The sequence below is a fragment of the Lactuca virosa genome, chromosome 4 (genome assembly GCF_052849685.1).
Source record: "Lactuca virosa cultivar CGN04683 chromosome 4, Lactuca_virosa_CGN04683_v6, whole genome shotgun sequence".
Lineage (NCBI taxonomy): Eukaryota > Viridiplantae > Streptophyta > Magnoliopsida > Asterales > Asteraceae > Lactuca > Lactuca virosa.
Window position 1 is genome coordinate 424196208 of NC_136429.1, and position 72089 is coordinate 424268296.

The 72089-nt window shown below is 39.8% G+C and overlaps 1 protein-coding gene and 1 pseudogene across 1 annotated transcript; both read right to left on the reverse strand.

Moving 5' to 3' along the window:
* Nucleotides 1-33490: 33490 nt before the first annotated feature.
* LOC145109010 (LEAF RUST 10 DISEASE-RESISTANCE LOCUS RECEPTOR-LIKE PROTEIN KINASE-like 2.4) lies at nt 33491-38120 on the reverse strand. Its single transcript, XM_079046110.1, has 4 exons — nt 37318-38120; nt 35136-35168; nt 34889-34971; nt 33491-34792 (listed from the first exon to the last, which is right to left on the reverse strand). The coding sequence occupies exons 1-4, from the start codon at nt 38012-38014 to the stop codon at nt 33731-33733; spliced, it is 1875 nt and encodes a 624-aa protein (XP_078902236.1). The 5' UTR covers nt 38015-38120; the 3' UTR covers nt 33491-33730.
* Nucleotides 38121-38753: 633 nt separating this feature from the next.
* On the reverse strand, nt 38754-53463 carry LOC145106589 (putative glutamine amidotransferase GAT1_2.1; annotated as a pseudogene).
* Nucleotides 53464-72089: the final 18626 nt, after the last annotated feature.

Consider the following 72089-nt stretch of genomic DNA (forward strand, 5'->3'; position numbering starts at 1 on the left):
GTATTGATTTTCCCGGAAAACCCGACGTTTTCCGATGTCGAAAGATGTATGTAGTTACTAGTTCTTGTATCGTCATATCGAATGAATATCGTCCTAATTTCGTCTACTTTGAATACTCATAAGCCTTAGCGAACGAAGAAAAGAGGAACACTATGTCCTGCTACTATCGTAAGTACCTTAGGCTGTCGTAGATGCGAAAGACACGATGGTCCAACTCGTATTTGATTACTGTGACCTTACTAGCTTTTCTAATGGGACACTTTGGCCCACTAGCAAATAAAAGCTATTGAAAGTCCTTTTATAAAATATTAGGTCATTGAAGGCCCAATAACATATAAGCGTTATCCCTTTGGGCCCAAAGATCATACTGATGGGCTTGCAAGGCCCAACATGCATGATTTGAAACTCATAAGCCCAAAGTTTGTAAGTTTACTCGTCGTAGGTATCGCGTATCGTTGGAGTGTTTGATTTAAACGTTAGTTATATTGTATCGATTCGAGACCGAATCGATTCGTGTATCACGATATTTGGAGTCAAACGTGTATTCGTCTTTCGAATTGTCGGTAGTCGTAGTTTTGTATTTTGACTTAATGAAATAGTCGGTCTAAATAGAAGTTTGACCTTTTCATTTCCTTTCTTTTATAAAAATAACAATTTAAGTCCTTTAAATAAAAGAACTTCATTTTTAGTCCTTAAAACAATTTTTTGACACTTTTTGCATCATAAATTTGTTGAAATGATAGTTTTAATCCAAAATTTATTTTTTTAATAGATTCAGCCCTTTCAAAATAGTATTTCTCGGTTAAAACCCCATTTTTCGCAACTTTTACAGTTTTGGCCCAAAATCCAAAAACTTTACATTTTTTATCCTTTTTGGAATTGAAAAGCATTTTTGACCTTGAATGTAGTTTTGTTACCCTTTTTATACCCTGTTTTGCAGAAAGTTTCATTTCAGCCCCTTTTACTTTCATTTTTCGCAATTATGGGCTTATTGGGCCAAAAAGCCCAAAATTAGCCCATTAAGCTAAAAATTTACATTTCAAGTCCTTTGAAAATTCTAATATTCAGAAAAAGGATTATAGAAACTGTTTTGACCCTTTTGACCCTCAAGAAGCCGTGACTTGACCATGTTTGACCCTAGTTTTGCATATTTGACATTTTAAGCCCAAAATGGGTTTTTATGTTGAAATATGTTCATCAAAATCTCATAAGTTATTATTCTTGACTTGTTTAGTGTAGAATAACTTAGAATATGTTTGTTTCCCTTCTCTAGTCCTAGATCTCAAGTTACACTCCTTTTTGGTTGCATATTCATCACAAAAACACATAAAATCATACACATTTTCTTGTATTCTCCCCCATAAAACATATGAAAACCGAAAAGAGAGAGGTATGAAGGTCACCTTGAGTTGTGGTTTCGGTTTTGAAGAGAGGAATGAAGAAAATTTCGATCCTAGTGAGTCTTCTTGGAAGATCTCGAATTTAGAGGCTTCTAAGATGCAAGATCACAAGATTGAATAGATTTAGAAGAGATTTTTGATGAAATGAAGTAGCTAGATTATGGATCCAAGCAATGTCTTACCTTAGATGATGTATTTGTGGAAAAATATCCTTGAAAGCTTCCTTAATCTCGAAAATTTGATGAATGAGTGTAAGTGTTCTTGAGAGGATTTGGAGAGAGTGGAGATGAGTTTTGTGAGTGTGTGTGTGTCTTGTTTCGGCCGAGAGCAAAAGAGAGAGGAAGAGAAGAGACCTTGATGAGATGTTTACTTGGAAGCATGGGATATTGCATGGAAACCCATCAAATATTAGTGAGGTGGCAAAGGAAAAGTCAACCCTTCCTTCTTTGGCTTGTTGGGCCGAGAATGGAGAGGGGAAAGGAAAAAAAAATTGGGCCTTGCATGCTTAAGCCCATATCTTAGTTAATTTAGATGATGCTTGGCCCAAATAAATCAAAGTATAATTTTTATGATTCATTAGGGCTAAATTAAATTGGTTGTGACCCATTAAGGCCCATTAAAGTTAACCTAATTTATTTTGGGTTCATAAGGCCCAAAAATATTAAGTTTCATGTATATAGGTCCAATTAGAGCCCATTTGAGAATTCTAGGTTCAAGATAGACAAATTGGAAACTTATTAGTCCATTAGGCCCAATAAGGGAATCCTAATCCAAAATGGACTTAAACCGGGATTTCAAGGGTTTCAAATTCTTTGTTGACCATTTGTAGTGCTAGAATGAAGTATTTGATGAAGTTTTGTTGTTATAGAATAAGCATCATGCATGCTTTCATGTTATTGATTCATAGTTGTTATAAGTGTTGTATTTACAAGGCACCAAAATTCCTAGTTGTGACATCATCCCCCCGTTAGAGGGAATTTCGTCCTGAAATTCTTTTGAAAGCTAGATTTGAGAATGCGAGAATAGATGAGGGTACTTCTGCTTCATTTGATCTTCGCGTTCCCATGTGAATTCTGGTCCGCGTCTCGCGTTCCATCGAACTTTCACAATTGGAATGCGGCTCTGGTTGGTACGCTTCACCTCTTTGTCCATGATTTCAACTGGCTCCTCGATGAACAGAAGGTTCTCATTGATTTCTATTTCCTCTAATGGAATGATGAGAGTCTCGTCGGATAAGCACTTCTTCAAGTTGGAAACGTGGAACACAGGGTGTACACTGCTGAGCTCAGCGGGTAGCTGCAGTCTATAAGCCACTGGACCGATTCAGGCAAGAATCTCGAAGGGTCCAATGTATCGAGGGTTCAGTTTGCCCCGCTTCCCAAAACGAATCACTCCTTTCCAAGGAGAGACTTTTAGTAACACCCTATCTCCGACTCTGAATTCCAAGGGCTTTCGTCGTTTATCAGCGTAGCTCTTTTGTCTGTCTCGTGACGATTGCAGTCTCGCCCTGATCTGAATTATCTTCTCGGTCGTCTCGCGTATGATTTCCGGTCCCGTCAAGGCATTGTTTGGCGCTTGCCCTCTCGCTAGCTGGGTGTCTCCTACCTCAGCCCAGCACAACGGTGATCTACATTTACGCCCGTATAATGCTTCGTAAGGAGCAACTTTGATGCTCGAGTGATAACTGTTGTTATATGAGAACTCGATCAAAAGCAAGTGGGTATCCCACGATTTTCCAAAGTCTATCACACACGCGCGAAGCATATCCTCTAGCGTTTGAATGGTTCGCTCGCTTTGACCATCCGTCTGTGGGTGGTAGGCAGTGCTCATGTCAAGTTGTGTTCCCATAGCTTTCTGAAGCGATTGCCAAAAGCGTGAAGTAAATCTACTATCTCTATCTGAGATGATAGATACCGGTACTCCGTGGAGTCTCACGATTTCTTTGATGTAGATTCTTGTCAGGCGCTCCATCTTGTATGATTCTTTTATTGGTAGGAAATGGGCGGATTTCGTTAATCTATCAACTATTACCCAGATTGTGTCCAAACCATCCGTCGACTTGGGTAGTTTGGTAACAAAATCCATGGTAATCCTTTCCCGTTTCCACTCTGGAATTACTGGTTGCTGTAGTAATCCGGAGGGCTTTTGATATTCCACCTTTACCTTAGCACAAGTGAAGCACTTGCTAACGTAAGTGGCAATCTCTCCCTTCATATTAGGCCACCAATAATGTTGCTTCACATCCAAGTACATTTTGTCTGAACCTGGATGGATGGAGTATCGCGTCTTGTGGGCTTCGTTCATGACTACTTCCCTGAATCCCCCGAGTTTAGGGACCCAGATGCGGTTCATGAAGTAATTGGTTCCGTCTTCTCTCACTTCAAAGTTCTTCTCCATTCCACGCAGCGCTTCGCTTGTTTTGTTTTCTGCCTTCATAGCATCAAACTGGGCCGCCCTGATTTGAGAGGTTAGGTGGGATCGAATGGTTATGGAGAGAGTCTTCAAGCGACGATTCGAGTATTCTTTCCGACTCAAGGCATCGGCTACTACGTTAGCCTTGCCTGGGTGGTACTTGATTTCGCACTCGTAGTCGTTCAGCAGCTCGACCCATCTTCGTTGCCTCATGTTTAGCTCCTTTTGGTTCAAAATGTGCTGGAGACTCTTGTGGTCGGTGAAGATGGTGCACTTGGTACCGTAAAGGTATTGCCTCTAAATCTTCAGGGCAAAGACCACTGCTCCCAATTCCAGATCATGAGTGGTGTAATTCACCTCGTGCGTCTTTAGTTGCCGGGACGCGTAAGCTATCACCTTTCCCCGCTGCATGAGAACGCAGCCTAAACCCTGATTTGACGCATCACAGTAAACTATAAAGTCTTCTGTTCCTTCGGGTAGCGATAGCACCGGCGCACTGCAGAGTGCCTGCTTCAGGGTTCGGAATGCAGCTTCTTGCTTGTCCGTCCATTCGAAGGGTACGCCCTTTTGCGTAAGCGAGGTAAGTGGTTTTGCGGTTTTTGGAGAAGTTTTGAATGAATCTCCTGTAGTAGCCTGCGAGGCCTAGAAATTGGCGAATTTCCGTGGGTGTTGTTGGAATTTCCCATCCTTCGATGGCTTGGATCTTAGAAGGATCCACATGAATTCCTTCCTGACTAACAACGTGTCCCAAAAAGTTCACACTTCGGAGCCAAAACTCGCACTTAGAGAGTTTTGCGTATAACCTTTCGGTTCGCAGGGTTTCCAGGATTTGTCGGAGATGTCGGCCATGTTCTTCTTCGCTTCGAGAATAGACGAGGATGTCGTCGATGAAAACGATGGCGAAGTTATCGAGAAATGGTCGGCAGATTCGATTCATTAGGTCCATGAATGCGGCAGGAGCATTCGTTAGACCGAAGGGCATTACGACAAATTCATAATGTCCGTAACGAGTTCGGAAGGCGGTTTTAGGAATATCCTCCTCCCGGACTTTGAGTTGGTGGTATCCAGAACGCAGATCTATTTTTGAGAAGTGATTAGCTCCTTGGAGCTGGTCAAATAGATCGTCAATTCGCGGAAGTGGATAGCGGTTTTTGATGGTAAGCTTATTAAGTTCTCTGTAGTCGATACACATCCTAAAGGTACCGTCTTTCTTCTTGACAAAGAGAACCGGAGCTCCCCAAGGTGAGAAACTGGATCGGATGAATCCTTTGTCCAAAAGCTCGCTGAGTTGACTGGACAACTCTTGCATCTCCGCGGGAGCCAATCTGGAGGGTGATTTGGCGATGGGAGTAGCTCCTAGCACTAGATCTATTCGGAACTCGACTTGTCTTTCTGGGGGTATCCCCGGAAGATCCTCCGGAAAGACATCCGGGAATTCGCAAGCCACAGGAATGCTTCGAATATTGATCTCTCCTTTGGATTTATCTACGATATGAGCTAGGAACGTGAAGTCCTTCTTTCGTAGGTACTTTTGCGCCTTAATGCACGAAATAAGACGAAGGTTCGTGCTGGGTTTGTCTCCGTAAATAACTAGGGTTTCGTGATTCGGGAGATGAAGGCGAACAGCCTTCTCGTGACACATAATTTCAGCATGGTGGGGGCTTAACCAATCCATGCCGATAATCACATCAAAACTCCTAATGGAAACATGCATTAAGTTTATTTGAAAGACGTGGTGATTTAAAGTCAGGGTACATCCGATGTAGATTTCCCCAGTGGACTCTGTCTTCCCATTGGCCATTTCCACCGTGAAGGTTTCATTTAGCTTCTGGGGTTGTTGTTTTAATAAGTGTTTGAATTTATTACTCACGAAACTTCGTTCTGCCCCGGTATCGAATAGGATGCATGCATAAGTGTGGTTTAGGAGAAACGTACCAGTAACAACAGCGGGATCCTGAACCGCTTCTCCCTGACCCATAGCTAGCACCCTTCCCGTTCCTCCGTTCCCAGGGTTGTTGGTGTTGGGGCAGTTGCGACGGATATGTCCTGTCTTTTCACACCCATAGCAGGTTGGGCTTGATCCTGTGTTATTGCCGCTATTGTTGGTGTTGTTGTTGTTGTTGCGGTTGTTGTTGTTGTTGTTGTTTCCTTGTGGTTGATTCTGGGGAGGATAGGTCCTGCAATACCTTGCCGTGTGACCCTTCCTATTGCAACTGGTGCATTGCATTTCCTTGCATTCGCCATTATGATGGTAATTGCACCTGTTGCACCTTGGGAGATTCCCAGAATACTGTTTGGGAGTGCTTGGATTAGCTGAGACTGGAGCATGTGGTGTGAAAGGTACTTGGGTAGTTGCAGCGTTGATTGTCACCGTTTGTTGCTTCTTTGTTGACTCCGAGCCTTGTCGACCTTTTCTCTTGTTGTTCTTTCCCTTCTTGTTGTCACTCTCCTTCTTGCCTTCAACATCCGCTGGCTTCTCGCCCTTTTTATTGTTATGGTCGTACAGGTTCTTGGCCAACCTCTTGGCATCGTCGAAGGTTTCAGGTTTTGCAGCGATTACATTTCCTTGAATTGGGGGGTTCAATCCCCAGATGAATCGTTCGACTTTCTTCCCTTCAGACGAAATCATGCTAGGGCACAGTAATGACAGCTCGCTAAACCTTGATATGTATGCACTTACATCAGAGTTTCGGACGGTGAGATCCCACAGCTCTTGCTCCATCTTCTGGATTTCGCCACGAGGGCAGTACTCAGCCATCAGCATTTCCTTCAGCTCTGTCCATGGCGTAGCGTTGGCTACAGGGAGATTCATGGCCTCTACGTGCCCATTCCACCAGGTGAGAGCCTGGTCCACAAATGTGCACGCGACAAACTTCACTTTCACCTCCTCGGGGCAATCGCATATTTCGAACACTGACTCCACCTTTTCCACCCATCTTTTCGGGGTTATCACTCCACCCGTGCCATTGAAAGTTCGGGGTTTGGCGTTGATGAAGTCCTTGTAGGAGCATGTCCTGGTAGGTCCGTGATTTGTTCCTTTCTTGGAAATCAAGGGTATGTTTTTAGGTTTACTGACCACCGAGGCTTTCTCTGAGCCTGTGATAGTTGCACTTTGGAGAGAGTATAGTTGATTAGGCTACACTCACTCCTTACTACAACCACAAACAGTCCCGACTTAACCGAGATGTCAGTGTTACTTTGTTTGATTTAGTATTATATTCTCTTTTCTATATCACATAAGCAAAGATGTTTTATCGTTGTGTTTTATTCGTTTTGTTCAGAGTTGTTTTAGTCCCTCTTTTGGTTTATAGTTGCATATCGATGTGTGGTTAGATATGCTAGTTCACTATAAACAGAGCTCTGATACCAACCTGTCACACCCCCGAAACCAGACGGTGGAAACGTCCGGGGGCTCGTGTGACTTAAATTGAATACCATCACAATGAATATACATGAATCATAACACAAACATCACCATGCATCAATACATTACAACTGATATTGTTTTACATCCAGTACATTGTTTTCAAATATTACACATCATAACACAAATTGTTTCAAAGTTTCCAACACAAAATAATCTAACATACTTGGTATTACTCTTCCGCTTATCTGTTCCCTGAGAATACAAGTTATTTTGGAAAAACGTTAACATATGAAATGTTGGTGAGTTCATAAGCATAGTTGTAAATAAAATGATTTGTATAGTTTGTAAAACCCAGAAAATCCGATATTTTCTGAAAAGTCATTTGTTTATCAAAGTGTGAAGATTCATAGTTGATGCATGAATGATTTCAAAACATATATATATATATATATATGTATATATATATATATATATATATATATATATATATATATATATATATATATATATATATATATATATATATGAAAGGTGTTTTGTATTTTAGTTATAGAATTTTCGAGCGAGTAGTATTGATTTTCCCGGAAAACCCGACGTTTTCCGATGTCGAAAGATGTATGTAGTTACTAGTTCTTGTATCGTCATATCGAATGAATATCGTCCTAATTTTGTCTACTTTGAATACTCATAAGCCTTAGCGAACGAAGAAAAGAGGAACACTATGTCCTGCTACTATCGTAAGTACCTTAGGCTGTCGTAGATGCGAAAGACACGATTGTCCAACTCGCATTTGATTACTGTGACCTTACTAGCTTTTCTAATGGGACACTTTGGCCCACTAGCAAATAAAAGCTATTGAAAGTCCTTTTATAAAATATTAGGTCATTGAAGGCCCAATAACATATAAGCGTTATCCCTTTGGGCCCAAAGATCATACTGATGGGCTTGCAAGGCCCAACATGCATGATTTGAAACTCATAAGCCCGAAGTTTGTAAGTTTACTCGTCGTAGGTATCGCGTATCGTTGGAGTGTTTGATTTAAACGTTAGTTATATTGTATCGATTCGAGACCGAATCGATTCGTGTATCACGATATTTGGAGTCAAACGTGTATTCGTCTTTCGAATTGTCAGTAGTCGTAGTTTTGTATTTTGACTTAATGAAATAGTCGGTCTAAATAGAAGTTTGACCTTTTCATTTCCTTTCTTTTATAAAAATAACAATTTAAGTCCTTTAAATAAAAGAACTTCATTTTTAGTCCTTAAAACAATTTTTTGACACTTTTTGCATCATAAATTTGTTGAAATGATAGTTTTAATCCAAAATTTATTTTGTTAATAGATTCAGCCCTTTCAAAATAGTATTTCTCGGTTAAAACCTCATTTTTCGCAACTTTTACAGTTTTGGCCCAAAATCCAAAAACTTTACATATTTGATCCTTTTTGGAATTGAAAAGCATTTTTGACCTTGAATGTAGTTTTGTTACCCTTTTTATACCCTGTTTTGCAGAAAGTTTCATTTCAGCTCCTTTTACTTTCATTTTTCGCAATTATGGGCTTATTGGGCCAAAAAGCCCAAAATTAGCCCATTAAGCTAAAAATTTACATTTCAAGTCCTTTGAAAATTCTAATATTCAGAAAAAGGATTATAGAAACTGTTTTGACCCTTTTGACCCTCAAGAAGCCATGACTTGACCATGTTTGACCCTAGTTTTGCATATTTGACATTTTAAGCCCAAAATGGGTTTTTATGTTGAAATATGTTCATCAAAATCTCATAAGTTATTATTCTTGACTTGTTTAGTGTAGAATAACTTAGAATATGTTTGTTTCCCTTCTCTAGTCCTAGATCTCAAGTTACACTCCTTTTTGGTTGCATATTCATCACAAAAACACATAAAATCATACACATTTTCTTGTATTCTCCCCCATAAAACATATGAAAACCGAAAAGAGAGGGGTATGAAGGTCACCTTGAGTTGTGGTTTCGGTTTTGAAGAGAGGAATGAAGAAAATTTCGATCCTAGTGAGTCTTCTTGGAAGATCTCGAATTTAGAGGCTTCTAAGATGCAAGATCACAAGATTGAATAGATTTAGAAGAGATTTTTGATGAAATGAAGTAGCTAGATTATGGATCCAAGCAATTTCTTACCTTAGATGATGTATTTGTGGAAAAATATCCTTGAAAGCTTCCTTAATCTCGAAAATTTGATGAATGAGTGTAAGTGTTCTTGAGAGGATTTGGAGAGAGTGGAGATGAGTTTTGTGAGTGTGTGTGTGTCTTGTTTCGGCTGAGAGCAAAAGAGAGAGTAAGATAAGAGACCTTGATGAGATGTTTACTTGGAAGCATGGGATATTGCATGGAAACCCATCAAATATTAGTGAGGTGGCAAAGGAAAAGTCAACCCTTCCTTCTTTGGGTTGTTGGGCCGAGAATGGAGAGGGGAAAGGAAAAAAAAATTAGGCCTTGCATGCTTAAGCCCATATCTTAGTTAATTTAGATGATGCTTGGCCCAAATAAATCAAAGTATAATTTTTATGATTCATTAGGGCTAAATTAAATTGGTTGTGACCCATTAAGGCCCATTAAAGTTAACCTAATTTATTTTGGGTTCATAAGGCCCAAAAATATTAAGTTTCATGTATATAGGTCCAATTAGAGCCCATTTGAGAGTTCTAGGTTCAAGATAGACAAATTGGAAACTTATTAGTCCATTAGGCCCAATAAGGGAATCCTAATCCAAAATGGACTTAAACCGGGATTTCAAGGGTTTCAAATTCTTTGTTGACCATTTGTAGTGCTAGAATGAAGTATTTGATGAAGTTTTGTTGTTATAGAATAAGCATCATGCATGCTTTCATGTTATTGATTCATAGTTGTTATAAGTGTTGTATTTACAAGGCACCAAAATTCCTAGTTGTGACATCGTGTCTCGCCATGGGGTTCCAGTCTCCATTGTCTCCGACCGAGATGTTAGATTTACCTCCCGTTTCTGGAAAAAGTTCCACGAGGAACTGGGCACGCGATTACACTTTAGCACAGCATTTCATCCGCAGACCGACGACCAGAGCGAGCGGACCATTCAGACCCTGAAGGATGTGTTGAGGGCGTGTATCATTGACTTCGGTTGGAGCTGGGATTCCGACCTACCCCTTGCATAGTTCGCCTACAACAACAACTATCATTCGAGCATTGGCGCCCCGTCCTTCGAGCTGTTGTACGGGCGGAGATGTCGCACCCCGGTTTATTGGGGTGAGGTCGGACACAGGGTGATGGGTCGGACGGAGGTAGTCTTGCAGACTACCGAGAAGATTCAGCAGATTAGGCAGCGGCTGCAGACCGCTTAGAGTCGACAGAATAGTTACGCCGACCGGCGCCGATCTGAGTTAGAGTTTCAGGTCGGTGATATGGTACTCCTGAAGGTCTCGCCCTGGAAGGGTGTGATCCTCTTCAGGAAGAGGGGAAAATTGGGTCCCCGATATATTGGGCCGTTCAGGATCATTGTCAGGATTGGCAAGATGGCATACAGGTTAGAGCTTCCGGAGGAGCTTAGTCGGATTCACAGCACTTTCCACGTTTCGCAATTGCGAATGTGCGTTATGGACCAGGAGGCGGTGGTATCACTGGATGACATTCAGGTTGATGAGCGCCTGAACTATGTTGAGGGGTATGTGGCCATATTAGAAAGGAAGGCGAAGATTCTACAGAACAAGGAGATACCATCGGTGAAGTTACAGTGGGAGCATCGGAGGGGGTCTGAGTAGACGTGGGAGCAAGAGGCAGAGATGCGGGAGCACTATCCAGAGTTGTTCGTCGTGGCAGACTTCGAGGAAGAAGTCTAGTTCAAGTGGGGGAGAATTGTAACGCCCCGATTCTCAGGTATCGATTTTATATAAGAATTTTCTTGACTGAAGGTCTACTCGACAAGTTGGTTGCCCTACTCGTCGAGTAGCATCGGGTTCGTCCGCGTGTTTTGGATGACCTACTCGCCGAGTCCAAGAAGGGACTCGACGAGTAGGAGCTGGAGGATGAAATCCTAATTTTTAGGGTTTTGCACCGTATTTAAGGATCACTTATTCCCCCCTAACCTCTCTTACTGCCTCCCTCGAATTCAGAAAACCTAATTGTGCTTTCCCTTTATTTTTGTGTGTTTCTTATCTTGAAAGAAGATCTTTGGAGAAAAGGGGTTGGAGTTCAAGAAGTTTGAAGCAAGGGGTTGTTCTAGATCCGGATTCTTCTCTGCTTTGGCACTGTTTTGAAGGTTACAAGTTGCTACCTTGACTCTCCTTTAGTTAGATCTCTTTATTTATGGGTTTAGAGCCCTTTTTGGGTTTTTGAGGTGGTTCTCCATTTTGGGTTAAGATCTGAGGTTTGCAACATCAGATGTGCACTCCTTTAGTCCCTCTTTGTCAAAAAATATCAGTCTTTGTCAAGCTATGACCTTTCCTCTACCTTAAGCCACTCCTTTAGCTTGTTTTGGGGCATTATCATCTTGCATGCACGTAAAGTTTGCAGCTTTACGTGATAATCATGCCCTAGGAGCTTAGATCTGCAATATGGAGCCTTTTCATGGCTTTGAAAGCACATGTAAGGATGGATGATTGAAAGCACCTGTAAGGATGGCTTTGAAAGCACTTTCCACTTTTCATGGCTTTGAAGATGGTCATGAACTCGACGGGTTGGATGAACAACTCGGCGAGTCCGATGAATATTGTCGTAAACTCGGCGAGTCAGTAGAGTGACTCGGTGAGAGGGTTAATTATGCAAGGAACTCGGCGAGTGTCTAGTTGCATTCGACGAGTTCAGGTCAACATGGACTGTTGACCTTGGCAGTTGACTTTGACTTTGACCATGGGTTGACTTTTGGAATTTTGGGGACATTTTCAGAACTTATGAACATGGTTGTATGTCGATTATAGGTGGTGGGGTTTTTGGCAGTGATTCGAGTGGGCGAGCTTATCTTTCAAGCCGAAATTTGCAAGGTGAGTTATCCTCACTATATCAACAGGGTCTAAGGCACCAAGGCCAGCCCTTTATATATTGTATCGGGATTATGGCATGATATGTTTATTGATTACATCCTGATAGTTAGGATGATGGTATGCTTATGCTTAGTGACTTGGTTAGGTCAGCATCCTGGTTATAGGATAACGTTATGTTAGTGACCGCTAGGTCTGTATCCCGGTTATTAGGATGTTGCTATGATTACTGATATGTTAGATCGGTTTGACTGTTATATGATATGAGCTAGCGTATGGTATTTATGTGCACATGTTTGTTGATTGGGGGTTGGGTTGAGGCGGTCCTGCTTTGTGTTATAGTCCAAAATACCCGGGGAGCGGTCCGGATAGACTGTAGGCCCTACGAGGCGGCCCAGTCATGTCGAAGGCTCGGGAGCGGTCCAGATAGGATGTAGGCCCTGTCAGGCGGTCCAGTTAGGTTGAAGGCTCATTATGCATGCTGATCTGTAATTGTTATTTGTGGTGGTTATATTGGTATGGCGTTGGTATTTTGGGGGAAATCACTAACCTTTCGAGCATATAGATTCAGTTTATTGTTTCAGGTACATCAGGGGATCGTGGCAAGGCGAAGGCATGATCGTACAGCTCCTCGTGATTTTTTTATGTTTCTGGGAAAACTCTGATATTAGATATTTTGAAAACAAACTTTTTAATGACGACTGATTTTAAATGTTTTTGAAACAGTTTAAATTTGGCATGAAATTTTTGGGTGTTACATCCACATAATCGACAAAACTCAAATATCAGTATAGCATGGCTAACATATTAGGAAACTACTTACTTGGTTCGGCTGATCACGCGCATTGCACTCCCCATCTTTTATTTCTTTTAAAACCCTTTTTATGTTATCTTTTAAAAACAATTTTACCATTTCCTTAGTTTGAGTCCTGACACACCCGAGGGTGTGCCCGAATCCCTCAAACCAAGGCTTTGATACCAACTTGTAACAATCCAAGATGCATGTTTATCATCCAAAAAATCAGTTACAAATTTTTTCAAAACATATCCATTACAACTTTATTTCCAAACTATCAGAGTGTCCCATCAAATATCTGAGTGAGAGTGCATGCCGCGCCATCAAGCCTTGCCCTTGCCCTTGGGCTCAGATGTACCTGAAACAAATCCACAAACTGTAAGATAATGCTTAGTGAGTTCCCCAGAGCATACCACACACACAAACCACATACAACATATCATGCTAGCTATAACAGCTATACATATCACATAAGCCATGCGTACATAAACTTGTAAGAATTCCATGGGCTACCCCACATGGTCTTTACCTAAAACTACCATAGGCTACCCCATATGGTCTTACATCCAAAGACATGGGCTACCCCACATGGTCTTTACCTAGGAATGCCATGGGCTACCCCACATGGTCTTATATCCAATGCCACGGGCTCCCCCGGGGTCTTCCATGCAAATCATGCAATCACATAACATATCAAATCACATAATGACTAACACATATCATAATCACATAATGGGCCGGCCTTGGTGCCTTAGACCCATGGGTACGGTAAGAAGAATTGCCTCTGTCTGCTGAATACCAAAGCTGCACTCCTAACAGTCTGTAACCTCCCGAGCTGAATATTAATATTAATTAATGTCAGAACCTCACTTAATCAAAAGAAGCCCAAACTCCGAACCCTTCCATGAGGCCCAATTATCCTTCCCTTGCTAATGGACCCAAAGTCCAAGTCCAAAATCATTGATGGGTCTTTTAGCCCAATAAGGCCCAATCAATATGTCTATGGCCCATAACAGATGAAATGACTCATAATTCCCATAATACAACTATATCCAATACCCAAATGAGGCCCAATAGCTCAAAGGCCTAAAACAGATTTGGGTCCAACTGCGATACGTACGCTTGGCGTACCATCCGGGTATGTGCAGCGTACTGGGGTCTTGGGACTATGTGCATCATACACTGGGTTACGCCCAACGTACTACCAGGTTAATCACTTTCTCCATTAAGTGCTTACTACTAGATTCCTTTACGTCCAAAATCCAGATCTAGGTTTGTTAAGACATCCTAAGGCATAAAGTTGGCAACTTTATGCCTTTGCATGCCTCATATACACCAAACACCACCATTAATACCTTCCCAAGGTCTTTAACCCATGCATGATGCCAAAACTCCCATCAAGACTCCATTTTTATGATACAAAAGGACCAAGGGACCTCAGATCTATCATTCCCACCTTCATGAGTTGCTTCACTCACAAGTGGAGGTCCAAAATCAACCAAAGGGACAAAACTAGAAAAACCTAGCTAGATCTAGAGATTTAAGTGGACAGGTGCAAGCTTTTTACCTCCAAAAGCTTTGCAAGATGACCAAGATGCAGATTCTTGAAGCACCAAACCGTTACAAGCTTGCTTGACCACTTCCTCTTCTTGAAAGAACTCTAAAATGGCCACAAAAACCCACTCCTTAAGCTCAAAACCCTCTCACACAATATCTCAGCTGAAGCTAGACGAAATGAGGCTAAAGAGACTAATAGGGTTTGGTCTAAGAGGCTAAAAGATGTTTAAATAGGGTACAAGTCCGAGATTTAGGGTTTTGGCCCTCTGTTGCGTACGCCCGACCTACCCTTACATACACCCAGCGTACGTAAGGCTCCTCCGCGATCCTTCATGCAGAGTACGCTAAGCGTACTCATAAGTACGCCCAGCGTACTCAAGGGACCAATTATGTCAAAATAGGAATTCTTATAGGGTCTCAAGCCATACCTGATTTAGGGTGTTACATCCAAACCCAACTAACATCAAGGTAAGCTTCATACCCCTCCTTTTTCATGATTTACTAACTTTTGGGGGAGAATACAAGTTGGTTTTGTGTTAAATCTAAGTATTTATTCATGCTTGTGCGTATTTTCATGATATGTTGTGTAAATATGTTATGAAACTATGTTAAACACTCATAAACTCGATATATCTTTCAAGTCTTAAAGATATTAGGAAAAAAGTTACTTTATGTAACTCACTACGATGTTGAAAAGATTAAACATGTTAAAGGATACTATAAAACTAAAGAAAATCTAAAGAGGGGCCATATTTGCCAAATAAGCAAAAGTGAGCCTTTTTATGATACTCACGGTTTTGAGGGGTCAAAATAGTCATTTTTGGATAAAAAGGACTTTTTTTGACGCTCACGGTTTTATGGGCCAAATATGCAAATTTTAACAAAAATGGGCCTTGAATGTAAATTCTCGGTTTAATGGGCCAAAAATAACATTTTTAACAAAAACGGGCCTTGATTGTAAATTCTCGGCTTTAAGGGGGGCCTAAACTGTTATTTGTAATAAAAATGGGTCATTGTTGAAATTATCGGCCTTAATGGGCTTAAATTGTCATTCTTAACAAAAATGGGCTTTTATTATAAATTTCGTTTTGTTGGGCCAAAATGGTCAATTTTAATAAAGTGAGCCTTTTATGTCATTATGGTAATAATTGAGTTAGAACGAGTATTTTGATGACAAACTGACTATTTACGTCGTTTATGTTAATCGGGCCTTATATACTCATTTACATGTTTATTGGGCCTTTACGTACTCAACTACATGCTTATTGGGCCATGTTTGATATTTCTATCCTAGTTCGGCCTTAAATGCCCATTTGTTTTTTTAATGGGCCTATACGACATATTTTATGCTTATCGGGTCGATATCAATTAAATATTTGACATTTTGATATGAACAAATATATTTTTATCACCGATGAATTGTAAACAAAATACATACTTGAAACATTATTTAAAGTGTTAATCAATGAGATACAATATTCGCGTAAACTTAACTAAGACTCTTGTGAGACACGCCTTCATTCTTACCTACCTAGTGTACATCATAAGTCCTGTAGTTATAATCAGAGTCTCCTGGAGGGAGAGCGAGAATTTGTGTATAGATCTATACAGGGTTGACACCCCTGCACCTGAGATGTTCGCTACAGCTAGACGGGCCAATCTAGGGTGACAAATGTCTTACCTAACCGACGCTTAAAGAACGACACGACAGGCATATCAGTCATATCAAGTATGGTTATAGCGACTCACATAGAGAATGACAAACTAATAAATTACGGAATACACATACTATACCCTTGATACATTGTACGAACTATACATTTACTACATTACTCGAGTCTTATGGTTTTAAGACCACAACACTTTTACAACAGAAAATATAGGATTTTCTGGAACTCTCTTTATACATTGTCAAAACAGAAGCACACATGTTGTAATACAAAATTTGGAACAAAACTCTCAAACCATTTTTACAGAAAATATCGGATTTTCTGGTGTTTACAAAATGATACAAAGTTTTTCATACAAACATGCTTATGAACTCACCAACATTATATATGTTGACATTTTCAAAATAACTTGTATTCTCAGGGACTCGGTAAACAGGTCGGTCGTCAAGAAAATGTGGACTTTTGCTGTATTTTTGGTTTCATCATACATTTAATATTTTGGCATGTAATTTGTGAACAAATAAAATGATGTAAACCATGTATGTTGTATTGAATGTATGGTGATGATGTTGTCTATGATTCATATATATACACTGTGATGATATTACAAGATGAAGTCACCCGCCCTCGGACGTTTCTGCCGTTCTGGTACGGGGGTGTGACAGAACTGGAAGCTTGAGAGGATTAGGGGTGAGAACACCCGGTTTGTGCAGGATAGCCGAGGATTATTGACCCGTAGCGGTCGGTTCTCGGATCCGATGTCTGGTGGGGTCAGACAGATTGTTCTGGAAGAGGCTCATAAGTCTCGCTTCTCTATTCTCCCCGGAGGCCACCAAGATGTACAGAGATTTGCGATTGAGTTATTGGTAGCCGTGCATGAAGCGAGAAATCTCTTGGTACGTGGAGAGGTGCCTGACCTGCAGGATGGTCAAGGCCGACTGCAAGAGGCCGCATGGCAAGCTACAACCTCTGTAGGTTCCCATGTGGAAATAGGAGCAGATCACGATGGATTTTATCACCAAGATGCCGAGGACGGCGAAGGGCCTCAACGCTATTTGGGTCATTGTGGATCGATTGACCAAGAGCGCTCACTTTCTAGCGATACGGGTGAGTTCATCGGCCGAGAAGCTAGCCGACTTGTATATCTGCGAGATCGTTGCTCGCCATGGGGTGTCGGTCTCTATTGTCTTAGACCGTGATGTTCGGTTAACCTCCCGTTTCTGGCAGAAGTTCCACGAGGAACTGGGCATGCGGCTGCACTTCAGTACAAGCTACCATCCGCAGACAGACAGCCAGAGGGAGCGGACCATACAGACTGTCGAGGATATGCTGAGAGCCTACGTTATTGACTTTGATGGGAGCTAGGCCTCCTACCTACCACTTGCAGAGTTCTCCTTCAACAACAGCTTTCATTCCAGTATTGGTGCTCCACCTTATGAGCTGTTGTATAGACGGAGATGCCGCACCCCAGTCTGTTGGGGTGAGATCGGTCACAGGGTGATGGGTCGGACTGAGGTAGTTCTGTAGACTACCGAGATGGTTCAGCAGATCAGACAACGATTACAGACTGCACAGATTCAGCAGAAGAGTTACGCCGACTGGCGCCGATCTGAGTTGGAGTTTCAGGTATGTGACATGGTACTCCTGAAGGTCTCACCCTGGAAGGGTGTGATTCGCTTCATGAAGAGGGGGAAGTTGGGTCCCCGATACATCGGGCCATTCAGGATCACTTCTAGGGTTGGCAAGGCGGCGTATAGAATGGATCTCCCAGAGCAACTTAGACAGGTCCACAACACTTTCCATGTGTCACAGTTGCGAAAGTGCATACTAGATGAGGCGGCATTAGTGTCGTTAGATGATATTAAGGTCGATGAGCACGTGAATTATGTGCAAAGGCCAGTGGCCGTTCTTGAGAGGAAAGTAAAGGTTCTACGGAACAAGGAAGTACCTTTGGTAAGGGTACAATGGCAGCACCGGAGGGGATCCGAGTGGAAGTGGGAGCCGGAGGAAGAGATGCAGGAGCATTACCCCGAGTTGTTTACCGCAGCAGACTTCCAGGAAGAAGTCTAGTTCAAGTGGGGGAGAATTGTAACACCCCGACTCCCAGGTATAAAATTTAAAGTCTAATAGTCATATTCTTAGACCTACTCGACGAGTTGGTTGCCCCAACTCGTCGTGTAGAAGCGATTCAGGCCGCGTGATTTATGAGGTATACTCGACGAGTTGGAGGACCCCAACTCGACGAGTAGGAGTTGGAAAATGAAACTCTAATTTCCAGGGTTTTGCACCCTATTTAAAAGGTCATTGGCCTCCCTTACTGTCCTTCTTGAGCTCAGAAAACCCTTATTTCGAATACTCTCCATTATAGTGTGTTAAGAAGCTTGGAAGGTGGATTTTGTGAAGGAGTCTTGAAGTCTAAGGAACTTGGAGCAAAGAGAAGATTGTGCATCTAACTCTACTTCATCGTGGCATCATTTTGAAGGTAACAAGTCGTTACCTTGACTTCTCTCTAGCTAGATCTCTTCATGCATAGGTTTAGGGCAATTTTTTGCATTTTCCTGAACCATTTCGAGTATTGGTCATGATCTGAAGTTGTAACTTCAGATCTGGACTCCTCTAGGTCCCTATAGTCATAAAGTTATTAGATTTAGCAAGCTTTGGCCCTCCACTTTGGTGTAAACCTTTCCCTTAGCTTGGTTTTGGCATTTAGGACCATGCATGTACGTAAAGTTTGCAACTTTACGTGGAAATCACGCTCTAGGAAGCTAGATCTACAATTTAGAGCTTTGGGTTAGCTTAAAAACATCTGAATGAGAAATGGATTGAAGGGACTCGACGAGTTGCATGGTCAACTTGATGAGTCCGATGAAGATTGGCCATTGTGGGTTCTGCATGGACTCGGCGAGTCAGTAAGACGGCTCGACGAGTCAGTTACGGTTTTTCCCTACATTTTGACATGCATGAACTCGACAAGTTGTCTGGAAACTCGACAAGTCAGCTAGGGTATTCACGAGTTTTCGAGTTCTGGAAGGACTCGACGAGTTAGTGAGCTGCACTCGACGAGTTAGGTCAACATGGACTGGTGACCTTGACCGTTGACTTTGAATTTGACCAAGGGTTGACCAGTTTGACTTCTGTGGGTATTTTAGTAAATTGGGAATTTATGGAAGTGGTCCTATGGTGAATATAGGTGGTAGAGTTCGTGGCTATGATTTGAGAGTTTTATCATATCAATACAGTTCGACAGTTGTGAGGTGAGTTTTCCTCACTATACTCAAGGGTCTAAGGCACCAAGGCCGGCCCTTTTCGATTGTTATCCTGATATGTTATGTTCGTATGATCTGTTAGATCAGTATCCTGGTAGATAGGATGGTATTATGTCGTTATGATCTATTAGATCGGTATCCTGGTAGATAGGATGATTTTATGCTAGTATGATCTGTTAGATTAGTATCCTGGTCGATATAATGTTATTATGCTGTTATGATCTGTGAGATCAGTTTTCCTGTCTTTAGACTGTTACGTGATTATCTGATATATGTGCACATGTTTGATTGGTGGTTGAGGCTCATCTGCTTTGTGTGAGAGCCAACAGATCTGGGTATTCCAACCCGATTGTTATGGGTCGTGAGTATTCAATCCCGAGGATGATTGGACTCGTAGTATGTGGGAATTCCAACCCGATGGTTGTGGGCCGAGGGTATTCCATCCTGAGGATGACTGGACCCATAGTATGTTGGCATTCTAACCCGATGGTTGAGGGCCTAGGGTATTCCAACCCGATAATTGATTGGACCCATAGTATGTTGTTTGTGATTATGTGTATATTGTGTGTATGGGTATTTTGGGGGAACTCACTAAGGTTCAGGCTTACAGTTACAGTTTTGGTTTCAGGTACTTCGGATGATCGCGGGAAGGCGAAGGCGTGATCGTACAACTCTTCATATTTTATGTTTTTGATTTCTGGGATAATCTGATATGAAAGATTTTGAAAACACTTTGTAATAATTAATGGTTTTAATTGGTTGAAAAAGTTTTAAATTGGCTTGAATTTTATTGATGTTACAGATATAGAGAACGATGAAAACTAATTTCGTACGGCCATGATTTGATATTTTGAATTTATGCCCGTACTTACTCGCTTTGCCACGTAGCCCCACTACGTGATCGCCATGTGTCGGTTTTCAGTAGGTTGAGCATGCCGACCAAGAGTATGTGCGGTGCATACTATTTCTCTGTGCTGCGTGCCTATGCCCAAAATCGCCTATAAATAGCTCTCTCCTACCCATTCTTCCTTCACACTCTCACATACTTCAATCTCGAAATTCTTGGCATTTAGTCTCGTTTACCCTGAGTTTTTTTTTAGTATTTTGGCAAAGCCATGAGGCCCTGGGAGCCCGACATTTAGTAGCTAGCAGGTCGGAGTCCTGCTAGCACAATTTCCCGGTTTTCACTTAAACATCTGTAAGTTAAGCTACACTCTTTTAATTTCAGTATAAATTATATTTGTAGTCGTAAGTCATTTATATGAACCTATAAATAAGACTTATTAGTAATTCTAGTCATAATGCTGATTGATCTACTTACTGGAGAGGTGCCTAGATTGGTCACGTTCGCTTGGTTATCGGATTTCAGAAAGGCTATAAACCTAAATGGTCATGCCTCCCAACTGTCTGGCCTCACTGATCCTTATTTGATAGAACTCTCAGTAATCATTAGGATTAGTGATAAATCTATCCTTCGATACTAGGTCTATCACACCCCTCCTACTACTATCACATAATAGCATATCATACTGACACATAAATCATAACGGATAGTAGCATACCAGACAATTATCACAAAGACAATCATCTAACAACAAACTCCTACTAGTGGGCCGACCTTTGTGCCTTAGACCCACTGCTACCGGGAAGGTAACTCACCTCGAATGCTGTAAAGTAGCTGATAAATCTCTGGCTCCGAAATCACCCAACTCAAACCCCTACACATCAAAGATTTCCTTAATTAATCTTTCATACTTGTAACCCCTTACGGGTCAACTTTGGTCAAAGTCAAAGTCAAAGTCAATACCCTGGTCAAAGTCAAAAGTCAACATTCCGAGTTGACTCAACTCGCCGAGTTGGCCCTACAACTCGTTGAGTTCCATAAATCACAAAATCTTGAATCGCAACCCAACTCGTCGAGTCCTTTGATGAACTCGTCAAGTCCCTTCCTATCAAGACGATCGAGACTTCTCAAATCTACCCGTCGAGTCCATCCTTGAATTCGACGAGTTCTTCCTTTTATAGAATCGGGACATTTCGACCCAACTCGTCGAGTTCTTCTATGAACTCGTCGAGTTCTTTAGTCTGTCAAGCCTTCTTAAGGCATTAAGTCGTTATTCCTTCAAATCTGAGTCCCATATTCCATATCTAGGTTGAAAACATACTTAGGAGGGTAAATTTTCTAACTTTAACCATTAAGACCCATCCTAGAAGAAATGATCCCTAACCCTAACTCAAAATGTCATTGATCCAACTCCAAAAGCCATCAAAACTTCAAGATAAGCCATGGGATCATAGATCTGGACTCTAGGGACGATTTGGTCTCATAAAGTTCCCATCTTTACTTGTATGCATGGCCTACTTGGCTCAAAAGACCAAAAAGGTGGTCTACAAGTTGCATGGGACTTCCATGGCCATAAAGTTGGCACCTTTATACCATGGAGTCCTCTAAAGATCCTAGATCTGAAGGGTTTGCCCACATGGGACATCTAAATCCCAAAAGCCAACATACTTGGACCAAATCATGAAGAAAACAACCTAGAACTAGATCTAAGCATACTATAGGCAATATATGAGCGTTATACCTCAGATGAACCAGAAATGAAGCTCAACTTCTGGATATACTCTCCTCCTACACGTCCTTGCTCCTTCTTCAAGTATCTCCTTCTTCAAAATCACAATGAATGCACAAAAATGGCTCAAAACTCTAAAAAAGTGAATTAGGTTTCGTGGCTAGGATTTGGGACAAAGGAGGATGTAAATGAGACCATGTTATGACGTTAAGGTGTTTAAATAGGGTGCAAAACCCTTAAAATTAGGGTTTCATTCTGTCAGTCCTACTCGTCGAGTTGAGGCTCTCAACTTGTCAAATAGGTTACTTAAAACCCACGTCTCATCTGATCTCCACTCGACGAGTTTGGGGCTTCCAACTCGTCGAGTTGCTCTGTAAAAATGTATAAAGTATAATTAGATACATACCAGGAACCAGACGTTACATAAACCCATAACACATGCAATAATCACAAAGACATATAACATACAGAATAGTCGTCTGGCCTCGCTCGATAAGCATACGAGTGCATAACACACGCAAGAGTCATGTAGACACCTAGCATCCTAACATAATAAACAGAGGCCAACGTTGGTGCCTTAGACCTACTAAACCCAGTGAGGAAACTCACCTGGCACTGCTGAATCACACTGATAAATCCCTGGCTGATGCACTGACAAATCCCCAAGCTATCAATATCAAATAACATCCAATTAACAATTGGATTCCAATACATAATCATCAGTCCATAATTAGGGTAACTGATTGTTTTACCCCTTACCTATGTTGGACCAAGACTCGCGCTCAAACCTATAATCCAAAAGGCCCAAAAACCATTTAGTCATCCAAGGCCCATACATGGCCCAATTTTCCAAATTGGGCCCAAACCCTTACATGGGCCTTACCCCCAAGGCCCAAAAATATTACTAGTCCAAAGCACTTGCATTCAGATGGCCCAACGAAAACCTAAGCATCTAAGCCCAAAAGAATGGCCTAAACCGAAGCCCAAAATATTCGAAGCCCACTGACTAAATATGTGGGGTGCACTCAGCTGTATGCTAAGCGTACACGCAATTGGGCTTGTACACGACACGTACTACCCCATTCAACCATCTTCCAAATTTTAGCTCTTAACCTTTAACACATTGCTCCAAAACGTAGATCTGACTTCCTTAAGTTGGATTATCACATAAAGTTGCTAACTGTACATTCATGCATGGCTAAATGAAGCTCTTAGGTACCGTTTGGTATGCGGGACAGAATAGAACTGGACAATACAAAATCATTTGATAAGGTGTTTGGCATACATGGAACAGGAAGTCAATGGGACAAAAGCTTGGTCAAACTGGACTAAAACCTGTAGAGTTAGTCCCACCCAAAAAGGTGGAACTGAGTTGGACAAAAAGACAGAATGCTTACAAGGACCAAAATACCCGCCTCTCCTATCTCGTCTGTGTGCAGATCATAAATCTGAACAAATTCTCAATTTCTCATCCACTGCCTCTATTGATGGATCTTAAACTTCGTTCATCTACTGATTTCAATATTTCAATTCATCTTATTTCTTTACATCCAGGTCGAGCGAAGTGGTATTGATTTTTATTGCATCTCAATTTTTTCGTTTAAATAAACTTCTTTCCCGGAAACCTCAAAGATTGTTTTCCTTGATCTTTCATATGCTTAGTTATTCCAGATATACGATGCTATTATTTACTGCAAATTAGTTTAAATAAAGTCGAATTCCAAAAGATTGATTTAGGTTTTGAAAGTGGGCGATCTAGTTTTTACAAAGGAATCATGTACACAAAACAAAAGAAAATTGGGTTTTTACAGTCGATTTTGTAATTTGTGGCTGCTTTGCGATTTATAGTTTAATCTTCATAAGCTTCTACAATATTTTGTTGAATCTTCACGTATAGCACTTTTCCATTTCGTGAGTATTTTTTTTTCTTTAAACATGGGATTGAGGTTATATGGATAACTCATCTCTTATATTTTTGACAGCACACTCCTTTATATGTATTTTGTTGACAACTCATTATCTTTATTTCTACAATTTTATTGTCAAATCCAAACAATCTGTATTTTATAGCTCACTGTTGATATATATTTTTACTGGAATATAGGTTTCATCGACTTCCTTTTATGTTTGATTGATAAAGCTAATGAAACAATCAAGTTGATTTAGTAAATTAATCAACAGATCAAAACAAAGATTACAGTCTAAACAATTTTTATTAGAAAATATTTATCTTTAAAGTATTGTTTAGTATTTTGTATTATTTCATCTCAAAGACAATACTGTAAGTTTAATATTTTGTTCTTATTCCGTTGTAGTTCTACCAAACGTTATATAGACAATTTGTTTTGTATTGTCTGTTCAGTCCAGTCCCGTTCTGTCCTGTCCAGTCCACTTTTGTCCCATTACCAAACACTGCCTTAAAGCTCAAAAGGACTTAATAGATGACTTATTGCATGAATGTGACCAAAATCCCCATAAAGTTTGCACCTTTATGCTTAAGAAGCTCCTAATAAGCCCAGATCTAAAAGAATAAGCCCTTCAAATGTCCTAACTCATCATCCAACCCTAAGAAGGGACCAAAAACATAAAAACTAAGACATGAAGAGATCTAAGCATGGAGAAGACAAGGTTTGGACATGATACCTCTAGAAGCTTGCAAAATGAGTGATAATTCTGGATCTCTACTTCCCACCAAGCAAAGCACCTTCACCTTTCTTCAAATCCTTCAAGATAAGATAAATAAGCACCAATTTCTTCTCAAAATGTAACGACCCAAAAACCAGCGGTAAAAATTTCATTTTTAATATAACCCAAACATAGATATCATTTAATCCAATCATTCCAAAACATTGTTAATTAAATTTTTTTATTAGAGTTCATCCCAAAATCATTCATTGCGGAAAACGTGGGTGTGTGTCCTGCGATCAAGCTGAGCCCTTCCTTTCCAAAACAAAGATACATGAAACCATAAACAAAAATGTAATCATGAAGCTTAGTGTGTCCCTAGAGCATACCCCACATAATTCACATAATCACATAATCCATATCAGCTGTAAGAGCTACATAAACCTTATCAATCACACAAGCCATGCATACAAACATATAAGGATGCCCTGGAAACCCTCCAGGGTCTTACTCCGGGTGCCATGGGAACCCCCACATGGTCTTAGCCCACTGTCATACCAACCATATATATATAAGGATACCCTGGAAACCCTCTAGGGTCTTACTCCGGGTGCCATGGGAACCCCCACATGGTCTTAGCCCAATGCCATGGAAACCCTCACATGGTCTTGACTAAGGATGCCATGGAAACCCTCTAAGGTCTTACACCCTAGTGCCTCGGGAACCCCCCTGAGGTCTTCCCTGCAAGCATCACAAAGACAGCTAGCATATCACATACCACATAATCAACTAGCATACCACATAACATGAAATCAACTAGCATACCACATAACACGAAATTAACTAGCATATCCCATAATGCATAATGGGCCAGCCTTGGTGCCTTAGACCCATTGGTATGGTGAGGAGACTCACCTCGAATGCAGAAGCTTCCCGAAAGAAATCCTTAGTTGTTGCCATGTCCACTTCCCGAGCTTCATCAATACCAATCAATATACACAATTAACAATTGGGTCCCATACCATAATCTTTAATCCATGCATGGGGTAAAATTACCATTCTACCCATGGCCCAATATGATCCAAAACTAAGGCCCAAACCAAAACAAAAGCCCAACACAATAATGTCCATAAAACCATCACTGGCCCAATTTTCCAAATTGGGCCCGGACCTTTCTAATAGACCTTATACGCACAGCGTACTACATTGTACGGCCAACGTACAAACAGCTGATGCACAAAATCCATTAAGTGCTTAATGCTTCAAACCAAGGGACCAAAATTACAGATATGAGCTCTACCTAACATCTTAATCCATAAAGTCACTGACTTGGTGACTTATATGACCCACATGAACCCAAAATCAAAGTATAACAATCTACTTCCATGAAAATGACCATAACTCTTGCATGAATCCATTAAGACCTCCAAGATGGCAACTTTCTGCCTTAGGGACTTAGTTAGCACCAAGGGTGGCAACCCTAAGCCTAAAAATGGATTTGGAACCATAAAACTCCATTCTTGGGACCAAAAGATCCAAAAACTCAACATAATAGATCTAAGCATTCAATGGTCAAGTTCAGAACTTTATACCTTCATCAAGCTGAAAATGAGTCACAGAAGCCAGATCCATAAGCTTCTTCTTGATCTCCATCTTTGCATCTAACTCCACGTTCTTGAAAATGGGCCAAAGACTACAAAAATGGACTCCATAAGATCAAAATTCCACCATGAATGGTATAAGACGATTTCTAGGGTTTAGAGGGGCGGAGGCTGAAGATATTAGGGTTAGGTTATGAGATAAAGAGTTTAAATAGGGCCCAACACCCTAAAATAGGGTTCTGATCTGACTGCAATACGCCCAACATACATATGGTACGCCCATCGTACTCCGAGGAACATTCGCGACCCTCCTGGTCAGTACGCCCAGCGTACTACCTTTTTTCTAGTACGCCCCACGTACACTTTGTGTACGAAAACCACGAAACTTCTGAAGGCCATAACTTCTTCGTTATAAGCCCGATTCTGACGATCCTTATATCCATGGAACGGTGACGAGAAGCCCTACACTTTTAACAACTCAAACCTTTCTTAAGACCTTCTGAACAAAAATCCATTTTCCACAAAAGCCCGAACTGCCACTTTACCAAAATACCTCTAGGCTCCAAAACACGAACCGAACACCCGGATCACTTCTAATACATCACCCGCACCCAAAAGGGCCTAGATCTTACCTTCCCAAGAGCCATAATCCTTATAATAACTGACCTTCGAGCCACAGCCTCAGACTAGGAGTCAATTCGAAACAGAGTGTTACACAAAAGCTCAAAGATACAACCCTAGGGACTTAAGGTATGTATATAGGGTACAACACCCTAAAACTAGGGTTTCTTAATCACCATGTACGCTAAGCGTAACCCTCATACGCCCAGCGTACGAGGCCTCGCTCCCCCAATTTGTTCCACCTTAGTACGTTAAGTGTACCATCTGGTATACCCTACGTACTAGCTTCTCCACTAGTACGCTAAGCGTACCATATGGTACGCCCCGTGTACTACTTCAAGGACCATTATTGTAACAAATTAAACATAAAGGGAAAGTAAGGAACATACCAGCATCCAAGTGCTACAAATACGAGTAGTAGTAATAGAATAGGAATACCGAAGGTTATTTGATATGAAAAACATGAGTTTCATCAAAGTAAAAAAAGGAACTACCAATTGAATAAGCAAATCCAACTTAAGCTTTGATCAATGACAAGTACTAGCAGATAATGGGTCGAACCTAAGTGGCGAAGAACAACCCTTAAGGAAGAAGTACGAGGAGCAGCTCGAATTTTGGCTTCGAGACCAAGGTATAGGAGTGACAACACAATTAGGTGGAGATTGTTAGTTTTATTTTTGTCGTAAGTAATACAACCCAAGCTAATAGAAGTTTTCGTTTAGGTATAGAAAGAGGGAAGTCTACCCAAATTATCCATAGGCTATGAGCTTATTCTTTCTCAAGGAAAGATTTGGTATTTCCTCCCAAGCATCAGATTGGATTTAGGAATTTAACGAATTCATGGGTTCAACTCAGATAGTCAAGAGGGCCCGATAGGTTGATGCTTTCAATGATGTAGGATTTATCCTTATAGCAAAGGATCAGTAGATAATAAATTTAGTAGGCCACGTTGATTGCTATAAAAAGCGTCAAGTACTTAAGACATATATATATATATATATATATATATATATATATATATATATATATATATATATATATATATAGAACTAGAGATTTGATTCAAACCTTAGTAAGGATTTAGTAAACTTAGTGTAGTAGTTAAATTTTAGATGGATAGGCCACCTGAAATAGACAGATAAGCTACCTATCATCTAGGATCATAAGTGCTTTAAGCTACGTCATAGAAAGATGGCATATGACGCAAAGTCAAAACAATACACTGTGAGCCTTTTCTTGAAAGAGAATTTTGTTAGGACGTTATAGATAAATTTCTCTAGTTACTCGCATTAAAACAAGACAACAGTGTTCCTAAAACAAATCAACGTTTCACGTCTGAAGGTGACCATCCATCGTAAGATATAAATTCATAAATTCCCAACCGATAAGTTCTCAATTTTGGAAGAGGCTTAGGAGTACGTCTAAGATAGAAAATGAAGTTCTACGAGACATGTAAATACGACAACGTCGACTAGATCATGAGTTGATCTCGATTACTCCGATAAGAAAACATCTAGATGCGTTAGGAGCAGGATTCCGAGGAGGAAATCTTTGTAAGTGGGGGAGAGTTGTAACACCCCATTTTTACCGTTCTGTAGAATTCAATATAAACTATCTTCTATAAAAAATTGAAGTAGAAATATATATCCCTTTAGCCTAAGTAATCATCATAAACATGTAGGAAACATCAATACGATTTCCGCAAATATATAGAACGCCTAAATCTGACTTCATACGAAGAAGTTATGCTTCTTCAAAGTATTGCAATTAAACCGATGCCGCTCTGTGTATCTAAAAAAGTGAATTTGGGATAACTCGCTTTTTAGCCTAAGAGATTTAAATGAAAGTCGTAGTACTAGTTAAACCAAGAGCATGTGCTTTCAAGTTTCAGTGCTGCTTCTATGGAATCATGTGAACAGGATAGGTTTCTCTTTTAGAAACATAAGAAGAATTATCGAGATCAAATTTTGGGCGCATTTTTAGAATTTTCTAAATTTCCAGAATTTATATTTGTAGTTCAGCTTCACCAATGTACACATCAACCTCATTCACATTATTAATTGGAACCAACAACGATTAAGAACCAACCACCAAATTGCCTTAGTAAATACCTGTTCATTTCTCATGTTGAAAGTTCGATGCTTTCCATTAGTTGGCTTGATAAAAAAATTTATATACTTTTAGTGCAATTTCTTGTTGTGTGAAAGAACTTTAAGTAGTTTGGTCCTTAGATGACAGGCTACAATTCACATACCTCTGAAAATTGCAGACCAGGAGCCACTTGAAGGCCATATAACTCATTCCACCTGTGAAGATTTATATCTAGATGCTGTTTTTCTCCATAGATCTTGGAAGATGAAAAATGGTTTAAGGTAATTTTATTAGTTATATAACGAAATTGTGTTATAATGACTTATTTCATGATAATAAATCTGAACAACCTTTTGATAGGTCTGCTAGCAATGACGAGTTTATGAAAACTATATTTGCGTACAATGAGTTTCTAAAACAGTAAGCCACTAACTGTCACACACATCAACAAATGTAAGCATTTATATATAGATAACCAATTAATCCATTTATACCTCTATTCTTTGTTTTTATAAAATTAAATTTTGGGAAAATAACATAAATTCCCTACGAACATTTTAGGGTTTCTTCATTTAGTCCCTAAACTACTTTCGTGGTTTTATGAGGGCATAAACTCATTTTTATCGTGTCGATTAGGTCATTTTGGAAGAATTGAAAGGGTAAACTGGTTACCCTTGCCACATAAGCACTTCTTATGACCCCACTTCCTTTGACTCAGCTATGCAATAAATCATCCTCCCTGGATCTTACACAAATCCACAACATTTTCCTGGTCCTCCCCTGCCTCCCGTTCCTCTTCCTTCACAAACTACTGCAGATAACACAAAACTTACTTATAATTGCAAGAAAAATCTTCAAAAAAGATTAGGATCTTTAAAAAAATCATCAAAAAAATGCAAACCTAAATAACTAGTTTGGGTTAAAATAAAGATCGACGAACATGAAATTGAAAACCTAAATCAGTAGTCGATGGAGAGACTGTCGGTGGTGGCAGACCCAGTTCGTCATCGAAAGCATTTAGTAGATATCCAAAATCCGGCTGATCGACGGGCTCCGACAGATTGAAAATTTCATCCTCAAAACTCCTAATCACATAATACGACCTGTAATGTTCACACCACCCTATGTTGTCCTTGTAACATCCATAAAAATCAAGCCAAATTTAAACTTTTAAAAACATTTAGAAACCAACGGTTATTACAAATTTGTTTTCAAAATAGTTCTATATCAGAGTATCCCAGAACATAGTCATAAAATGTGAGGAGCTGTACGATCACGCCTTTGCCTTACCGCGATCATCTGATGTACATGAAACAAAAACTGAAACTGTAAGCCCAAAGCTTAGTGAGTTCCCCCAAAATACCGATACAGTAAAAATAACACATATACATATAACAACATGCACTGGGTCCATAGCTTTACAGATTGGATTACCCCTGGGCCCACAGTGTGAGTCTGGCTTGCCTTCCGGGCCCACAGCTCACATCTGGATTGCCATTAAGCCAACCGTACGAGTCTGGTATGCCCTACCCGACCATCAGCTCGTTTCTGGAATGCTCCTGAGCCCACATTACGAGTCTGGCATGCCCTACCCGACCCTCAACTTGTATCTGGAATGCTCCTCAGTCCTCAGTATAAGTCTGGCATGCCCCGCCCGGCCCTTAGCTCATATCTGGAATACTCTAGGGTTTTTTGGTTACCGCACGGAGCTAAGAACCTCAACCCATCCCACATAATATGTTGACATATAACAGAATTAATGCACATATCTATAATCAGGTAGTAACACAGGTAGACCTACAGATCTACCCTCTAGCTTAACAACTAGCATGCATAGATAACACATACTCAACATATCAATAACTACTTAGGATATCAACTCCAATGGGCCGGCCTTGGTGCCTTAGACCCCTTAGTATAGTGAGGACAACTCGCCTCGCAATGTATCTCTAAACTGAAGAATCAAACTCCGAATCGTTGGCTCACCAAAATCCCGAACTATCCAAATAATAAACATTATGTCAATACATGAAATATCAATCTTGACTAAGGGTCCACCTAATCCATTTTGTCTTTCCTCTTTATTGGGCCAAGGCCCAATTTCTAAATACATGATCTTAAAAGCTCATATATCCAAGGCCCATTAATGGCCCAAGTTTCCCCATTTGGGCCTATCTTCCTAATTGGGCCTTATCATAGGAATCCCTTATGAAAACTGGCCCACCTTCAATTATTTAGAAGGCCCAAACAGGCCCAAGTCCAATTAGTCCAAAAACAGCCTAATCCCGAAGCCTAATTTGTCAAAAGCCCAATCAGAGGGCATACGCGGGGCGCACTCCTCTGGTGCGCTGGGCGTATTTTGCCTGGCGTTGACCACCATCGGGGTGGTTGACCCAGTACGTTGGGCGTATAGAATTTACGCGGGACGTACGCGGGGTTTTTCCAAAACCCTAATAAGTGCTTAATGGCTTAAGCACTTAAGCCCAAACTCCAGATCCATCGACCAAAAGTGCCTTAGAACCAGAAAGTCTTGAACTTTATCACTTTGGACGTCCAGAAAGTTCTTAACACATGGTCTTAATCCATTAAGACCTTCCTACTCCATGCATGAGACACATTTAGCTATTGGGACATCATTTTTATCACTTAGGACCTGTTCTAGGGTCTGAAAGGACAACTTATTTCGTCCAAATCATAACATGCACCAACTTGGGGACTTTTGGGACAAGAAATGGTTCCATAAAGCTAAAATGGCTAGATCTATATCATACAAGCATAAATTTTGAAGCTTTTTTCCTTCTGTAGCTTCTACGGCACAACACAACTTCAGATCTACAAGCTTGTTCTCCTTCTCCAACTATTTGATGTAATGTCTTCAACTTCAAGAGCTCAAAACACACACTAACTCACACTCACACACAAAACTAGGGTTTGGAACATTTTCTGGGATATTGAGGTTGAGAATGATGAGAGGAAATAAGCCATAAGGATGTTTATATAGCCCCCAACCCTAAATATTAGGGTTGGCTCAACACTTCCACCCTCAAGGACTACAAATGACATTAATGAAAGAAGAAGGGATTCGGAAATACTTGAAAAATCTTGGGGTGTTACAGTCGTGTTCAGTTCCGGTGAAGATCTCCTTGAGTTTTGTCTTTTGAGGAACAATCTTGCTATTGAATCTATCTGATTTTTACAATATATCGTTTATGATGCTCTGCAAGATAGTGTACAACTCTTCAAATTGATTAATTCTTCAACATCCTTGCTTAGATTATGACTTGTCATTATATCAATCAACATCGATAACTCGAGGGTAAACTCATGAAATTTGTTCGTGAGTGATTGCTGCTCAATCAAAAGCCATATATTACTTTCGTTGCATCAATCTTCAATCAACTCTTGCTCTGCAAGATAATGTACAACTCTTCAAAGCACAACACCACCGATGTTGATTCTTGTGGGATAGCTGGAGAGGCGACAAGTGGTAGATATAAAGACCAGGAAACAAAATTGTGCCATGATTTAAGGATGTAAATCTCAGACTTTGAAACTTATGAATTAAACGAGGAAAAGACAAAGATCTAGGTTGTAAGTCCAGGACCAGATACATGCTTCAAGCTTAATCCATGAGGCGGTGATAGGTGTGGCAGTTAATGAGGTGGAGGTGGGTTACACCATGAGGGATGATGAAGAAGATGACTGCACCGATTTTTGAATGAGTTTTATTAAACTTTTAACAAGTAATTATTTCAATAAAAGTTAACTAATACACCTAGGCAGCCATATATCGCCATATCAACGCTGATTCGGTGCCACATGTGTTTCAATTGTATTAGTGACATACTATACCGGTTGTTTTAGGTGAAGGTGACTAAAAAAGCAGGTCATCAGCTACTTTATGTCCCTATAAAGCCACAAAAATAGTTTAGAGACTAAATAGAGAAACCCTAAAAAGTTCGTAGGGCATTTATGTCATTTTCCCTTAAATTTTTTACTCACTGCTTAAATGAATCGGCTTACTTGTGACAGGTGTTACATCAATTCTTCTATCATGTGTCAGCTTCTTCTTCCACCTTTTCAAATTATAAATAGTATGACAATTGAATGTAATGAATTTTCTTTCTTTCTATATATGATATCTTTTGTGTAATGAAATAACCAAATGTAATTTATTTTAAATATTAGTACATTTAAAAATATATATTTATTATAAGAATGTAATGTTTATAAAAAAAAAGTTCAAAACTCAAAAGCTACGACATAAAAAAGTGTATGTCGTAAACATAGAACACACAAATGTCTGTACTAATAATTTATGACGGGGAATTTACTAACACACATTTATATGTCATCTGTGTTCTTTAATAACATGCAATGCATGTCATTAAAGGCCTATTTTCTAGTAGTGTGAAGCTCAAGGCCTGTTTGGTTTAATCTTGCAATGCAAATGCATCATATTCATCATCATATGAATCACATACATAACAAAGCATATATTAACCTCATCTCATGACTAAAAAATCACAAGATTATAAACAAACTATCTTATTCAAAAGCTTCAACGATGGCAATATGGCATACTAACCTCTCGTTTATGAATGTCTTATTGTTTGTTGCTTCTTTCTTATTCAAATTTTTATTGTTTGTTTTGGCTGAGTTCTCCTGCTATACACAATATTTTCTAAAGAATTCTTCCAACATAATTTGAAGCACGTTAAAAAATTAAGGTTGAGGAGCTAGTCCAGTAAAGCTACATGGCCCTATGAGCATTAAGAAAAGAGATCTACCCCTGCAGCATGCATTGCTAATACTCTCTCACCGGTTGAACTGTGCAGGTTAACCGATGGAGATGTTGCTTGGGAAGGCCTTGGGGGAGATGACCAGAAACTTTTAGGAGGAACTTGTATTGATTGAAAGCTTCCTTCCAACATTTCCATAACTTTACTTATAGATGGCCGATCCGATGGATCAGACTGGATGCACCACAGGCTCACCATCACCAACTTCCTAGCTAATTCATCTTCTTCTTCGGTTGTCACCCCATCAACCCCTAGATTATCTCCACCTTCTACTTTATCGTATATACAATCTGGAAAATACGCTTCACTCATGCTTTGGTTGTTAAAATTATACTTTTTACGTGCACCTGTCATTTCAAGAACCATCATTCCATAGCTATACACATCAGATTTGTGAGACGCCCCTCCAAAACTCTTAAAAAATACTTCAGGGGCCATGTATCCGGCCGTACCTCTCGCACCGGTTACAGATACAATAGTTTCCTTTCTCTTGCACAACTTAGCCAGCCCAAAATCTGATATTTTTGGGATAAATTCTTCGTCCAATAGAATGTTGTGAGGCTTTATGTCAAAGTGCACAATCCTTGTGTTACAATGTTGATGAAGGTACTCTAGGCCTCGTGCAATCTCTTTTGCAATTTGAAATAATGTGTCCCAGTCTAGGCGAGATCCATCGCCACGTAGAAACTTATCCAAGGACCCGTTTGGCATAAACTCATACATGAGGGCTCTTTTATTCCCCTCAAAGCAAAAACCCAAGAGTGTAACTATGTTGGCATGAGAAGTTCTACCGATACTAGCGACTTCGTTAATGAAATCTTCTCCAGCTCCAATTGCTTTACCCAAGAGCTTTACTGCAACTAGTTGCCCATCTGGCAATTGTCCCTTGTAGACACTTCCATATCCACCCTGCCCCAATTTTTCAGAAAATGAGTTTGTCATTTTCTTGATTTCTGAATACTTGAATCTTTTTGGGGTCATAGTTCCATAGTTTCTTATAAACATTTCTATTTGATGATTCCTGGTGGTTCCCTGTGGTTCATACCCAATGCAACGTTAGGTTAGGACTGGAACTTGAGAAATTTGGAGCAAATAATATGACATGTAAATTAATGTGGAGATTCTTACCATGCGCAATGCACCTACAGTTCCCCATAACCTCTTTTTTTGACAGAGTATCATTAGCAGCATGAGTATCAGACATGAAATTCCTGCACACAACATTTTTACATTATGGTTAAATATATCAAAAGAGAATTAGACATAATTTCTAAAATGCTTCACTGAAAACACAGTTACATCTTGTGTTTCATACTAATTAAAATGTTTCGTTAATGTCAGTGTGATTGGCATGCATGAAAGTTTGTGTGGTTACCTAATATAAGCTTCAGCGCAGATCCTTTGGGCCCTGTTTGGTAGAGAAAGTAAACAGTAGGTGAAATTAATGATGACAATGGGGAAACTAAATCAACAGCTACACCATATGATACGAGGATTATAATATTAAAGGTGATTTTTACAAAACAATGAAGCTCGTTTGTATTCAATGTGACGACAAATGGGGCCACTGTACGGCTCTTGGATGTTGTTACTTTAATATGAATTTCCCATGAGGCTCCTGAATAACCATGATAGGGTGTAACATTATGTTCTAACATACATGATGCCTAGAGTTATTGATGCGTGTAGGAGGGCTTAACTTCTTTTTGGATTTTCTGAATATAAAATTGTAGCGGAAAAGTAAGAACCAAGAACAAGAACAGAAGAACAATGATAACTTATTCGACAAAAAAAAACAGGAAAAGATAGATTTTGATAAACAATCTAGACTTATAGATTAAGTATCAATGAAAACAAATCAAGACTTATTGATTTGAATTCGTATCAAACTAGAATTCGCGTTCTAGACTTGACAAAGGGGCGAGTACGCAACTCAAAAGAACAAAGTTCTCAAAATTCAATTTCATTCAACAATACTCAAAACGTTTGGACATAAAGAACTATTTATAGTGTTACAATGCTCATAAAATAAAAGGAAACTAAAAAATGAAAATATTAAATAAAAAGGAACCATCAAAATAAATGCTAAAAATAACTCCAAAAGCGTCTGTAGAATATTCCAGCCGACATCCACCACCATGCAAGTTCCATGCAAAAACCCCTTAGAATTCCAAGGTTCGCATCCAAGGTTCCGAGATTCGCATTCATTCTGAAGTGGTTCGCAACTAGTCATGTTCCGAAATGGTTTGCATTCAAAAATCTCAGACCGCGATGGACTGCGATCGATCGCATCCAGTCGCAACGATCCTTTTTGCAATCGATTCCACCTTCGCATCCAATACTCCTTTCGCATCCATTTGCCCTTTCGCATCTATCAGCCAAATCTCATTTCGCATTCGCATCAGTTATACATGTTTAGTAATTTAGAGGTTTTACTTTTGGATTATTATGTAGGAGACTCTAAGTACCAAGTCCGAGCCCATAGTGAAATAACATTGAAATTATATTCCTATTTGTTACTATTAATGCATTAAGGCATCTCCAACCCAACATCAAAAACCAAATCATTTTCTATCATTTTTAGACCTTTCCTTTCCACCACCACCATTTTAGTTTGGTGTTATATTATTCATTTACACTAAAATCATGTTAAAACTAAAATTTGAGTTTTCAGTTTTGGTCAGTTGAGTTTAATTTTATAAATTTTTACTTTATTAATTTAATTGGCTTTTATTTGTAATATTATTTTATATACTAAATAAACATTACTCATAAATACAAATAATTTACTTTCAATTCAATATTGATAGTATAGTTTATAAATTTATTACAACAAAAACTTTTACTACAAATGCATACGACCGTGCTCTAATGGGTGCAGCAACTTGTGTTGGCCATGGGGTGTATTAAAACACATTTTCTTTTCTTTCCTTTTTTTAGTTTTGTGACAAACCAAGTAATAAGTCAATGATCGCAATAGTCTTAGGTTTTGTGAAACAAGAGACCTACACATTACAGTTGATCTATGATGATCACCTCATGTGTATGTTCTCGTGATTTACCACACATCATTGTTACAAGGAACAATGAATGGTTTAATTTGTGGTTATGTATCTAGGGATCGATGTATATCTTGAAGCAATGGCTCGCTACAATGTTAGCTGACTTTGATAGAAAACATTTCAACAAAAGATTTATAACAGCAAATGTCAGAATTCAGATTTTTTGGCATTCCTTTTGTAAACTAAAAATCTAATTTCTGAAAGGTAATGATATTATTAGATTTTAGAATTGAGGTATACACAAAAGGACCAAAGCTAACAAAAAATTTCAGATCGAATACCAGTGACCAGTCTTAACCGCTAGTTTGGACTTTATTAGGACTCCTTTTAGGAGAATTGGTCCCTTACCAGGATTTTTGTACCCAAATGGACTGGTCCAGGAGTCCGCAGGAGCTTTTTCAGGACCAATTTTTGTCTAGGCATTGACAAGGCCATTTTGGCCGGTCGTCTGGGATAGTCCATATGATCAAAACAAAATCCAAAATAGTTTCTTACCTGCTGACGGTGATGTCCCAACTCGACACGCGGTCAAACGTGTATCATTATCATACACGCACTGTCCGCTAGACTGCCTGCACCCAATGCAAACCTCATCATCCACCTTCCACCTAACCTCGAACCCGTTTCCGACAACCCGACCCGACGTATTCGGGTCGACAAACTCAACCGGAACCGGAACCACAACACTACTTTCACAATCGCCGGGCCCATGTACCCCGGGTATCAAAAAGACCGGTTTACCCCTATTGTTACCGCACAAATCCAACCTACCTCCCATTCCGTTCCAAGAATCCGGACACCCGAAAAGGAAGCTCATGTTCATGTAGCCGGAATTGTAATTGAAAAGGTTGTAATCCATGGTGGTGTTGACTTGATCTTGTGGACAGATTGATTCGATCATATCTTCTCGAACAATCTTCATAATCTGGACCGTTGGATCGATGCTTTTAACCTGGTAAGTCATGTTCTTGATGTTGATGGTAGGTGGGTTATGTTCATTACAGTTTACTTCAAAACCAGGGTATCCGCAGTATGTGGGATCCTTTTCCTTCCTGAATGGGAATCGAAATCCCGAAATATTTCCGCAACTGAACGAATCATTGCAGGTACCAGAGAATCCGTCTGTGTTGGTTGAACATTCTCCAAGAACAATAAAAGTAAGAAAAACTAGGATAAAATGTTCTGGAATCATCGAGAACTAAAGAGGATCTCGGTTGTGAAATTCCCAGAAATGGATGGATTCTTGGCTGGTTTTTTGAGTCATCATCAATATAGGATAAAGTTGACTTGTGGATAAAATACCTACCAGTTGTTCATATGTTGATTTGATGTAGACTTTTGACTTTTCAAAAGTCGTTGGCTTTTATATTGTTGTATTATATTTATAGTTTTTAGTAAAGGTATTAAAAAGCGTTTCTAATTGTAGTATCGTATAATCTCATCTTGATAAATGTATCCCTATCTTATTAAGATCATTTTTTATTAAGATCATTTTTCGGTAAGATCGCGTTACCACATTAGGGTTGAGTCGTAACATCCTAGGATCATTATTTTTTTTTTAAAAGATTCTAATATTTTTTTTCTAGCGCTAATAGAAAGAATACCACTTTTAAATTGTTTATCGTTAAATAATATATTATATATGTATTTTTTTCTTTTTACAATTCTTTTGATAGGATCTTAATTACGATCCCTTTCAATCTTATGAACACGATCTTACAAAGAGGATCCTATATATATAAAATCTCAATCTCTTGACAACCTTGGTTTTAAGCAATCAAGTATAATATATATTAATAGTATAAGTCTATAAAATTTAATGAGATACTTCACAAGACCGACATGTAAATCAGAAGCTTTTTTTAGATTCTTGAAAAATAATAAGATCAAAAAGTGTTTGAATTAGGAATGATCAAGATTCTCATAGAATCTTAAGGCTTTTTGTCAAACACTTCTGAGCTTATCTTTTTCATCATGTGATAGAATAAAGCTAAATCTGATAACTGTTCAACTGTCATTTTCACCATCATAACCCTCGCCAACTTCTCTGTTTCTTCATTTAGCTTCATTCTCTCCATGTATGAACATGAATTTCTTAATGTTGATCCCGTTTGTTTCAACCTCTATTGTTGCAAACTAATTAACGTTGTGTTAGACTAAAATCAATTAAAAAACTCCATGATTAATTGAATAGAAGTATATGTGTTTTTGTGATGGTGGTTTAGTTCATATAAACCTTAAGAAATTCTGCTCCTGGTTTGAGATCAAACTCTTTAGATGGATGAAAATTGCTACCTGTTGTGTATATGTTTCTTGGAAGAGAGAAGCTATGAACAATAAGCTTTCTTCTTTGCTCCAAATCTTTATCAAGCTTTAAAGAATTCTCTACTTTCAACATGTTGTTAAGCTTCACAAATTCCTTCCAACAAAGGAAAATTCAGTCTACAATGGAGAAGATTGAAAAAAAAGTTCATAGAAAGAGATGATTCTATTCACCTTATAAGCAGCAGGGCATCCAGGATAATCGAATTCGTTTGAAGAATTTTAAGCTAATCTCCTCATTCGCAGAGGATGAAACTGTAATCCCATTATAAACTTACCCTCTTCAGGATTATAAGAGTCAGGATCATAAAACCCTTCAATCAATCCATCTAGTGCAAAAGCCATGGGATCATCTGCAAGAGAATCGTGAAACCATTGATGCAAATGGGTATTCTTCACAATATTGACTACATGTCTATGTCCATCGTAGTTTTCATAATCGATATGGCTCACTTTCTTCACTTGTGGAGAGTTTTTAGTTATTTCCTTCTCAATGTCTTCGTAAAGCGTACCTCCACATGCTACATTTAGAATTTGTGATCCTCTGCATATTCACAAGTAAGGAATGTTTCGTTCTAAGCAGAGTTTTGCAATAGATAGTTCGATAATCACAACAAAAAACATAACCTTTAGCGACGACAAAAAAACGTCCCAATTGATACCTCCTGTTGCAATTGACGTCGTCTCTAATATGCGTCGTCGCTATTGGTTTCCTCTCTATTGATATTACGGCTACCGGTCAGAGGTTTTCCGGGAAGGGTTCCGGAGGCAGGAGTCGTCGCAATTGGTCAATGTCGTCTTTAAAGGTGTCGCTGCTAATGTTTTTTTAAACAATTTATTTATGATATTAGTTTATATATTATAAAATCCAGATTTGATAAAAATATAAATCAATACATACCACATTACATAAAACATCAAATATACCACATTACATAAATTATCTAATAAATCCAAAATAAACATCAAATATATCATCCATAAACTATCTAATAAATCCAAAATAACATCATCCATAACATAAAACAAGAAATATTATGTGTCTTCGTCTTCCCTATCGTTGTTTTCCTTGTTGTTGACTTACTTCTTAAACAAGCGGATAATATCTTCAATTGTCGTCATAAACGTCGGGTTTTGAAGAAAAGCATCAGCATCTACATCCTATAATTAAGTCACAACCACATTAAGTGATTAACAATTTAACAAACTATCAAACCACCAAATGAATTAGGTTGTTAACAATTTAACAAACTATTAATCCACCAAATCAATTCAGTCTTTAACAATTTAACAAACTATCAAACTACCGAAAATTACTATAAATGCATCAAGTTCTTAACAATCTAACAAAGCTACCAAATTCTTTAAGAATTTAATAAGTGCATTGTCATTGGGATAGAGCACTTGTACTCGTTGCAGAAGGAGGTTTAGGCCCAATGTCACTCACATGCCCCCTTCGAGCACCTAAAACCTTCTCAAATATTGCGATCCAATCAATGGAGTTTGGATAACCACTATAGTCGGCTATGTTCTGAGTTTGTAAAGCAACCTCAATAACTAAAGCATTATGTATTTCACGAAGATTGTCAATATACTTTAAAACTAACACAAAAAACAATCTACTTCATTTTGCAGTAATAAAAACTTACATATTGGTCTTCAACTAATGGATCAACAAATTTCCCTTATTTATTGACATGCCCACGGAGAAATGCTTAAAGTCTATTCAAATTCTGTTTAACATTACAAAATATGTTATACTTGAATAAACATTAAAACATATGTTATAACTGCCTAACATTATTATAACTTACATTATTAAAACAAGCACTATCGTAGCTGTACGTCCCTCCACGATTCTTAACTACTTGCTTCTTCCGACATTCTTTGTTTTCAGCGGATCGTTTTTTATGCTTCTCTGTTAAGAAGTGGTCAATAGCATCACTCCAACGCTGCGGATCCATATCATCAGGGGCTCAAGCCCTTGTTGCCTCCACATCCCATTCAAAATCAGTAAAAACGAGTTTCTGCAATATGTTTGCGGCCTCTATACCGTGCACATATCTGATTGTTCAGTGACGCCCAATAAAATGAAGCCATGGGATCATTTGAAATCGCTCCAAAATCAAACCATGTCTACAAAAAAATAGAGAAGTTAAAAATAAATCAAAATTAAACATATTAAATATAACTTTATAAATAATTTACTGAAATATACTGGAACATGCCAAACCTTTCGGTTTCAGAAACTTCTTTCCATGTGTCCTTATCGAAAGCGATGTCGCGCCACATATAGCTCCCAACCTCACGATTGAAACATTCGTATACTTTCCCAATCGCCATGTGAGTACTTATGTCAAATGTTATCTTCAGAGGCCGTTTGCTGTTAGCTGCAAATAACTTTTATATTTTTTATTTACTGACATGCCTCTTCGTTTTAGAGCCAACACTGCATAAAAAAATATTAGTCAAGATAATTTTTTATATACATACAATATGAAATACAATGAATTAGAATAAATCTTAATTACCATTGATCTGGTGATCACCAAAACCTCCATGGAACGGATGTTGTGGCTCGTCACCATTGTCACCTCCATGGCTCGTCACAGCAACCATGAGATGGAGCAATGCAATACAAAAAAAATGACATCCTAAAAAATTATAACACAAGATGAATATATATACATACAATATGATATGATTACAACAAATACAAACCTTATTTTACTAGTCAAATGTAAATTTTTTTAATCATTCTCGCCCTCAGACACTTCAATTTCTGCTCACACATCACTATCATAATTGGAATCCTCCTCATCATAATCAGTCTCGCAGTCAGACACATTGTTGATGATACCAGTTGGCGGACCAACTTCAATATCATCTTCAAACGATTTGGAATTGTGAAAGTACTTGCTAAAGTCGATTGAAAGAGTGAAATTAGAAGAATCGTTACTAAGAACGACATCGGTTGAATCATTGTCGACATTTTCAATGGGATCATGGTCGACATCGTTCATCGGTAGACCCCAAATTCTTCTATGATTAACATTTTCAACAACCAACCGTTGGTTGTCATTTTCGTCACTTCGAGAAGGTTCTCAGATGCAAAATACTTGCTTGGCTTGCCTAGCAAATATGAGTTGATCTTCGCTGCTCAATTCACGTTGTTGGTCGATATTGGTGAAATTATTATCAGATTTAACTCTTGCAGTATCGAACCACTTGCAACAAAAAAGTATAGTGGAATAATTATGAGGATAATGCAGCTCGATAATCTCTTCTAGCTTAGCATAATAATTATGCTTATTCTCTCCCTCAATTAGAACCCCCGAGTTTTGTGTTAATCGTTGGGCGTCACGCATAAGTACCATAAACCTAACACCATTCACTATGCAAGCGGTGTAAGTAAAGGCATTCGCATGCACACCAATTGAAAGGGCCGATAACTCCTTCAACTCTGGAGATTTTGTTTTTGCATATCATAGACCTTGTGAAGGAACCATTTAGGGAATTCGGTTCTTTCATCACTTTCAGGATGTAATGATTTGAATTCACTACATTGATGAAAAAAATATATAGATTTAGTAAAAAATGAGAAATAAAAAACAAACAATGAATAAAAAGATAAGAACACTTACCCAATATACTTTCTGACTTCGTCACAATTATCAAGAACAAACCATTGTAGATGTGTTCTCTCATTTAGAATGAGATTTTTTATTTTCTTTGTGCTATCCGGTTGACACATAGACTGAAACACCCATAAATTTGTTTCTTCTATGGCAATATCCTCGATTCTTTCGAGGCAATTGAATCGAGTCTCGACATCTTCAAGGTACATCGAACAAAATGATAATGCCTCTTCAATGACATAACCCTAAGTTATAGAACCTTCTGGCCTCCCCTTGTTTCTGACATAGTTTTTTAGTTTTTTCATATACCTTTTGAAGGGATACATCCGTCTCATACATATTGGGCTTCCTCAAATATCTTCATCGGGTCAATGCAAAACTAAATGAGCCATAATGTCAAAAAATGCAAGAGCATTTGATGGGGTTTAAGGAACTTTTTTATTACTCTTTTTCAATCATTTACTTTTTCAAATGTTCGGTTTTGTCAAGTCTGCCCAAGCATTTGATGTGTCTTTAGGCTTATCATTCATCAGAGAAGTACCCAAAAGGCTCTCACACACATTTTTTAGTATGATTAAGATCGAAGTTATGCTTCAACTCCAGAGAAGACCAATACTCAATTTCAAATAATATGCTCTTTTTAGACCAATTCAACTCGAAATCCTCATGATCTCTCTTAATACGAACGTGTTTCACTTGTATTTCTTCCTCAATAAACTGTCTTGGAAGGTCTCTGGTCTCGTGTTGGCCATTATTTTCCAAACTTTTTCTTTATGGATGGTCAGCATCTAAGAATCGATGATGACCAACATATACAAATTTATTTGGTACTCGGTATGAGGGAGTGTTTTCATTGCAAGTCGTACAAGCTTTGTACCCTTGTTCGCTCCAACCGGATAAACTACTACCAGCTGGAAAGTCGTTTTTTCCATAAAAACATCACTTTCATATTGAAGAATGTACATATTGTTGCGTCTTTTGTACGTACACTAAAACTCCACAACTGCCTTAAATCATCCACCAACGGCCTAAGGAACACATCTAAGTCCTTCCCGGGTGCTTTGGGGTCAACAATCAACAAGGTCAACATGACGGAGGACTTTTTCATCCATAGCCATGGTGGAAGATTGTAAGTGGTGAGTATGATGGGCCACATGCTATGAGAATTACACATGTCACCAAACGGATTAAAACCATCAACAACAAGCCCTAAGCGTACGTTTCGGGGTTCCTTGGGGAAGAAAGGATACTTCATATCGAAGTTTTTCCATGAAGTACCATTAAGAGGATGAATCATTGTACCATCTTTGGATCGTCCGATATTGTGCCAAATCATATCTTTAGTTGTGTGTCTAGATGTCACACCCCCAAACGGTAGCGGCAGAAACGTCCGGGGGTGGATGACTTCATGCTAAGTATCACAACACATGTATCATAGTAATCAAAGTACAACAACCATTGCATTAATAATGTATATGTTTTACATAGTGTTTAAGTCATTGTATATATGACATCAAAAGTTATATAAAAAAAGATAGAAGACATGACTCTATACTGCTCCGTCTTCTCAAAAATCACGGGGATATACCTGTTTACTGGTTCTCTGAGAATACAAGTGTTTTGAAAAAGAGAGTATCAACATTTAAGTTGGTGAGTGCATAAGTATTTATGTTTAGAAATTTTCTGTTTGTTTCTTGAAATAGTAATCATGTTTATTGTTCCAGAAAATCCAATATATTCTTATATAACTGAAAAGTAGTTTTAATACCATAAAACCGTACTGTAAAAGGGTTGTTGTACTATAAAATAATGTATCATAGTTTTAATTCAATAAAACTATAAAACTATAAAAAGAATGTTTTCTGTATTGTTTATGTTTTCCAAGTTCTGTAATTGTACTCTTTGAAAACCCTGTAAAAGTGAGTATGTCCGGCTCCACCAGCTGTAAACTGTAATGTAATACTGTAAATCGTATTATTGTAAAACCAGTACTTTGTATTCGTACTCTTTGGTTTAATTCTACACTAATCGTATTTGATCATATCTTTTTGGTGAGTTATTATAACCATACTATGAGTAGCTGGCCTGATACGACGCTTTGTAGGCGTCAGAATTGTTAACAGCATTTGTCACTCATAGGCATACCAACCCAACTGTAGCTAACGGTCTGAGTGCGGGATTATCAATCCCGTATAGATATATACATATTTGTCTCGCTCTCTGTCGGAATATTGTGTTTATAATATCAGGACTTTAACTATATTGCCTAAATGAATAAGCAACTGAACATTGTCTCACAAAAAGCATATTGACGATTACGTATATAACAAAATGATGAAAAGTCACTTTGAAACAAATGATGAACTGATAGTATGATCTTTCTCTAGTATTCTTGAATGTAAAGTATTTGTACAAGAGAAATCTGTTAAACTTTGTATAACTGGTTCGTGAAAATAGTTTGAGAGTTCCATAAATTATACCTATTATAATTTATATGTGTGTTCTGCTTGATATGTAATATTCATGAAAGTATCCCCTTTGCTCGACATGTTACAAAGGGAATATGAATCTGATTGAAATAACTTATTTATATATATATATATATATATATATATATATATATATATATATATATATATATATATATATATATATATATATATATATATATATATATATATATATATATAATAGAATTAAAAATGAAACGACATTCGGAAAAATAATTCTACGCTGAGTCCACATCCAAACAAGGAAAAGGGAAATAAAGTGAATTATTAGTCCTAACCCTTTAGATCTTATATATATATATATATATATATATATATATATATATATATATATATATATATATATATATATATGATTTTGGATAAATATAAGTTAAAAAGAGTTTATAAAAGGGATATATACACTAAAGTCCCAATATTTTCATCGATTTGACAAGAAAGACGTAAATTTTATTTTTTTTGACAGTAAAGTCCAAATTACCGGCATTTTTTTGACACTTTTACCCTTTTTTCCCGGTTAGCCGGTAGTTAGGACTTTTTTGTCAAAAAAATAAAGTTTAGGACTTTCTTGAAAAGAAAGTCCTAAACTTTATTTTTTTTACAGTAAAGTCTAATTGACGATTTGACAAGAAAGTCCTAAACTTTATTTTTTTTTGACAAAAAAGTCCTAATTACCGGCTAACCGGGAAAAAAGGGTAAAAGTGTCAAAAACTGCCGGTAATTTGGACTTTACTGTCAAAAAAATAAAGTTTAGGACTTTCTTGTCAAATCGATGAAAATATTGGGACTTTACTGTATGTATCCCTTTATAAAACATTTAAAGTCATTTTAAAAATATTTACAAATCATTTATTTGTAAACATAATATTCTTGTGTTAGACTTGTAACCCCCCTAAAACACTGAAAAATAGTAAAAACGCAGGGGTATGAACTCACCTTGTATGTGTGTTCTTGGGTGATAACGAGGTGGTAGTGACGATTCTCGGGTTAGAACACGTGTTAACAAACGAATCCTAATAATATTATACAAGTAATATTATGTATGGATTAGTTGTATATATATAGGTTAAATATCTTTAAGAGACTAAACTAATTCATAGCAACTTACGAATTTGTTGGAAGTATTTGGATGCAGATACAAATGTGTTCTTGAAGGTGTGTTGAAGTTTGAAGTTTAACTGGATATATGCTTGATACTTGAGAGCATATGAAAGGAATAAGGTTTGCAAATGAGAGAGAATGAAGGTGTTTACGTTTGTTGAATGTGTAAATGAATTCATTTGCACTTTAAATATGGAAGTAACTTAAATATGAAGGAACTCATGAGGCGGTGAATGTGAGGTTTACGGATCTAATCTCATTGGGAAGCTAAATGGGATAAGAAGTGAAGATATTTAGGAGTGTTTACACCCAAATAAGAGCTTTGGTTTGTGTTCACGGTCACCTCTTGGTCGTGAACACCATTTGTTCTTTTAATTCCAACCGTGAACACCTTGATCTTTATCCCTTTAGGCCGTGAACTCTTATGATCTTTAAGCTTTAAGGCCGTGAACTAAAATATCCTTGGATCTTTAAGCTTTAAGGCCGTGAACTCTTATGATCTTTAAGCTTTAAGGCCGTGAACTAAAATATCCTTTAGGCCGTGAACACCTTTGATACTTCATACTTAGGCCGTAAACTCCATGTTCTAGAAGTCTAGGGTCGTAAACTCCATTGTGGTGGGGTATTTTGTTATTTAAACTTAACTCCCTTGACTTATCTTGACTTGTATATTGAGTTATAATTATAAAGTTTCAATATAAGTATTCATAACTTATAAATAGGTATGATTTACAAATTGTGTATATAAAATAATTTATATAAACATGTCCTTAAGGTATTCAAGTTCCTATGGTATTAATGCTGTGATATGGATTTACTTGCATACGATTGTAGCTTAGGCTTTTATTTGAACACGTTTGATTTACATAGACTTGAAATAACGGGTTGTTACATTATCCCCCCGTTAAAGGGAACTTCGTCCCGAAATTAAGACTATAGAGATACACTAGGACTAGGGAAAAAGATGTAGATACTTTTGTTTCATTTGATCCTCCCGCTCCTAAGTGAATTCAGGTCCTCGCTTTGCATTCCAGCGAACCTTCACTATCGGGATACGGCTTTGTTTGGTTCTCTTTACTTCCCTGTCTAGGATATCTACTGGTTCTTCCACGAAGTTGAGGTTCTTGTTAATCTCGATTCCATCGAGTGGGATAACAAGAGTCTCATCGGATAAGCACTTCTTTAGGTTAGACACGTGAAAGATAAGATGTATGTTACTGAGTTCTTGAGGTTATTTGAGTTTGTAAGCTACTGGACCGATTCCAGCAAGAATCTCGAACGGTCCAATGTACCTTGGATTCAGTTTGCCACGCTTTCCAAAGCGTATCATGCCCTTCCAGGGTGAAACCTTCAACATAACGTCGTCTCCAACCTGGAACTCCAAGGGTTTTCTCCTTTTTTTTGCGTAGTTTTTCTGTCTGTCTCTAGAGGCTTTAAGTCGTTCTCGAATTTATACTATCTTCTCAGTAGTTTCTCAAATGATCTCCGGACCAGTGTGAGTGTTGTCAGGAATTTCACCTCTAGCCAGTTGCATGTCACCCACTTCAGCCTAGCACAGAGGTGATCTGCACTTGCGACCGTAGAGAGATTCAAATGGAGCAATCTTAATGCTAGTATGGTAACTGTTATTGTACGAGAACTCAACTAGTGGTAAATGGGTATCCCATGCTTTACCAAAGTCAATCACACATGCTCTCAGCATGTCTTCTAACGTTTGAATCGTTCTTTCACTTTGTCCGTCAGTTTGTGGATCGTAGGCTGTAGTCATGTCCAGCCTAGTTCCCAGAGATTTCTGTAGTGACTTCTAGAAACGTGATGTGAATCTACTATCTCGGTCAGAGATAATAGATATTGGTACACCGTGCAGTCTAACTATCTCTCTAATGTATATTGTATTTAGATTTTCCATCTTGTCAGTTTCCTTTATTAGTAAGAATTGTGCGGATTTGGTTAATCTATCGACGATTACCCAAATGGTATCATGACCACCCGTTGTCTTGGGTAACTTAGTTATGAAATCCATCGTAATCCGCTCCCACTTCCATTCGGGGATTTCCGGTTGTTGTAGTAGACCTGAAGGCTTTTGGTACTCTACCTTGACTTTGGCACAAGTAAGACACTTGCCCATAAAGGTAGCAATCTCAGCCTTCATGTTTGGCCACCAATAAACCTTCTTAAGGTCCAGATACATCTTGTCTGAAACTGGGTGAATGGAGTATCGCGTCTTATGTGCTTCGTTCATGACAACCTCTCTGTAACCACCGAACTTTGGTGTCCAGATCCGGTTCATGAGGTATCGAGCTCCATCACTTTTGATGTTTAAGTTTTTGTCTATTCCTCTTAAAGTTTCACCTGCCAAATTTTCGGGTTTCAAGGCCTCAAGATGAGCCTCTCTGATCTGTGTGGACAGGTGTCAATGGACTGTCATGGTCAACGACATTACTCGACGTCCCGAGTATTCTTTTCTGCTTTGGGCATCAGCTACTACATTGGCTTTACCGGGATGATAACGAATTTCACATTCATAGCCGTTTAGTAGTTCCACCCAATGTCGTTGTCTCATGTTTAGATCGTTTGGGACAAAGGAGGATCAAAAGGTGCTTACCTTTAGCGGTGACACCAGGGCAATAACGGTAACATGTTGGAGGGAAAATCACGCACCTTTCTTCCATGATTATTAACCGTCCGATCCAAAAATAATCATACGGTCAAGATTTCATTCACGCGGATCACCATCAATAACGGCGACATGTCATCGCAATTTGTGTCGCCTCTATTACCTCCTTTGAGATTAAACCCTAACCGATGGATCAATTAAGGCGTACGGTCAGGATCAAGTTTCATGTGGCACGACAGGATCATTGGTGGAAGGTCATTAGCGACGTCGCCTTCAGCGACGACAGGAACCTTTAGTGGCGACAAAAGGCGCGTTTGTCTTGATGTAGTCGCTAAAAGGCCACATCTTCGCTAATGGGCTTATTTCTTGTTGTGAATGTCCTTTTCTTTGTCTATTGTAGTGTCGCTTGAATGGAGCATTCTGATTTCATCCAATTCTTCGGGTGATAGAATTGTTGTTTCTGATTCTTAAAGTGATGTATCGATGTGTTTGCATTCACATAGAAGAACTCCATGGATTGGCTCAAAGCTCTCTAGTAACATGTTGACCCCGGTCACTCAAGGTACAATCACTGGAACAACTCCATATCCGACTATTAGATGTAGATGATATTATCCTAATAAGATAAGTACTATTAGGTCATATAAAAACAAAATTCGCACTGAAAATATTAATATGGATTAAAGTACTTCACACAATTGAATACTAAATTGAATCAAATCGAAGTGAGGACTAACTATTTAAAAATAGATCATGAAAAAACTTCAAATTAATCAAAGGAATATGGACATGCATGAGAGGAAGACCATGATTATAAAGTTCATGATTCGATTGGGTTGCAAGAGAATGAGTGATTGATTAGAAGAATAAACAAAGTAGAAGAATCATACCAACTAAATCAATGAACTTGTTCTTGCGTAGGCTTCGTCTAGATACTATGAGCACGCTCTTGGAACAACTTTTGCAGATCAGATCAATAACATGCCATGAAAAACAGTTAGGCTATAGAGATGAAGAATGTTTTCTGTTATTTCACTCTAATAAAACGTTTACAGCTACAACTATTTAAAGCTAAAAGAAATAAGGAAATAAAGCTACAAACAAGCTAGTCATGTTCTCCTATCTATTTGGCCACTAAGCCATGTTATTCACCTACAAACCAGGTCAGACTATTGACCAAATCAAAATTAGATTCCTACATTCTCCCCCCTTAATTCTGAATTGTGTATTCAATCATTTCATCTCTCAAGAGTTTCCTCATCTCAATGAACTTGATTCGAGGTAGTGCTTTGGTTAAGGGATCAGCTCTTTGTTCTTCACCACTGATGTGGTTTACTTCAACTTGCTTCTTTTCAATACACCCACGTATAAAGTGAAACTTTGTATCAATATGTTTGCTTCTTCTGCGGAAAACCGGGTTTTGCATGAGATCGATAGCTAACTTAATGTCCACATATAACTTGACAACTCCAATATTCCATCCAGTCAAGTCTCTCAACAAACTTCTTAGCCAATAGCCATGGTGCTTGGCACGCCGCCAATGTTGCTGCCATAAACTCTGCCTTACAAGAAGATAATGCAAAGGTTTGTTGTTTTTGAGATGACCATGTGATTGGGTTACCTGATAGGTAGAACACAGTCCTGGTTGTTCGCTTTCGATCATCTAACTCCATTCCATGACTGCTATCACTAAACCCAATCAGCTCTCCGTCTCCTCCCTTCCAGTACACCAACCCATAGTTGGTTGTACGCTTTATGTATCTCAGGATGTGTTTGTAACAACGTAAATTTTCAAACAATTTTTGATTTTTAAAACATAATTCATTCATAACAAAACCCATTGTATCACATAATATCTCAATTAACAACCCCAGAATCTCAAGTACATAAATCTTCATCAGTGTGTACAGACCATGCCGACGCCTTCCCGCGATCCTCGCTAGTACCTGAAACACATAACACAACAACTGTAAGCATAAATGCTTAGTGAGTTCCCCAAATACCACATACAACACATACGCTTTTCCAGGCCATAGCTCTGTGGGATTTTCCGATCCAAGTGTCTCAGGGGACTTCCGTCCCGAATCCCGGTAGACCTTCCGGTCCTACCCGTATCGACCTTCCGGTCCGTAACCTCCTGACCTTCCGGTCCATGTCATCTTGACCTTCCGGTCCATATCATCTTGACCTTCCGGTCCTTACCATACATAACATACATAGCATATACATATCACATAACCGCATATAGCACATACATCTCATAGCATACAAGACCTTCCGGTCACACATAGGTACCCTTCCAGGTACAGTATAGTGAGAAGACTCACCTCAATGAAGTCGGATAACTCTCGTGCTCATCGTCCCGACCTAGCCTCCTCCTATCATTCAAATAACATCCCCGATCAATACTCTCTCATAGTCTCATATCTAAAGATTGGGTAGAAGGCCATTCTACCCCTCCCTGAACTCTCTTGAATCAGTCTTGACCAGAACCCTAAGGTCAACGAAAGTCAACGGTCAAACTTTGACGCGACTCATCGAGTGCACACGGGCGACTCGGCGAGTCCATGCGGGTCCTCTGAATCCTTCTGGCCTCTCTTGGGTCATCGAGTCATCCTTCCACTCGACGGGTTCCTCCTGTCACGAATCGCGGGGCAACCCCGACTCGACTCGTCGAGTCCACTTATGAACTCGGCGAGTTGCTTCCATGTTCATACTCAAATGACCTTCTAAGGTCAGATCTGTTTCTCTAGTCTATAGATCTGACCTTCCCAAGCATGATAATCACGTAAAGGTCGAATCTTGGTACACATGCAACACACCCAAAGCTTCTTTTGGTGAAATAACCACTAAAATGGCCTCCTAGGCTCATAACTCAAAAGGTATGGCATAAAGCAGAGTGGTAAGGACTCTCTGGACCTCTTAAGGTCCAGATCTATGAACCATCTCGTCTTGGGACCTCACATACTCCAGATTCAACTAAAAGAGGCATAAAGAAAACCCTAGATTTCACTAGAATCATTATAAACACAAGAATGGCACAAATTGTTACCTCCAACAGCTTCCTCTGATAAAATAGAAGTGGATCCAAGCTCCTCAACCCGCTTAGCTTGTTCTACCTCCTTCCTTCTTGCTAAAACACACAAGAAATGGTGAATTAGCCTTCCTCTTGCACCACAAACGATCTCTCTGCTCTCTAGGGTTTCTCAGGGGTGAAGTGGCCGCAAATGGAGGCCATAAAGGCCTTTAAATAGGGCACAGACCCCTAGAATTAGGGTTTCAATCCACAGCGCGGACTCGTCGAGTCCATCCTTTCCGACTCGTCGAGTCCGTTCATTAATCCAGTCAGCACACGCGATCCTACTCGACGAGTCTACGCCTCAACTCGTCGAGTCCCTCCTCATAACTCAAAAAGAAATACTCAAATTGTCATGCCTGGAAATCCAGATGTTACAATTCTCCCCCACTTGAAATAGATTTCGCCCTCGAAATTGCTCCTCAACCACATAGATAGAAACCAAACACTTGAAAAGCACCACTGAGAGGTTCTCACACCAAAACGATATACTTTTCCATGAATACCTGGATCCGACCAGGAACTCCAAATTTGGAACAAAATCGGTCCCTGTGACGCTAAAGTACCCCTTTCTCACCTTCCCAGAATCGGGGAAACTCTAGTGGCCTGGTCTGCCGCCAGACCGCTCACTCACGCTATCACCATGATATTCGCTTTACAACATCAAACCCTCATAACTCACTGCTCCTCTAGTTCTCACAAGACAAAATCCGACAATCGGCTACCGATCACTCATATCAACGTACCAAAACAGTCTGAATCACGCCCCAAGGAACGAAAGGGTTTACATCCCACCAGGGCTCATCCACTGAACTACTATCAGAATCCATCTAAACAATAAACTTTCAACATCCTGTTCTCTGACATAAGAGAATCATGCTCGCACGGAAGTCCTCAGACATCTAAAATCATAAGCCTCAGCTACATCCCTCGTACCCCTTTTTAACACTGAGTACCAGGTCTGATCTCGACCCAACAGTTGAACCTCCAGGGTCATCCGTTGCATTATCCCAACCGTCTCCATGGTTTCCTTCTTACTATAACCACATCGGCCCAATGTGACACGCAAGTAACGAAGTTCGCTTAACCCTAAGCGAATGCTACCTTCCCAACTGAAGATCGACTCAACCCCGACCTCGGTCATCTGTTACTCATCGTTCCACGCAACTTGTGGTACCTCCCGTACCCGAGTACTGACCCACACAGGTCTAAGACATCAGATGACAAACAATACTCCTCAACATGGATCCACCTCAGAATCCAGAATCTCATCTCACCTATCCAACGCACCACCAGAGCCAAACTCAAACTCGGGAGTTTGGTCCGACCCAGAGTTGGAACCACTCGTCCCAACGAAGCACTCAACTCAGAACTCATTTCCCGCAACTCATGCGTACCTCACTTATCCCATTCTTTCGGATTGCAATGACCACACCTTGCTCAGAACATAATGATCCCCTAACATTGAGGAGACCCCGATCTCGCCCCTGGCCCGATCACCAGGTTCCCAAAAACTCATAAATTAGGGACACCTCATGCCTAAAACTCTTCTGTGCGATGCTCTGATCAAAGAGTACTTTATCATAACAACTTCTCGCTAGCTAGTGTGTACTACGTCTTCCCTTAGCACCACATCAACCTCTCACTGACTGGTGAGTACTACGGCTTCCCGCATTACCACAACCTCTAACTGACTGGTGAGTACTACGGCTTCCCACAGTATCACCACAACCTCTCACTAGTGAGTACTACGGCTTCCCGTAGCATCACAACAACCTCTGACTAGTGAGTACTACGGCTTCCCGTAGCATCACAACAACCTCTGACTAGTGAGTACTACGGCTTCCCGTAGCATTACCACAACCTCTGACTAGTGAGTACTACGGCTTCCCATAGCATCACAACAACCTCTGACTAGTGAGTACTATGGCTTCGCATAGCATCACAGCAACCTCTGACTAGTGAGTACTACGGCTTCCCGTAGCATCACCACAACCTCTGACCAGTGAGTACTACGGCTTCCCGTAGCATCACAACAACCTCTGACTAGTGAGTACTATGGCTTCCCGTAGCATCACCACAACCTCTGACTAGTGAGTACTACGACTTCCCGTAGCATCACAACAACCTCTGACTAGTGAGTACTACGGCTTCCCGTAGTATCACAACAACCTCTAACGAGTGAGTACTACGGCTTCTCGTAGCATCACAACAACCTCTGACCAGTGAGTACTACGGCTTCCCGTAGCATCACAACAACCTCTGACTAGTGAGTACTACGGCTTCCCGTAGCATCACAACAACCTCTGACTAGTGAGTACTACGGCTTCCCGTAGCATCACAACAACCTCTCTTGCTGTCATTAACCGAAGGGCTCCCACTGGAATCATCGATGCTTGACCCACCACTTGCTGTCTCCACTCAAGACTCAAAATTATCCGAAATCCAATGCATTAAATTCGGATACCTCGATACACCACCTAGAACCTCACGATGTCTCGTCTCATCCATTGATCTTCCTGTTCCACAACCTGAAATTGGTTGTCTAATCAACTTCTATTCTTCCCGTGCTGAATAACAGCCCCATCATTAAACAAGAATTTCTCAATCGCTGAACTCACCCTACGAGTCAACCATCTCGAATTCACCATTATGACCTCGAAGAATTCCTTTGCACCCCAAGGTCTCCAACCAACGGCCACTTGCCGTGGAGGCACTCAAACATAACACATGCATTATTTCGCTCTGCTCCTCGTCTCAATCACCAATAACCCTGGCTCATGAATTCGCACCGCCGGTCTCTATATCCATATCTCTAACCATTCTCGACTGAATCTCTGATCCCCTCAATAGAATACCCGGTTCTCCCCCACTTAGGGTTCGAACCATCCCCAATTGGCGTACCAGCAATCTATCACACCGACTGTTTCCACCAGTAATCATCGCACCTACTCTTGGAAGGTGTTACGCAACGCTCGATGATCTCCCAACAGAGATCGAGCAACTCCAAATGCCCTGAAACTCAGATGAAATCCTTAGAACTTCCCACCATGACTGCCTCTAGTCATTCAGAATCTCACACCATTCCATCACCGGACCTCCCAACTGTCCAGTATTAACCCAGACTCTTAGTCTGGAAGTAATGATCTACCGTACTCCTTATCATCGACTCCTCAACCAACGTTCCATCACACCACTTATCATAAGAGCAGAGACCATATTTCCACTCTTAATACCCATCAAAGACAATAAGCGCCACCGCCCTGATATACTCCTCTTGATCGTCCGACGCTGCAGCTAACACATGCCTTACTATACTCAATTAGGGTGTATCCTGGTCCTTGACCATCTCAGTCCCCACTGACGACCTGTTCGAGCTATATCTTTACCTCGCGGCAGACCTACTGCCATATTCTCTGGTTGGAGATCACCATCCGTGAAATCCCACAGGGTTCACCCCTAAACTCAAAAACCGAAATCTCATCACCTCTTACGTCTCCCACAGGAAACGAAAATAGCACCACTCGGGTCACAGAAAGTGACTTCTCCACTATTGGCCGGTCGCCCAGCCCAGACCGTATTCTCCCATAATGCACCATCCCTATTCATCCATGAGTCTTGCGACTCCAACTGGCATATCACCCACAATCCTTCGGAGCTCACTCGATTTCCCTTTTCAAGGGATGCTCCACTAAAACTTGTTCATCAAGGCCTTCTGGCCCCATACTCATTCACCTCTGATCTCAGTGTAGACAATCCCCACGGAATAACCGGTAAAAACCAGAAATACTAACCGCCACATGTCATGGTACTCAAACCGCGTGGCCACCTCTCGATCTGCTATGAATCATGGTACCTGCACCATGTTATCTCCTCTTAATCTTCTACGAATCATGGTACTCGAACCATGTTCCCTCTTCTTATTCCACCTCACATCATGGCACCCGAACCATGACATCACTTCTCAATCCGGTACTTATCATGGTACTCGAACCATGTCATCACTTCTCAATCCGCTACTTATCATGGTACTCGAACCATGTCATCACTTCTCAATCCGCTACTTATCATGGTACTCGAACCGTGCCATCACTTCTCAATGTGCTACTTATAATCCTCCGGATTAGCCTTCCGGATCGTCACGGTCATCTCGTCATGAATCATACGGCGAATCTCATCATCGCTAACACCGCTGCTCTCCGATGTGTGTGGTGTACCAACCATGATGTCTCTGAAACACAACACAAAGATACCAAAGACTCGATCGAGTATACTCGCACTCGATCACCCAACCCTACTTGTCCCTTGGTACCCTAAGGATTCTTACTTGGACTGCTCACTGATCCAGTGTTTCCAGTAGTACGGGCCCTATACTACCGTCCACACCGCATCAATATTCACCCCAAGTCCTCCTCCTAGGATCCCAGATCACAAGTACTCTACATCTCGCTGGCATATTCTACCCTTCGGTAGACCTCTCAAAAGCTCCTCACTGCTACCTACTCACTCTCAAGCATCACATAGCAGCATAAATCTTCCTACGCTGAGGCATCACAAATCAGGCCACTCTAGTCCTAATATAAATACCTAGCCTACTCTAGCATGCATATCATATCATATCCTATCTCATAATACATAATGTAAGGGTATTTTGGGAAATCACCGTGCGGGCGCTGGCTGGTCGTACACACTGCTCCTTTCTGCTTTTCTTAAAGTCCTTTACTCCTTTAGAAAAATTGTTCCTTTTTATGAAAAACTTTCTCAAATCCTCAGTTTGAGTTCAGATATGCCCGAAGGTGCGTCTGAATCCCTCAAACCAAGGCTCTGATACCAACTTGTAACAACGTAAATTTTCAAACAATTTTTCATTTTTAAAACATAATTCATTCATAACAAAACCCATTGTATCACATAATATCTCAATGAACAACCCCAGAATCTCAAGTACATAAATCTTCATCAGTGTGTACAGACCATGCCGGCGCCTTCCCGCGATCGTCGCTAGTACCTGAAACACATAACACAACAACTGTAAGCATAAATGCTTAGTGAGTTCCCCAAATACCACATACAACACATACGCCTTTCCAGGCCATAACTCTGTGGGATCTTCCGATCCAAGTGTCTCAGGGGACTTCCGTCCCGAATCCCGGAAGACCTTCCGGTCCAACCCGTATCGACCTTCCGGTCCGTAACCTCCTGACCTTCCGGTCCATGTCATCTTTACCTTCCGGTCCTTACCATACATAACATACATAGCACATACATATCACATAACCGCATATAGCACATACATCTCATAGCATACAAGACCTTCCGGTCACACATAGGTACCCTTCCAGGTATAGTATAGTGAGAAGACTCACCTCAATGAAGTCGGATAACTCTTGTGCTCATCGTCCTAACCTAGCCTCCTCCTATCATTCAAATAACATCCCCGATCAATACTCTCTCATAGTCTCATCTCTAAAGATTGGGTAGAAGGCCATTCTACCCCTCCCTGAACTCTCTTGAATTAGTCTTGACCAGAACCCTAAGGTCAACGAAAGTCAACGGTCAAACTTTGACCCGACTCATCGAGTGCACACGGGCGACTCGGCGAGTCCATGCGGGTCCTCTGAATCCTTCTGGCCTCTCTTGGCTCGTCGAGTCATCCTTCCACTCGACGGGTTCCTCCTGTCACGAATCGCGGGGCAACCCCGACTCGACTCGTTGAGTCCACTTATGAACTCGGCGAGTTGCTTCCATGTTCATACTCAAATGACCTTCTAAGGTCAGATATGCTTCTCTAGTCTATAGATCTGACCTTCCCAAGCATGATAATCACGTAAAGGTCAAATCTTGGTACACATGCAACACACCCAAAGCTTCTTTTGGGGAAATAACCACTAAAATGGACTCCTAGGCTCATAACTCAAAAGGTATGGCATAAAGCAGAGTGGTAAGGACTCTCTGGACCTCTTAAGGTCCAGATCTATGAACCATCTCATCTTGGGACCTCACATACTCCAGATTCAACTAAAAGAGGCATAAAGAAAACCCTAGATTTCACTAGAATCATTATAAACACAAGAATGGCACAAATTGTTACCTCCAACAGCTTCCTCTGATAAAATAGAAGTGGATCCAAGCTCCTCAACCCGCTTAGCTTGTTCTACCTCCTTCCTTCTTGCTAAAACACACAAGAAATGGTGAATTAGCCTTCCTCTTGCACCACAAACGATCTCTCTGCTCTCTAGAGTTTCTCAGGGGTGAAGTGGCCGCAAATGGAGACCATAAAGGCCTTTAAATAGGGCACAGACCCCAAGAATTAGGGTTTCAATCCACAGCGCGGACTCGTCGAGTCCATCCTTTCCGACTCGTCGAGTCCGTTCATTAATCCAGTCAGCACACGCGATCCTACTCGACGAGTCTACGCCTCAACTCGTCGAGTCCCTCCTCATAACTCAAAAAGAAATACTCAAATTGTCATGCCTGGAAATCCGGATGTGACAGTGTTTGACAGCTTTGAGATGACCTTTTTTTGGCGACTCCATATACTTTCTAACTACTCCAACATAATACCCTAGATTAGGTCTAGTATGGATTAGATAGTGTAGGCTGTCAATGAATCGCCTATAGTTTGTTGCATTCACAGGCACACTGCCTTCATCTTTAGTCAAAGCGAGTCTTGGTTCCATTGGGTACTTTTAAGGGTTGCATTCCTCCATTCCATATGCTTGTAAAACCTTCTTTGCATACCCGACTTGGGTTATTGTGATGTTGATTCTGTTTTGTTGAACTTCTATCCAAAGATAATAGGATAGATTGCCCAAATCACTCATATCAAATTCTTTCATCATCTTCTTCTTAAAAACATCAACTTGTTTCTCACTTGTGCATGTCACGATCAGGTCATGCACATAAACCCCAACTATTAACCATGTTTGGTCTTGTATTTTGTAAACATAATACTCTTCAGGACATCTCTGAAAAACCAATTCCCTTAAGAGTTTTTCCAAGCCTCATGTTCCAGGTTTTCCAAGCCTCATGTTCCAGGTTCTTGGAGACTGTCGCAACCCATACAAGGTTTCGTTTAGACAAGACACCGTGTGTTCTTTACCTGCAACAACAAAAACATAAGGTTCTCTAACATACACCTCTTCCTATGACCCTATTTAGGAATGCAAATTTTATGTCCAGGTGGTGAACTTTCCATCCCTCCTTGGCTGCTAATGCCAACAACATTCGAATGGTTTCCAAACGTGTCACCTGAGCGAACACTTCATCGAAATCAGCTCCCTTTCTTTGTAGATAACCCTTCACGATAATTTTGGCTTTGTGTTTGGTAACATTGCCTTCTACATCCTTTTTCAACTTGAACACCCATTTTAACCCAATGGGTTTATGGCCTTTGTCTACACAAGTCAATTTCCAGGTATTATTCTTCTCAATTTTTTCTAGTTCCTTCTTTATAGCCATTCTCCATTCTTGATCACTTGAAGCTTCAAGATAGGTTGTAGGTTCCTCTCCTGCAAACATTATTTCATCTTGATCTTCTTCTAATGGCTTTGTTTTCTCATATATGTCTTATAATGAACGAAAACCACGAACTGTAGTGTGATCATATGCTGAATGGTTGTTGCTATTTCTGTTTGACCAAGTTGATGAGTTACCCGTTTGAAACGGGGTAAAAGAGGGTGATTCACCTGTATCAGTATCGGTCAATGTTGGACTCGATAAAGGTGATTATGAAGCATTTGCATCGACATGGGGGTAGGGTTCTAGTCATCTGTTGCCTCTGTGTCTTCCTCAATGACCATTTCATCTTGAAATTTAATCCAATTTAGATTAAGAGTGGACTCGTTGTCAAGGGGCCCGACCCAATTGCACTTTGATTTTTCATCAAATATTACATCACGAACCAAACAAATCTTGTTCTGTTTAGGGTAATACAAATGAAAGGCCTTGCTACCTGTAAGTCCCAAATTCACTTGACGTATCAATTAGATCCGTTTGATGGTGCAGAATCCCAATCAAACGGATGATGCTAGATCAAAATAGAAGAGAATGAGAAGAAGAATAATATGAATCTTGTATGATTTGATTAGAATGAAGTTCCCTTACACAAGATTCACACACTTACACACACTTATGCTCCTTTCTCTCTCTCTCTTCTCTCTCTCTCTCTCTCTCTCTCTCTCTCTCTCTCTTGGCCGTACACTCATCAACCACACTCTTCACCCTTTACATCTATTTATATGGTGGACATGGGCCGTGAACAGGTTCACGCCCGTCAACCAGTTCACGGCTGTAAACACCACCTGGCCCGTGAACAGTTTTCAATCCAAGACGGAAAATTACAATTTCCTAGAAAAGAAAAGTATAAACCATAATTTTAGACCCAACAATCTCCCCCTTGGTTTATAGTGTCACACCCCCAAACCAAGGATGGCGGAAACGTTCAAGGGTGGAGGACTTCATGTATAGTATCACAACAACGAGTATAATAGTGCGCATAGTAAATACAACCATCATAAATATAATTGAAAAAGTTACACCATAGTATGAGTTTACATGTTTCAAAATCAATTACATTATGATGACAAAAATGTTTAATTTGACGTCTGGCGTCCCACCCTTAAAACCGATTACCTGTTTCACGGGTTTCCTGAGAATACAAGTAGTTTTGAAAGAGTGTCAACAATTAAGTTGGTGAGTTCATAAACTTTTGGGTGAAGTGTTGGAAAAACCTTTATTTGTAAAATGGAATGTGTACACAAGAAAAATCCAATATTTTCCTTATCAAATATTATGTAGTATTAAATCCCAAGACCGAATGCATGAGTGTGTGTTCGTAATTTAAACGAAAAATACAGTTGTAAATAGATAAAACCTATTTCTGTTTTCCTTTTTAAAGTAGTATCTCCTGTAAACTTCAAGTGATGTTAACTCCCTATGTGAGTCGCTATAACCATACTACAACCGGATGACCTGTTACAACGTTTTTCAGACGTTAAAATTTGTTATGACTTTTGTCACCCGTAGACCTGCAGGTCCCGCTGTAGCTAGCAGCAAGGTGTGGGGTGTCAATCCCAATATAGATCTATACACAATTATCATGCTCTCCCTACAAGAGACTCTGGTTATAACTTGCAGGAATTTTAACCCGTACTCTAAGAGTACATTTAGAGAATTGTCTCACAACTTACGTTAACGAGTTTACGTGTAGCATGCTTAGAATGCATAACTATGCTTCTTATGTTTTATTTTGTATGTTTGTAATGTGAAAGGACTCTTACAATTTAGGAAGTAAATTTATGTTATTTAACCATAACTTAACAACAAACATGTGTAAATTATAAAGTCATCAAAGACAAACACTTTGCTCAACATGTTACAAAGTGTTATGAAAATTGTAAGCTGTGAACTAGTTTTTAACCTTTCTGTACTGCTTTAGAAAAATCATACGAAGTCGAAACTGAATCCGTAAACTTTGAGAGTTTAGAAAATGTGTCTAGTTTATCCATAATTTTTAGTATGATTTTTAGAAGTGTCTAACTTATGTGAAAATGTTCATATTCATAGACTGGTCCGAATTCGTTTCGGAAATGATAGGCAGTTTTATAAAATTCACCATAAATTATAGAAAAATCGTATGGAGGTGTGCAAGTAGTCATTAGAAATGTATAAACCTGAAATACTTGCATATGAAACGGTTTTGAAATATATTAAGTTTAAGGTGGTCGAAACAGTCCGTGAATAGGACTCAACTTTTCTGTGAAAAGCTGAAGTATGAGTTTGAGTTATATTAAGGTGTTTTAACTTGTATTCCCCCCCCCCTAAAACTTGAAGAAAACATAAAAATGTAGGGGTATGAACTCACCTTGAGTGATTTCCTTAGATGTATGCTGAAGAGAAAGGGTTTCTAAGTCAAGAACATTTGATAGAAGCTTGGAGAGTTGAAGATCTAAGAACAATTATGGTGACATTGGTTGTGAGAGATTCATAAGTTGAGTGAAGGAGTGAAGAATGTTCAATGTAGGATGAGAATACTTACTGAATGAGGGTGAGAAGTTCAAAGGCAGCCTTGGAGTCTCGATTTCTTAGAGAGGGAAATGAGAGAGAAGTGTTTGTTTCTTGGTGAGAGTGTGAGTAAAGTGGAAGGAGAGATGGGAGTTTCCAACTTTTGATCAAGTTACCAGCTGGAGGAGCGATGTGAGAGGACAAATAGTTGACTAGGTAGGGGTGAATAGTGACTGGGGGTTGTCCTAAGTGGGTATGGAGGATAGCTTGTGTCACACTCTAAGGGAAATCAACACTCTAACACAATATCTCAACCAATAGATATTGTCCTTGGTTTACGATCATTTCCCAAAATATGGTTTAAAATATGATAATATAGGGTCTTATATACAAAAATATAAGTTTGGAGTGTTTAAATTTATAAAAATAAAAGTGTGAGGAAATTTCCGGAGCAAAAATCACTTAAAAACACTAAAAAGTCTGAAATTGGTAAAAAAATCCGGAGTGAAGGGGTGAAATCCGGAGTCACAGCAGAATTTCCGGAGCTCCTTTAAGCATTCCGGAGCTAATACCAAATTTCCGGAGGAGAGGATTAGGCTGCGAGGGTCCGAAGCGGGTAAACAGGGAATTCCGGAGGCGCTGGGCGAGGTCCGAAGCTTTCTTCTCGGATCCGAGGTCAGGAGCGAAATTCGTCCGGGTCAGCTTGGAGGTCCGATCCGCCCCACATGTTCCGGAGTCAGTATGATGTTCCGAGGCAGGAGGATGGTCCGGACTAAGGGGGCTCCGGACGAAGAGGGTTCCGGACCAAGAGGGTTCCGGACAAAGAGGGTTCCGGACCAAGAGGGTCCTTTTGGGCTATTTTCGACTGAGGAAGGTACATAGAGAGATTTGGGAGAGATTTCACATACTTGGAGAGATTTGGGAGAGATTTCACATACTTAGAGAGATTTGGGAGAGATTTCACATACTTAGAGAGATTTGGGAGAGATTTCACATACTTGGAGAGATTTCTCATACTTAGAGAGATTTGGGAGAGATTTCACATACTTGGAGAGATTTGGGAGAGATTTCACATACTTGGAGAGATTTGAGAGAGATTTCACATACTTGGAGAGATTTCTCATACTTAGAGAGATTTGGGAGAGATTTCACATACTTGGAGAGATTTGGGAGGGATTTCACATATTTGGAGAGATTTGAGAGAGATTTCACATACTTGGAGAGATTTGGGAGAGATTTTGATATAATGGGATAGATTTAGAGAGACTTTGTCGGGGGCCTTTATTAATGTTTTTGTTCGCCGAACAAAGGTCGTGGGCTTAGTTACAACCCATTTTGAGTGTTATACGCCCCCGAAGGGTACGTAATAGTGTTTTATAGAGTTGCTACTTCCTTCAAACTGATTAGGGAGTAGGATTTTGAACATTTGAAACTTTCAAGTGTTACTTTGCATTAAAATTTAGAGTTACACATTAGTAAACATAAGGTAATCCCTAACATATTGGCACTAGTTGAGTTGACCAGTTTGACTTGTTGACTTTCTTGACTTTGAATTGACCAGAAAGTGACGGTTGTCACATCATCCCCCCGTTAGAAGGAATTTCGTCCCGAAATTAACGTTTTGACTGGGACTTCAAGAGTTGGGGAAAAGATGCGGGTATTTTTGTTTCATCTAATCTTCGCGTTCCCAGGTAAACTCGGGTCCTCGCTTAGCGTTCCAACGGACCTTCACTATAGGAATACGACTTTGTTTCGTTCTCTTGATCTCTCGATCCATGATTTCTACCGGTTCTTCTACGAAGTGGAGACTCTCGTTAACCTCGATTTCCTCGAGAGGGATCACAAGAGTCACATCAGACAGGCACTACTTCAAGTTTGACACGTGGCAAGTCGGGTGCACATTGTTAAGTTGCTTGAGGTAACCGAAGTTTGTGTGCCACTGGGCCAATCCTGGCAAGGATTTCGAATGGCCCAATGTACCTTGGATTTAGTTTACCACGTTTACCAAAACGTATCGTCCCTTTCCATGGTGAGACCTTTAGTAGCACCCGATCCCCAACCTGGAATTACAAGGGTTTGTGTCGCTTATCAGCGTAGCTCTTTTGTCGATCTCGAGATGCTTTCAGTCTTTCCCGAATTTGAACGATCTTTTCCGTAGTTTCCCTTATGATTTCAGGGCCCGTGAGGGTGATGTTAGGGACTTGCCCTTTTGCTAACTGTGTGTCTCCCACTTCAGCCCAGCACAGTGGTGATCTGCACTTGCGACCATAAAGAGCTTCAAATGGCACGACCTTTGTGCTAGTATGATAGCTGTTGTTGTACGAGAATTCAACAAGCGGTAAGTGGGTATCCCACGCTTTACTGAAGTCAATAACACAAGCTCTTAGCATATCTGCCAAGGTTTGAATAGTTTTTTCGCTCTCCCCGTCGGTTTGTGGATGGTAGGCCGTACTCATGTCTAGCCGGGTCCCAAGAGCTTTCTATAAGGACTGCCAGAACCGTGAAGTGAACTTACTATCTCTGTCAGAGATAATAGATATCGGCACACCATGCAGTCATACAATCTCTTTCATGTACGTCCTAGTCAACTTTTCCATCTTGTCGGTCTCCTTTATTGGCAGGAAGTGCGCAGATTTTGTCAATCTATCGACGATTACCCAAATGGTATCGAGACCACTTGTCGTCTTAGGCAGTTTGGTTATGAAATCCATGGTTATTCGTTCCCACTTCCATTCGGGTAGACCTACAGGTCCCGCTGTAGCTAGCAGCAAGGTGTTGGATGTCAATCCCAATATAGATCTATACACAATTATCATGCTCTCCCTACAAGAGACTTTGGTTATAACTTGCAGGAATTTTAACCCGTACTCTAAGAGTACATTTAGAGAATTGTCTCACAACTTACGTTAACGAGTTTACGTGTAGCATGCTTAGAATGCATAACTATGCTTCTTATGTTTTATTTTGTATGTTTGTAATGTGAAAGGACTCTTACAATTTAGGAAGTAAATTTCTGTTATTTAACCATAACTTAACAGAAAACATGTGTAAATTATAAAGTCATCAAAGACAAACACTTTGCTCAACATGTTACAAAGTGTTATGAAAATTGTAAGCTGTGAACTAGTTTTTAACCTTTCTGTACTGCTTTAGAAAAATCATACGAAGTCGAAAACTGAATCCGTAAATTTTGAGAGTTTATAAAATGTGTCTAGTTTATCCATAATTTTTAGTATGATTTTTAGAAGTGTCTAACTTATGTGAAAATGTTCATATTCACAGACTGGTCCGAATTCGTTTCGGAAATGATAGGCAGTTTTATAAAATTCACCATAAATTATAGAAAAATCGTATGGAGGTGTGCAAGTAGTCATTAGAAAGGTATAAACCTGAAATACTTGCATATGAAACGGTTTTGAAATATATTAAGTTTAAGTTGGTCGAAACAGTCCTTGAATAGGACTTAACTTTTCTGTGAAATGCTGAAGTATGAGTTTGAGTTATATTAAGGTGTTTTAACTTGTATCCCCCCCCCCTAAAACTTGAAGAAAACATAAAAATGTAGGGGTATGAACTCACCTTGAGTGATTTCCTTAGATGTATGCTGAAGAGAAAGGGTTTCTAAGTCAAGAACACTTGATAGAAGCTTGGAGAGTTGAAGATCTAAGAACAATTACGGTGACATTGGTTATGAGAGATTCATAAGTTGAGTGAAGGAGTGAAGAATGTTCAATGTAGGATGAGAATATTTACTGAATGAGGGTGAGAAGTTCAAAGGCAGCCTTGGAGTCTCGAGTTCTTAAAGAGGGAAATGAGAGAGAAGTGTTTGTTTCTTGGTTAGTGTGTGAGTAAAGTGGAAGGAGAGATGGGAGTTTCCAACTTTTGATAAAATTACCAGCTGGAGGAAAGATGTGAGAGGACAAATAGTTGACTAGGTAGAGGTGAATAGTGACTGGGGGTTGTCCTAAGTGGGTATGGCGGATAGCTTGTGTCACACTCTAAGGGAAATCAACACTCTAACACAATATCTCACCCAATAGATATTGTCCTTGGTTTACGATCATTTCCCAAAACATGGTTTAAAATATGATAATATAGGGTCTTATATATAAAAATATAAGTTTGGAGTGTTTAAAATTATAAAAATAAAAGTCTGAGGAAATTTCCGGAGCAAAAATCACTTAAAAACACTAAAAAGTCCGAAATTGGTAAAAATCCGGAGTGAAGGGGTGAAATCCGGAGTCACAGCGGAATTTCCGGAGCTCCTTTAAGCATTCTGGAGCTAATACCAAATTTCCGGAGGAGAGGATTAGGCTGCGAGGGTCCGAAGCAGGTAAACAGGGAATTTCGGAGGCAATGGGTGAGGTCCGAAGCTTTTTTCTCGGATCCGAGCGCAGGAGCGAAATTCGTCCGGTTCAGCTGGAGGTCCGATCCCCCCCACATGTTCCGGAGTCAGTATGAGGTTCCGAGGCACGAGGATAGTCCGGACTAAGAGGGTTCCGGACCAAGAGGGTCATTTTGGGCTATTTTCGACTGAGGAAGGTACATAGAGAGATTTGGGAGAGATTTCACATACTTGGAGAGATTTGGGAGAGATTTCACATACTTAAGAATTCAACAAGCGGTAAGTGGGTATCCCACGCTTTACAGAAGTCAATAACACAAGCTCTTAGCATATCTGCCAAGGTTTGAATAGTTTTTTCGCTCTGCCCGTCGGTTTATGGATGGTAGGCCGTACTCATGTCTAGCCGGGTCCCTAGAGCTTTCTATAAGGACTGCCAGAACCGTGAAGTGAATCTACTATCTCTGTCAGAGATAATGGACATCGGCACACCATGCAGTCATACAATCTCTTTCATGTACGTCCTAGTCAACTTTTCCATCTTGTCGGTCTCCTTTATTGGCAGGAAGTGCGCAGATTTTGTCAATCTATCGACGATTACCCAAATGGTATCGAGACCACTTGTCGTCTTAGGCAGTTTGGTTATGAAATCTATGGTTATTCGTTCCCACTTCCATTCGGGTAGACCTGCAGGTCCCGCTGTAGCTAGCAGCAAGGTGTTGGATGTCAATCCCAATATAGATCTATACACAATTATCATGCTCTCCCTACAAGAGACTTTGGTTATAACTTGCAGGAATTTTAACCCGTACTCTAAGAGTACATTTAGAGAATTGTCTCACAACTTACATTAACGAGTTTACGTGTAGCATGCTTAGAATGCATAACTATGCTTCTTATGTTTTATTTTGTATGTTTGTAATGTGAAAGGACTCTTACAATTTAGGAAGTAAATTTCTGTTATTTAACCATAACTTAACAGGAAAACATGTGTAAATTATAAAGTCATCAAAGACAAACACTTTGCTCAACATGTTACAAAGTGTTATGAAAATTGTAAGCTGTGAACTAGTTTTTAACCTTTCTGTACTGCTTTAGAAAAATCATACGAAGTCGAAAACTGAATCCGTAAACTTTGAGAGTTTATAAAATGTGTCTAGTTTATCCATAATTTTTAGTATGATTTTTAGAAGTGTCTAACTTATGTGAAAATGTTCATATTCACAGACTGGTCCGAATTCGTTTCGGAAATGATAGGCAGTTTTATAAAATTCACCATAAATTGTAGAAAAATCGTATGGAGGTGTGCAAGTAGTCATTAGAAAGGTATAAACCTGAAATACTTGCATATGAAACGGTTTTGAAATATATTAAGTTTAAGTTGGTCGAAACAGTCCGTAAATAGGACTTAACTTTTCTGTGAAAAGTTGAAGTATGAGTTTGAGTTATATTAAGGTGTTTTAACTTGAATTTCCCCCCCCCCCCCCCCCTAAAACTTGAAGAAAACATGGAAATGTAGGGGTATGAACTCACATTGAGTGATTTTCTTAGATGTATGCTGAAGAGAAAGGGTTTCTAAGTCAAGAACACTTGATAGAAGCTTGGAGAGTAGAAGATCTAAGAACAATTATGGTGACATTGGTTATGAGAGATTCATAAGTTGAGTGAAGGAGTGAAGAATGTTCAATGTAGGATGGGAATATTTACTGAATGAGGGTGAGAAGTTCAAAGGCAGCCTTGGAGTCTCGAGTTCTTAGAGAGGGAAATGAGAGAGAAGTGTTTGTTTCTTGGTGAGAGTGTGAGTAAAGTGGAAGGAGAGATGGGAGTTTCCAACTTTTGATAAAATTACCAGCTGGAGGAGAGATGTGAGAGGACAAATAGTTGACTAGGTAGAGGTGAATAGTGACTGGGGGTTGTCCTAAGTGGGTATGGCGGATAGCTTGTGTCACACTCTAAGGGAAATCAACACTCTAACACAATATCTCACCCAATAGATATTGTCCTTGGTTTACGATCATTTCCCAAAATATGGTTTAAAATATGATAATATAGGGTCTTATATATAAAAATATAAGTTTGGAGTGTTTAAAATTATAAAAATAAAAGTCTGAGGAAATTTCCGGAGCAAAAATCACTTAAAAACACTAAAAAGTCCGAAATTGGTAAAAATCCGGAGTGAAGGGGTGAAATCCGGAGTCACAGCAGAATTTCCGGAGCTCCTTTAAGCATTCTGCAGCTAATACCAAATTTCCGGAGGAGAGGATTAGGCTGCGTAGGGCCCGAAGCGGGTAAACAGGGAATTCCGGAGGCGCTGGGCGAGGTCCGAAGCTTTCTTCTCGGATCCGAGCTCAGGAGCGAAATTCGTCCGGTTCAGCTGGAGGTCCGATCCGCCCCACATGTTCCGGAGTCAGTATGAGGTTCCGAGGCAGGAGGATAGTCCGGACTAAGAGGGTTCCGGACCAAGACGGTCATTTTGGGCTATTTTCGACTGAGGAAGGTACATAGAGAGATTTGGGAGAGATGTCACATACTTGGAGAGATTTGGGAGAGATTTCACATACTTAGAGAGATTTGGGAGAGATTTCACATACCTAGAGAGATTTGGGAGAGACTTCACATACTTGGAGAGATTTCTCATACTTAGAGAGATTTGGGAGAGATTTCACATACTTGGAGAGATTTGGGAGAGATTTCACATACTTGGAGAGATTTGAGAGAGATTTCACATACTTGGAGAGATTTCTCATACTTAGAGAGATTAGGGAGAGATTTCACATACTTGGAGAGATTTGAGAGAGATTTCACATACTTGGAGAGATTTCTCTTACTTAGAGAGATTTGGGAGAGATTTCACATACTTGAAGAGATTTGGGAGAGATTTCACATACTTAGAGAGATTTGGGAGAGATTTCACATACTTGGAGAGATTTGGGAGAGATTTCACATACTTGGAGAGATTTCTCATACTTAGAGAGATTTGGGAGAGATTTCACATACTTGGAGAGATTTGGGAGAGATTTCACATACTTGGAGAGATTTGAGAGAGATTTCACATACTTTGAGAGATTTCTCATACTTAGAGAGATTTGGGAGAGATTTCACATAATTGGAGAGATTTGAGAGGGATTTCACATACTTGGAGAGATTTGAGAGAGATTTCACATACTTGGCGAGATTTGGATATAATGGGATAGATTTAGAGAGACTTTGTCGGGGGCGTTTATTAATGTTTTTCTTCGCCGAACAAAGGTCGTGGGCTTAGTTACAACCCATTTTGAGTGTTATACGCCCCCGAAGGGTACGTAATAGTGTTTTATACAGTTGTTACTTCCCTCAAACTGATTAGGGTTGAGGATTTTGAACATTTGAAACTTTCAAGTGTTACTTTGCATTAAAATTTAGAGTTACACATTAGTAAACATAAGGTAATCCCTAACATATTGGCACTAGTTGAGTTGATGAGTTTGACTTGTTGACTTTCTTGACTTTGACTTGACAGAAAGTGACGGTTGTCACATCATCCCCCCGTTAGAATGAATTTCGTCCCGAAATTAGCGTTTTGACTGGGACTTCAAGAGTTGGGGAAAAGATGCGGGTATTTTTGTTTCATCTGATCTTCGCGTTCCCAGGTAAACTCGGGTCCTCGCTTAGCGTTCCAACGGACCTTCACTAAAGGAATACGACTTTGTTTCGTTCTCTTGATCTCTCGATCCATGATTTCTACCGGTTCTTCTACGAAGTGGAGACTCTCGTTGACCTCGATTTCCTCGAGAGGGATCACAAGAGTCTCGTCAGACAGGCACTTCTTTAAGTTTGACACGCGGGAAGTCGGGTGCACATTGTTAAGTTCTTGAGCTAGCCGAAGTTTGTATGCCACTAGGCCAATCCTGGCAAGGATTTCGAATGGCCCGATGTACCTTGGATTTAGTTTAACATGTTTACCAAAACGTATCGTCCCATTCCATGGTGAGACCTTTAGTAGCACCCGATCCCCAACCTGGAATTCCAAGGGTTTGCGTCGCTTATCAGCGTAGCTCTTTTGTCGATCTCGAGATGCTTTCAGTCTTTCCCGAATTTGAACGATCTTTTCCGTAGTTTCCCTTATGATTTCAGGGCCCGTGAGGGTAATGTTAGGGACTTGCCATTTTGCTAACTGTGTGTCTCCCACTTCAGCCCAACACAGTGGTGATCTGCACTTGCGACCATAAAGAGCTTCAAATGGCGCGACCTTTGTGCTAGTATGATAGCTGTTGTTGTACGAGAATTCAACAAGCGGTAAGTGGGTATCCCACGCTTTACTAAAGTCAATAACACAAGCTCTTAGCATATCTGCCAAGGTTTGAATAGTTTTTTCGCTCTCCCCGTCGGTTTGTGGATGGTAGGCCGTACTCATGTCTAGCCGGGTCCCAAGAGCTTTCTATAAGGACTGCCAGAACCGTGAAGTGAACTTACTATCTCTATCAGAGATAATAGATATCGGCACACCATGCAGTCATACAATCTCTTTGATGTACGTCCTAGTCAACTTTTCCATCTTGTCGGTCTCCTTTATTGGCAGGAAGTGCGCAGATTTTGTCAATCTATCGACGATTACCCAAATGGTATCGAGACCACTTGTCGTCTTAGGCAGTTCGGTTATGAAATCCATGGTTATTCGTTCCCACTTCCATTCGGGTAGACCTGCAGGTCCCGCTGTAGCTAGCAGCAAGGTGTTGGATGTGAATCCCAATATAGATCTATACACAATTATCATGCTCTCCCTACAAGAGACTTTGGTTATAACTTGCAGGAATTTTAACCCGTACTCTAAGAGTACATTTAGAGAATTGTCTCACAACTTACGTTAACGAGTTTACGTGTAGCATGCTTAGAATGCATAACTATGTTTCTTATGTTTTATTTTGTATGTTTGTAATGTGAAAGGACTCTTACAATTTAGGAAGTAAATTTCTGTTATTTAACCATAACTTAACAGGAAAACATGTGTAAATTATAAAGTCATCAAAGACAAACACTTTGCTCAACATGTTACAAAGTGTTATGAAAATTGTAAGCTGTGAACTAGTTTTTAACCTTTCTGTACTGCTTTAGAAAAATCATACGAAGTCGAAAACTGAATCCGTAAACTTTGAGAGTTTATAAAATGTGTCTAGTTTATCCATAATTTTTAGTATGATTTTTAGAAGTGTCTAACTTATGTGAAAATGTTCATATTCACAGACTGGTCCGAAATCGTTTCGGAAATGATAGGCAGTTTTATAAAATTCACCATAAATTGTAGAAAAATCGTATGGAGGTGTGCAAGTAGTCATTAGAAAGGTATAAACCTGAAATACTTGCATATGAAACGGTTTTGAAATATATTAAGTTTAAGTTGGTCGAAACAGTCCGTAAATAGGACTCAACTTTTCTGTGAAAAGTTGAAGTATGAGTTTGAGTTATATTAAGGTGTTTTAACTTGAATTTCCCCCCCCCCCCCCCTAAAACTTGAAGAAAACATGGAAATGTAGGGGTATGAACTCACATTGAGTGATTTTCTTAGATGTATGCTGAAGAGAAAGGGTTTCTAAGTCAAGAACACTTGATAGAAGCTTGGAGAGTAGAAGATCTAAGAACAATTATGGTGACATTGGTTATGAGAGATTCATAAGTTGAG

What these genes read in the sequence shown, in the direction of transcription:
- LOC145109010 (XM_079046110.1), bottom strand. Translation starts at nt 38,014, where the DNA reads ATGATTCCAGAACATTTTATCCTAGTTTTTCTTACTTTTATTGTTCTT. An exon ending in TGCGCTGAAGCTTATATTAG is followed by an intron (nt 34,972 to 35,135) that starts GTAACCACACAA and finishes TGTTGTGTGCAG; the next exon opens with GAATTTCATGTCTGATACTC. An exon ending in CTGTAGGTGCATTGCGCATG is followed by an intron (nt 34,793 to 34,888) that starts GTAAGAATCTCC and finishes TATGAACCACAG; the next exon opens with GGAACCACCAGGAATCATCA.